This window comes from Onychomys torridus, chromosome 2 (genome assembly GCF_903995425.1).
Source record: "Onychomys torridus chromosome 2, mOncTor1.1, whole genome shotgun sequence".
Taxonomy (NCBI): Eukaryota; Metazoa; Chordata; class Mammalia; order Rodentia; family Cricetidae; genus Onychomys; species Onychomys torridus.
In genome coordinates, this window is record NC_050444.1 from 14,390,339 (window position 1) to 14,462,427 (window position 72,089).

At 41.2% G+C, this 72,089-nt stretch overlaps 1 long non-coding RNA gene across 1 annotated transcript; it reads left to right on the plus strand.

Moving 5' to 3' along the window:
* Positions 1-6,491: 6,491 nt before the first annotated feature.
* Positions 6,492-39,492, plus strand: LOC118577482. The gene is made up of 3 exons (XR_004944204.1): positions 6,492-6,542; positions 35,310-35,403; positions 39,434-39,492. It is a non-coding gene; the product is annotated as an uncharacterized LOC118577482 (long non-coding RNA).
* The last annotated feature ends 32,597 nt before the right edge of the window (positions 39,493-72,089 follow it).

Here is a 72,089-nt window from a genome sequence, read left to right on the forward strand (position 1 = left end):
ACATTTTTCTGCTTTCTGTCTGACATGATATGAAGAATTCTTTCGGCATGTGTGCTCATTGCCATGATGACCTGCTTTAGCTCATAGACTGAAGCCCTGGAAATACGAACCTAAGCTGTGTATGCGAGGCATTTTGGTCACTGCAATGAAAGTAACTAATGTAGCATCACACTAGTTATAGTCAAAAGAAGCTATTGGCGCTAAACATAGTGTGTATATAGTACAGGAGGACTATGTTATAGACTGGACACAAGGACAGGATTGCATACCACGTTACAAGGCATGTCTTCAGGAGAAAGCCGTTTGTGTGTGAGTGTGTGTGGGAGCCGTGTTACAAAAGCAGCATAGATAATTGACCCACCATGCACACAAGTCATAATGTAGTATCATTAGGAATATGAAAAAATGAGGTTATCTCATGCCTACAAGTGCAAGTGAGCATAATAACTCTCTCTTGCAACAGATCCTAAGTAAAACAGTATTGATGAAGTGCTTGATAAGATTCAAAAGAATAATTATAAAAATCTCAGAGATTCAAAGAGAAAAGACAATTGGACAGGATTAGAAAAACAATGTATGCTATGAATGAGAAATTCAGCAAAGCAATAGTGATCTTGAAAAAGAAACAAATAGAAACCTTGGAAATCAGCTCAATAAGACCAAAAACACAGCTAAAAGCCCCAGTGACAGACTGTGGGGAACAGACGGAAGAAGGCAGAATCCGATGGTGTGTCTTTTGGAATTTATCAGTCATACACACAGACACAGACACAGACACACACACACACACACACACACACACACACACACACACACACACGGAATGGGGGGAGAAAATATTAAAGAAAGCACCTGAGAATTTTTGCATGTGATTAACTAATAAACATTTTATCTTTGGTGTCTCCAAAGGAAAAGAAAGGAAAATGTATAATGATAACAAACAACCTCCCTAATTGTGGTAAGATAAGACCATCCAGATGTAGGAGGCTCTTAGGACACTACATAGACATGGCCAGAGAGATCTGTGCCACAATATATTGTAGTCAAGAACTTAAAAGTATAAAACGGGGGTCAAAAAGATGGCCCAGAAGGTAAAGTGTTTGCTTCACAAGCATGACAAGCAGAGTTTGGGTCCTCAGAATCATATGTGACTCTAAGCCCAGCACACCCTCATGGGAGATGGCAAGTGAAGCCAGAAGCATCCTCATAAGCTTAAAGGCAGATAGCCTGGCATGAACAGCAGTGAAAACCAGGAGCTGGGCGGTGGTGGTGGCGGTGGTGGCGGCGGCGGCGGCAGCGGTGCACGCCTTTGATCCCAGCACTGGGGAGGCAGAGCCAGGCAGATCTCTGAGTTCGAGGCCAGCCTGGGCTACCAAGTGAGTTCCAGGACAGGCGCAAAGCTACACAGAGAAACCCTGTCTCGAAAACAACAACAAAAAAAAAACAAACAAACAAAAAAAAAAAAAAAAGAAAAAAAAAGAAAAATAAGAGGCCTCGTGTGAAATAAAGTGTAAGGCAAGGATCTGAGTTTGACCTCTGACCTCTACACATATGGTTGTAGGATGTGAATGCGCGCACACACACACACACACACACACACACACACACACACACACACACACGACAAAGAGAAAATGTTAAGAACTCTAAGGGAAAACTTCCAAGCCACATTTGAGGTCTCTGCTCATTAGACTAACAGTACAGTCTTCGATGTATTAGTCAGCACTCCATCACTTTGACAAACTGAGCCGAACAACTCATAAGGGGAGTGGTTTATTTTGACTTACTTGGTCAGAGCTTCCAGTCATGGCTATTTGCTTCCCCTGCCTCTGAGTCTGGGGTGAGGCACCACATCCGGGAACTCACATGGAGCAAAGCTGCTGACATCATGGCAGCTAGGAAGCAGAGGGAAAAAGGAATAGAATAAAGAATACTTGAGACAAATTTAACAAAATGACAGAGAGTGTTTACACACCAATAATAACCTTGACCAGAAACCCATTAAAGCCCCAATTAGAAGATATGGGCGTGGTAAGTGGGTGCAAAGTGAAGAGGGAGAAATACTTGCCTACAGGCAATGCATTTCTCTCCCACAGATACACAGACAGAAAGTGGAGGTAGGAAAAGTGATACACCATGTGAATAGAAACTGAGCATGAGCAAGAGAAGCTAGGTTTGGATCAGAAACAGGAACCTGAGAGGGAGAAAGACAAACCTCACAAGGAGATAAAGAAGGCCACAATAAGGGGTCAGTAAAATAAGATGTAGAAATTATAAACACATTTGCACCTAATGCCAGAATGCCCAATTTTATAAAGGAAGCATTCCACTGAAAGGGTGGGAAGTAGACTCTATTACAGTAGCAGGAGGGGTCATCAGCACATGAAGGGACAGATCATCTAGACAGCAAATCAGCAAGAAACACCGGAGTCAATCTAGACTATACAAAACAGATAACTGACGTTTAAAACTATTTCATGCAAAATTGATATATATATATATATATTGGTTTTTTGAGACAAGGTTTTCCTGTGTAACAGCCCTGGCTGTCCTGGAACTCCTTCTATAGACCAGGCTAGCCTCAAGCTCATAGAGATCCACCTGCCTCTGTCTACTGCATACTGGGATGAAAGGCGTGTGCCACCACTGCCCGGTTAGAATGCATAATCATTATATTGGCACATGGCCCCTTCTCTACAGTAGACCATGTACCAGGTTATAAAGTATACCTTAAAAAATTAGTAAAAACCTGAACTCACATTGTCTTTTTTCTGACTGAAAGCAGAACTAGAAGACAGTAGGAATTTCGGAAACAGTACAAACTCATTGGTGCCTGGTAATGAACAGCACGGTGCAAAAGGACAAGACAGCCACTAACAAGGCAAAAGGAGTGGAGTATGGTGGCACATGCCTTCAGTCCCAGCACTCGGGGCCGGAGGTGGGTGCATCTCTGAGTTTAAGGCTAACCTGGTTTACAGGGTGAGTTCCAGGACAGCCAAGGTTACAAAGGAAACCATGTCTCAGAAAACCAAAAGCCAAGGACAAACAGAAAATGAAGTAAAAAAGGAATTTACAAAATTTTCTTGAAACAAATATAAATAGCAACATAACATATCAAAACTTAAGGGATACAGCAAAATCAGTACTACCATAAAAGTTTATAGCAATAAAAACCATGTAAAAAAGAAGTAAGCCAACAAATAATGCAAAACAAAGCAACCCCAAACCCAGCAGAAGGAGGAACAGTGAGAAAATCTAAGCAAATAAAAGACACTACAAACAATACAAAGAATCAATAAAGCAGAGGTTTTTGTTCATTTGTTTGTTTTTAAATAAAAACCTTTAGCTAGAGTAATTTTTTTTTTTTCCAGGTGCTGAGGACCGAACCCAGAGCCTTGTGCTTGCTAGGCAAGTGCTCTACCACTGAGCTAAATCCCCAACCCCAGCTAGATTAATTTAAAATAGAGAAGGCTCATATAAAGTTGGGTAAAAGGTACAGTTTATTACGATTGCTCCAGATATACAGTCATTGGAGATTGTTAGGAAAACTATATGCTCACCAACTGGAGAAGTGGATAAATAAATACATAAACATTAAAAAATTAAATACACACACACACACAAAAAAAAATTAAATACAACATTTAAGAGAGAGAACACACTTCCTGACTTGAAAATATATCACACAGCTTGTACAGTACTGGCATAAGAGCAGACACACAGACCAATGGGGCAAAATAGAGCACATGGAAATAAGTATGCACTTGCTGCCAGCTGATTGTTTCAAAGGTCTAAACAACCCCCAGAGAGAAGGAAGCCTCTTTAATAAATGGTTCTGAGGAAACTGGTTATTTGCACGCGGAAGACTGAAAGTCAAACTGTCTTTCATTTTGTATGAAAATTAAATAAAAAAAAATGTGTCAAAGACCTGACAATGAGAACTAGACTTGTGAAACTTCTAGAAGGAAGCTTGGGGAAACACTCCAGCACATTGACACAGGCGTTGACTTGGCATAAGATGCCTGAAACCCAGGAAACAAGACCAGAAATGAACAAATAGGACTGCATCAAGTCAGGGAACTTTGGTCCAGTAAACTGACTAAAGCGTTGAAAAGGCAAACTATAAATGGGACAAATATTTATAAGCTATTCTGTGACCAGGAGTTAATATCTAGAATAGACAACCAATTTAAAAAGGCAATGACAAAAATCCCCCAAATAACAATTAAAAACGAGAAAAATATGAATAGTTTCTTCTTCAAATGAAGAAATTCAAATGGTCAACAGATGTATGAAAAAATGTTCAACTTTGTTGGCTGTCAGGCAAATGCTAGTGAAAATCACAATGAGATTTTATTTCACCCTGGTTAGAAAATCTCTTGTCAAAAAATTAAAAATGTAACAAATACTGGCAAGGAAGGAGACTCTCTGTAGTAGGAATCTCCAATTACAGGAATGATATCAGTACAGTCATTACAAAGAACAGTGGGGATGGAGGCTCTTCAAGAAACAACAAAAAAATCTACCTACCATACAATCCAGTTATCCAGTCACTGAAGAAACCCACGGAGGTGCCAGCACATCATAGATGAATTCCTGGCTGCACTAAGTCACACGGGCCAACATGTGGCATCAACTTAGATGCCCATCAAGAAAGTGGTAGCTACACACATATTTGTATTTCAGTGACATAGTAACAAATAATTGTGCAATATATCATATACTGGTTATATGAAATATACTGATAACATGTTATTCAGTAGGCTATCAAGAATAATAGCCTATCATTTTACTAGTAGTAAAACTTCTGAAGCAGGAATGCACTATGTTAGGTGAAGTAAGTCCGATTCAAAAAGGCAATTTCTGCATGTTCTGTCATGTATGTGGATGCTACTCTGGATTACAGTGTATAAAAGATTAGAGACTGGGAGGGACGGGTGGCACATTAGATCACCAGCATCCGAGAAGTTGTAAGAAGCAGTGACGTCTAGCATTCTATCAGAGGTGGCAACATCATAACCCATCATAGCCTAAAACAGAGTTTTGAAGAGCTCCAAATTTCCAAACATAACATAATGATGAGGCACATCAGTGCCTTGCTTTTACCAGTGCATATTTATGTAGGTATTGAAGTAGGTGCTATAGCACCTACATGTGTAAAATTATTGCTTGTTAATTCAACATGGTTAGGAAGTTGGGGATATTGCCCACTCCGACATGATCAATACATACAGAAGCATACATTGAACCACTGCGCAGCACCCCATAAATTTGTACAAATAAAATAAATTAAAAACTAAAACAAAATTGAATAGCTTGTGGAAGTTGTATATCCCTGGCTCTGGGGTTTCTATGAAAGGTGAATGCTTTCTCATTGGGTACTGAATTTAAAATGTCTGGAAATAGACTTTCTGTCACATATGAGGGCAGATTTGAATTAATATTTTTGAGGTGAAAAAATAGTATATATACTAATAAGTTGTGTTTTGGGGGAAAACAATTGGTCTTACCAGGTGAATTAGAATTTAAAATATGACTTAACTTTTCATGTATTTTTTTTCTTATAAATTAGACTCAAACACATGTTCTTGCTTCTTGATACATATCTACATAAACCAGTACATTTAAAAATAGATCATTTTAAAATGTGACAAAATTTGGAAGTCTGGCTGAGGAAGATTGAGCAGGGAGAGTGAACTTCCTGTGACCTGGAGAAATGAAAAAGTGATTTCAACTAGAAATAACATGTCTCCTTCTGGAGCAGGAAGGTAATTTATGGAAACACCTTTGTAGCATCCGCATGTGTGACTTGAGGTCAGATGTTCTATGTGTTCCAGGAGACTTCACAGAGTTGTGTTAGAAAGTGTGGGATACGCTGCCTGAGCCACAGACAAGAAGCGCTGTTGGCCAGTAAGGAAGGATTGCTGCATAACCAAGGCCAGGAAGGCTGCAGGAGGAGGAGGTGCAGGAGCCCACCCCTATGGCTGCCAGCACTTTGTCCCATCAAATGGGATGCAAGGCAAGTTGGGGGGGGCAGCTTCATTCAGAACCTGTTCCTAATTCTTTGTGGAGTATCCTCTCTGAGGATATAGGAAAAGACACTGAAGAACATAGTTCAGATTGCACAGACTTCAGTTCAACTAACATTTCAGATGTAAGAGACATAAACAGATGGTTAGGCCCACCTTAATCCATGTCTTCCTTTTCACTGTTTGTTCATTCTTTCCTCCTTCCCCTCCCTTCACCACCCCTGTCCCCTCACCTCCTCTCTCCTCCCTTCCCCTCCTCACCTCTCTTCTCTCCTCCCCTCTCCTCCCTTCCCCTCCCCACCTCTCTTCTCTCCTCCCCTCTCCTCCCTTCCCCTCCCCACCTCTCTTCTCTCCTCCCCTCCCCACCTCTCTTCTCTCCTCCCCTCCCCTCTCCTCCCCGTCCCTCCTTTCCTGCTCCTCTTCTCACTTGTGCTGCCACCTTGACACCAACTAGAGTCACCTGGGAAGAGGACACCTCAGTTGAGGAACTGCTTCCACTGGATTGGCCTGCCGGTAAGCTTTTTCTTGATCAATGATTGACATGGAAGGGCCGGCCCACAGTAGGCTGTGCCCCCCTGGGCAGGTGGTCCTAGATTGTTTAAGAGAGCAAACTGTCCGCCCTGAAAACATGCGTAGTAATGATGTTATACAGACTAAGCAGGTTATATTTAAGTATATATATTTGTATGCATACAATAATAATTAATGAAAAAAGAGGCCATGGACTTGAAGGATAGAGAGAGGACTGTGGGAGGGTTTGGAGGGAGGAATGTTGCAATTATATTAATCTCAGAAATCAAATTAAAAAAAAAAGAAGAAAACTGAGTAATCATGGGAGTCAGCCAGTAAACACATTTCTCCATGGTCTCTGCATCAGTTCCTGCCTCTCATTTCCTGCCTTGAGTTTGTGTTGTTGCTTTCCTTGGTGATTAACTGTAGCATCGAAATCCAAATAAATGGTTTCTTCTCCCAGCTGCTTTGCGTCAGAACGCTTTAACAAAGCAACAGACAAGCGTATCAGACCACCCATCCCCTTCCTTTCCCTACCCATATCCCTTTTCCTTCCCTTCTCTTCACCTCTTCATTCTTTCACTGTCAGATATTAATTGCATTGCCATTTTCCCAGGAGTTGGTGATGTCCATGGCTTATAGAATTCAGTCTCGTTGAAGACAGAGTTAGTAAAGGAAGTGTCTTCATTAGTGCACATTTATAGCGCCTGCTCTGTAGGCCATCAGTAGGCCTCAAGAGTAGATGATAATGCCCAGTGGTCCTGGTCAGGGAGCTTCTTGGAGGAGAGACAGTGAAGCTCAAATTGTAGAAGAGGAGCCGTCATGAAAAGAAGGAGCACAAGAACGTTCCAGGCCAAGAGGAGAAGAAGCTAAGCCTTGAGGTGGCAAGTCTTCAAGGTGTGAAGGACCTTGGTATTTTCAGGGCAGAGAAAGAAACCAATTTTCTTGTGCATCTGAAGTTGTTGTGAGGAAAGAGAGAACATCAAAAGACTAGAAGATGGCAAGGTGCATGTCAGATTGTGCAGGCTGGGTCTTCTCAGTCGAGGCAAGGCGTTAGTTGGGTTTTCTTTAGGTGGAATGGGAAGCCCTAGGAACAGGTGGCTTGTGTTTGGAGATACTGGGTTATGCTGGGCTGTTGTGGGGAGCAGATGGAGGAGAACAAGACAGGTAGCAAAGATAATGGAAAGGGGCTGCTGCACAGCCCTGGAGAAAGCTCAGTGGCTTGTGTTGGGGGCTGCAAAGGAGGGGTGGGAAGGTAGCCAGTCATTGGAGATGGGGCTGATTGTGAGTCAGCGATAGGCTCGCCAGAGTTTGGGTGCTCTTGTCTTTACTCGGGCTATGGGGCGCCTGCTTCTCCGGGTATACAATTTGAAACCCACTAATTTATAGAGGGCAAAAAGAAATTTGTTTATGAAGTGGTTGATAATGTGAATTAAATTTTCTGTGTAGCAAGATGGTTTTTGCATTCCAAAAGAGGCTAACAAGAGGTCTTCCTCTGAAGCAGCAATTCTGAAAGCTGGGCAAGCCTTTTAATTCCATTGACCATTGGTGCAGTAGGAATTAGACAAGATTGATCACTGAATACATTTGTTACATTGGCATATTTAGAAACGGTTATTATAAAATTCATTCTGGGGGGAAGGTGTTTGTAACCTGAAAACTTTCCATTCCCTTCTTCTGTTTAAAACTGTATCAAATCATTTTATTATAGTGTTGTTTAATTTGTAAATTGTTTCACTATGAACAAAGTAAAGTATGGTTTAAAGAAATCTTCAGACTTACAACTATCATTTGAATGAACTGATTGCATTAGCTAGAGGCTGGGCCTATGGTTTCTTTGAAGTTAAGATTCTAGTTTTTCATATTCAGATGTTATACAACAGCTTTTGATGATAGAAATCCATTATCAAGGTATATATAGACTACTTGCCATGTTTTATTTAAAGTGTTCTATGGAGAGAATCATTTCTAAATCCTTATAGTCTCATGATTGACATCTTGCAATTAAAAGTCAAGATTGAGAGACAGCATAAACAGTGGCAAAGGCCATCAGTAGAAAGAGAAAAAGATGGGTAGAGTCAGTGATTTAACAGCACAAATGAAGCTAAATCATGTTGCTGGGCTTTTTATTTTTCTTTTTAACTGTGCCTTTTCTTTTAATGAGCAATGTGTGGAAGGTTATGGTGATGGTTTTGTGCCTTTCAGGCTGGAGGCAGGGTGTGCATCTGTATTTAATTCTGCTACAGTAACGCGTGTCCTGGCTGAGCGCAGGCTTGATTATTGTGATTCTCTTTTTGTAGGACTTCCAGCAGGGCTCTTCTCGCACTTGCTGCTCATGTAGAATGCAGCAGCACATCTGCTGGCTGATTGGAGAATGGGCAATCACATTACTCCAGCCTGTGTAATTTTGTATGTGTGGGTCACTGAGGACTCGGGCGATGTCTTTGTTTCTCACTCCTTGCTAACATTGCCTCTGTATCTACAGCTATTTTTCGTTATTCATTCATTTTTTTCCTTAGAGAGAATCATTTGAAATTTTACAATGTTCAAGTCATATGTCATTTTAGACTAAAGGTATGCTGTTTGTAACCTAAATGATGATGGTGATGATGATGGGGGGTTCATTTTTTTATGAGGCTCTGTTTTTAATAGATTTGATTTCTACTTAACCAAAAAGACCTATATATAGTCCAAGTGGATGAAGAGATATCCCTATTCTGTACAGTCCCTTCCATCTTATCCTATACATCTCCCCTCCCTTCCCATTCACTCCATCGCATCCCATCCTATCCTCTCTATCCTGCCCATGCAGCTCCATCCATTCCATTCTGTTTGTTTCTCTTATTCCATCCCGTATCATCTTGCTGCTTTCCAGCTCATTCTTTTTTTCATTGATTCTTAAGCCTGGCAGCTGTCTGCCTGTGTTTGGTCAGTATTCCAGCTTTGTTTGTTTTTGTGATAAAACACTCGGACCAAAAGCAACCTGGGGAGAAAAGGGTTGTTTGGTTTACACTTCCCAGCCACAATCCATCATTAAGGCAAATCAGGAAAGGAACTCAAGGAGGGAGCTTGAAACAGAAATCTTGGCGGAATGCTGTTTGCTAGACTGTTTTCTGATTCATATTCGGCTATCTTTCTTGCACAACCCAGACGCACCTAGTGAAGGATAATGCCCCCCACAGTGGGCTAGGCCTCCAATATCACAGGCCAATCTGATACAAGCAATTATTCAGTTGAGTTTGCTTTTCCCAGGTGACTCTAGATTTTGTCCAGTTGACAATAAAACCTAACCAACACAGACATTTTGTTGTAACCACCATGGTAAATGATTGTTGAAAAGTAGATGCAGAGGCAGAGGAGTAGGGATGATGATTTTCCAGGCTTCTGTACTTCTGAATAAGTATTAGGCCTGTGATATTCTCTACTGGCAAGTTTACTGATGTTAACATAGACATGGGGGGAAGAGGAAGAGCCTGGAAGGGTGGTAGGCAGCACAGGTGAAGGTATTGTAGCTACTCTAGCATCCCTGGAGATATGGGTGAGATGACACTGGAAGTATTATTTTAAGAAACTTCAATTTTAGTTAAACATTTCCTAATTCTAATTAACCTTTCACTATAGTCTCCTATGATAGCTACTTCATTTATTATTTTAATACTTTGAGACACTAAACTCAATGCTAATCTAATTTCTTCAAAAGAACAGGACAAATTTTAGGAAGAGAACAACTTTATTTCATGGGATACTTAGTCACATTCTATAGCTCAAACTGTCCTCTAATTAGCCCAATCTGGCCTCATACTCAAAGCAATTCTCCTGTCTGCACCTGGCTTTGAGCCTAGTATGTAGTCAGGGCTGGTCTTGGGAATTTCTGGTCCTCTGGCCTTAGTCTCCTACGTACTTAGGCACGTACTAGCACATCTGGATTAAATTTTTGATGTATCTGATTCTATCTGTAAATAAAATTTAACTCAGTATAGTGTTTTTTTCTTACTTGAATTTCTGGAAATCCATTTATTCTGTGTCTTTTCTTCTTTTCTTCTTTCTAATACACTGTCAGAGACAGTCACAAAGACAGGGTTTTCATTGGTGTACAGACCATGATACACAATCAGAGACAGTCACAAAGACAGGGTTTTCATTGGTGTGCAGACCAGACCAGGAATTATGTGATTTTAGTAAATTAATGAAGCTCTATAAGAAAGTTATGAAAGAGGTTCACTTTGACATTATATATTTTTTATATTATTATTATTATTATTATTATTATTATTATTATTATTTGGTTTTTCGAGACAGGGTTGCTCTGTGTAGCTGTTGTACCTTTCCTGGAACTCACTCTGTAGCCCAGGCTGGCCTTGAACTTACAGAGATCTGCCTGCCTCTGCCTCTCATGTGCTGGGATTAAAGGCATGCGCCACCACCGCCCGGCCCACTTTGACATCATTTTGTTCTTGAAATGTAAAGTGCTGTATCTGAAGATTTAGTTTGTACAAATACAGTGCAAGCAGTGTGTAAGAGACCAAAGGACCCAGAATTAAATAAGGTTTAAGAAAAGACAAAGAGGGAGGGGTCTAAGAAATAACTAGTTACGTAGATGGATAGTCCCACAGAGACAGAAAGTAGTTTGTAAAAGCCAGAAACCTGTAATTGCCATAGGTGCAAATAATTAAAAGCAAGGTCATGTTTATTGCATTCAGCAGTGAAGCTGTTCTCACTGTGTAAATATCACCACACTGCTGAAACAAACCCTACAGTGTGTACCTCAGGGTGGAGCCTGGAAAACATACATCTTGGGAGGCATTTCATCCAGGGAGTGCTAGAGCTCTTCCACAGACAGAGCTGTCAGGGTTGCCCTCGGCTTTATTGACTTAGTGCTATCCTGCTGAGCTCTGCTAGATGATAGAATTGTATCTGGCTTTGGAATGATTTCTGTTTAACTTTGGGTTCTCCAAGTCAAGAGTGGTGCTCTTCCCCTACTTTTCAGTAAAAAGTAAGCAGATCTCCGATGTTCCAGCTAATGGGGCAGGGAGCCTCTCCCTGAAGGCCTGACTTTTTGCAGACCAAGGGCTTTTGAAGATGCTGCTTGATGTTTCTTCACAGCTGATAGAAATACTCTGTGATTTATATTTGGGAGTAACAATGTATTTGGAGATGTACACTAGAAGCAGTAATTTTCTGAACCCTAAGGTAGGTGTGAAAAAGAGCAGGGCGTGCCTTGGGGAGTCTGCCTAGATCCTGATTCATGGGCCAACACTGCAGACAAATGACTTGGTGTGAAACTAGGAAATGGCATTGTCTCTTGGACCTGGGAAGGAGAGGCCAGGGAAGGCTTGGAGGGAAGAGTGAATGATGGCATCCTAGACAACATCTAGATTATTATGCTTGTCACTCTTCTACACAATCATGAAGGAATTTATGTTGATCAAATAATGGGAAATGGCTCTTACAAATGTGGGATACTGTCCTTTCATGTAAAAGTGATTTCATTTTATTATTATGGTGGATATATGTGTGTGAGTTGATGTGCATGTGTGTCACCAAGTCAGAGAGTAAGTGTGGAGTTAGTTTTCTCTTTCCACTTTCATGTGGGTTCCAGGAATGAACTTAGGTTGCCAGGCTTGTGCTGAAAGAGATTTTGCCTGAGGACTCATCTCACTGACCTCTTCTCATTTTAATATCTTACATTGTCCAAGCCCACAGATGTTTCAGTCTAACAGAAACCCCTAAAAACAGCTAGACTCAAAGTAGAGTTTCAGTTTTGACATGCTATATGCATTTTTATAAATGTATAGTTGACTTGATTTTCACACTTATATTTTTTACAGTATATATACATGTGTTTTCATTTAGGAAAATGGTCAAGACCTTTTTTTTACAGTCACTTTTCTTTTTCATTATTTTAAAATTTGTTTTGGAGAATTTTATACAGTGTATTTTGATATTATTTCCTAGGTCTTCTGCGATCCACCCTCCCTCCCTCCCTATCAAATGTTGTGTTCTCTCTCTCTCTCTCTGTTTTTCTTGAGACAAAGTCTCTTTATGATGGGCTCAACTCTGCTCACACATACCTCACCATTAAGTGTATTGTGTGCTTCTCATATACTTTTGGATGTGTGGTCTTCCATTGGAGCATTACCTATATACCAGGAGGCACACCTTTAAGAAGAAGGGCTCTCCTTCTGCAGCCAATTGCTAATAGCTGCTTAGCTAAGGGTGGGACTTCTTGTCCACCTTCTTACCATGCTGAGACTTTGTCTTGCTTGCTCTTGTGTATGCTGTCACAACTTTTATGAGTTCATATGTGTAAGTGTCCTGCTATGTCTAGAAAACACTATTTCTTTGTAGTCATTTATGGTCTCTGCCTCTTGCAGTCTTTCCCCCCATTTCCACAGTGATTCCTGAGCCCTGGGAAGGAAGTGCTGATGGGATAGCTCAGTAGCCAGAGGTGCTTTTCACCAAACCCAAGTTCTGTCTTCAGTACCATAAGGCAGAAAGCGACAATTCCTACATGTACACACACACACACACACACACACACACACACGCACGCACGCACACACACACACACGCACACACACACACACACACACACACACACACGCACACACGCACACAAATGTGAAAAAACTAAGTGTATAGTTCAGTGGTAGAGTGAGTGCTTGGCCAGCATGCATTAGAAAGCAGCGATTCTTTTCGGAATGACCTTCTGTGCCTCTCGTTTGTAATTGTTGGGAGAGAACTATTAGGTGCACACTCTCCTAGGCTTGTTTAAAATCCCAAGTCTGATGAAGAGTGGTGCTGTCAACCCAGGAGCTGGGGTAGATATGGGGAGCAGCCTTTTGTTCTTTGGTGGATGGATGGAGGGGCTGTATGACCAGTGCATCAGCCTTGGGAGCAGCAGGGAAGGCTGTGATTGGACCTTTGTAGCCCTGCTGAGAGTATCATCTTCAGATTGGGTTTTACAATTAGCATAGTATGAATAACATAAATAAACCAACAGTGATTTACCTTGCTTTTTTATTTCATTTCCTGGAGTTTTATGACTTGACTTGTGTGGAAATCTCTATCATCAGTCAGCGGGTAGCCCACCCATCTAAAATTATTTCTTGATTGTCTGAGAACTAATTTTCCCCCAAGGAAGTCCAGCAATGAAACAGTACCGATTTAATTGTTGAACAATCCTGCCTTTTTTTTTTTTCATAGCTTTTTGATAGTGTATAGCCTTCTGTATTCCGAGACTACTCATTGAACTAGTACTGCCTGCAAGTCAGTTTACATGTGTGGGTGAAAGCCTGCATCCTGGGACTCAGTTTTTTCCTTTGTGTTTGGGAGGATGGCAACATGCAGGAAGGTGTCTCCTGGAGGATTTTCCTTCTGCTCTAGCATGATTCTCTAAAGCACCTGGGCTCACTACCACTGTACATTTATAGTACAGCTTCTATTAGCTCAAGCCAAACTTCCAGTGCAAAGGTCTAGTAGACATACTGGTGTAATAATGCATGTTATTTATGAGGAAACTAGAAAGCACTGTGGGCTACTTCTGTGCATGTGAATTCTCTAAGCTCTCAACTTTCTCTGGTCAGTCTGTTTTGCCAGGCAAGAGGCCAAAGTTAGTCTTGGCCCAAAGGCACAAAACAGCAGGGAGAAGTTGGCTAAGGGACGTGTTTCCCCTCTTTTAAAGTCACACAGGGCCCTTAAAAGACACTCCTCAGATGTTTATACCAGGTGATTCCTTCCCTCAAAGAAGGATGTTAAATTCATTAAGTGGAAATTTCATTTGCCTCTTCCCATTTGAGTATGTATACAATTGAACTGTTTTTCTCTTTTTCTTTTTTAGGTCCTGTCTTGTTATTTATTTTATAATAATAAGGGCCCTTTAAAGATGGGAAGCCATAGACAGGTGTATCCAAAAGCTTGCTAAGGGATCAGCCTAGCAAATGCTGTGAGCTCTTCTTCCAATAAACTGAGGCTCACTGTATCCATTCAGATCAGAAGTCTGCCCATTAAACATCTTTATTTCTCCAATCTCTAGGTCTCAGTCAATGAGACAATGTAATTTTAACAAAAGTTTTGATGTATTAAAAATTTACCAATGTAATGTGAGCATTTGGGCAGATAAGGCAGGGTGATCAATAGTTCAAGGTCCTTCTCAGCTACACAGCAAGTTTGAGGCTGAACTGAGCTGCATAACATCTTGTCTCAATACCTCCAATAAAGACATATGTTCTTGACCTTTCACATCTAATCATCTACTAAATGTAATGGGATTTTCCTAAGCCTTGCTCTCCATTCTTATCCTAATTTCCCTATCCAGAGCCTGATAACTTTTTTGGTGCTTCCTTCCTTGGGTGTATTCAGGCTCTCTAGAGGAATGATATTAATAGGATCAATACCAATTAGAAGGAGTTTATTACATTGACTTATGCAACATAGCTTGAATAGTCTCCTGATGGCCACCTCACACTGAAGAGGCTGAGAATCTGGTACCTGCACTGTGCAGTTGGATGTCTCAGAAGCTCCACCCAGTCTGGCACTGAATGAAGGGAACTCTTCAGGTGGTCAGGACAGGCAGGAAGTGAGCCAAGAAGAGGTGAGAAAGAAAACTCAGTTGAGATTGACTTTATCAATCTGGATCAAGACTTCTAGGAGTCTGATGCCAGCATATTGAAACTCAGTATAATTTGGGACAAAGTTTCCTGATGAAACTGTGTACAAGAAGCACAATTACATTGAAACTCAACTCATGGTACACATCATTTCTTCCAAGAAGATGGCTTCTAGAGATAGGCTGCCTGTGCTAGCTTAAGGGTCCAAAGAAGGATTTGGTCTGGTCTCGTCCATACAGATATTGTAGAGGTCATTTGGGCCTGGTGTGGAAGCTTGAGGAATCCTGTCTGAAAAAGTCATTTAGATTACTAGCCACCTCCAGTTCTGGTTGTAGGAGCTTGATATTGCCTGGACCAATAGATAAAACAAGTCACCAAGCTATTAATCACTTCAAACCCCCAGCTTTCTGGATGGAAGAACAAGGTTTACTGGTCTTTTCCATTGGAAAGACAATTCTCTGTGCTTAGCATACCTGGTCTCCCTGGAGATCTGTGGGCACAAGGGCCTTCCTGCTGTGTTCCCAACAATGGAAGACCTCGAGGATTCCTGGAGAGCTTTTGTCATATGGGAAGCTTCAAGAAGTTGGGTTATCATATCAGCAAAGTAATGCGGCAGCAATAGCATCAGCAGCAACAGGGTAGATGAACTCACCATTGAGAGCAAAGACAAGCTTGGGCTACAAATTTGATTCAGGGCCAGCATGGGCAGCATAGTGACACCGTCTCAAAAACAATAAAAACCAGCACTTTAATAAAAAGTACTAGTGCCCAATCAACCATCCTTCTCTTTTGGAATCTGTACGAATGTACATGAGAAGCACTGTTAAATGTGCTTCATTCCATGTTAAAGACTCCTGCACTGTTCCTGAGAATTACACTGAATGATTACAATCTGCTCCTGAGCTGAGAAGCAGCCCCAGCACACCCGTGTCTCTGTCCCTGGCAAGGGGCCTTTTCTTGTTAGGGGGCAGCTTTGCAGGGGCTGGCTGACAGGGGACTGCCGTGTGGAGATGGACAGCCCCACTGGGAGGCGGGCACTCGTGAACTGAGAAGTAGGATCCATCCATTATTTAAAAATAAACAATAAGCGAGTTTTGAATCACAGTGCTGTGTTTTCTTCTGGGATTCAAATGACTACACAAACCACTTGAGTTTCATTTTTATGGTTTATGAAACTCAAGGGGATTATATGCTCCTGATTTATAGTTGCTGGTTGCACATAGTGTTTACGGCTCCGTATGCTATGTGTGATGATATCGTGTGCATGCCTGTACACAGAGTTTAATTAATGACCTGGAGATTATCCTCGGCCTGACTTATTGATGTCCCAGAGCTGGAAAATGAGTGCGCACATGCTGAAAAATCGGAGCAGTTCAGGGATGAAAGCTGCAGCTTTGGAGTGAATTTCACGCTGCCTAACGGTTGTGTCAGCTGCAGATTCTGTGTTTGGGATTCTGCAAGTGCTGTGCACCTTTCCAAATCAGCCTGCACCCTTGCAACCAGCAGAGAATTCAAAGTGAAATTAGACTCGGAGGCCTTTGATACAGCTTTTCCCTATATTTTTAGAAAGCGCGAACAGATGTAAAAACACTTGAGTTTTTGTTACTCTTTCTTGCAGAAGCAATTAGCTCCCCATTTCTTGCAACTGGGGTGAGTACTAGAGTGAACTTGTGTAAGGATGTCTTTTGAGGCATGAAAAGGAGACGGTCATGGATTCAGGTTGCAATTAAAAAAGAAGAGCCGCCTCCCCCTCCCCAACCCGGAAAAAAACAAAAAAAAAAACCCCTTTGTGTTTTAAATGACTCTTGCTAGAAGCAGATTTTAGAAGGCTAAGCTGGAAATCAGTTTAATTAGATTGAGTTCAATGGTTTTGGGGGCTGAGGGTGGGGGTGGGGGTGGGAAGAATCCATAGGACCTTCTCTCAGGAAGGCATGTAGGAAGATAACAGATGAGAAAGGAGTAGCCTCCCTGGGGTCTCTGGCCCTGGCTGGCTGACTGGCTGAGAGGCAGTTGGCTGGAGGGGTTAAGCCAGTGTACTGTGTGGCTAGGGTGCTGGGACTCGGAGTTCTCCAGTGTGCTTATGTAGCTTACTTAATCTTTTTGTGTTTGTTTTTCTGTCTACAAAATAAGGATGATAGGATTAGGTTCTACCATTGAATTATTGTGAGGTTTAAATAAATGAGTGACTGTTCAAATAAGTGTCCTGCATGTGGTACTTTCTATCAGCTGTTGTAGCTGTTACTAGACTTCTGGGTGCCTGCTGTGGACCAGGGACAGGGTAAGTGCTGGTGAGATGGTGGTGAGTGAAATGAAATCTTTTTGTCTTCTGGGTCTCACATTCCAGTGGTCTGGCATAGGGGCTGGCAAATGCATTCTGTAAAGGGCCAGATGGGAAACATTTCAGACTGAGGGTGGAAGGCAGAAGGAGGCTTGATGAGAAGTGTTGTAGTCCCTGGCCATGCAATGATAGATGGCGAAGAGTCAGAGGAGGACAGAATCTGAATGTGGGCTTTGAAGGTGGCACCAATAGACATTGACGGCACATATTGGAGGTGAAGTGTGAAGGATGAGAGGAGGCGATGACTCACTTCCACAGCCCATGGCCATTCTTCAAGGGTGGAGAAATGGGAGTGTAGAGAGGGTTGACTTTCACAGGTGCTGGTGGTTAAGAGTGATCACACCTGGTCCATTCTCCTGAGCTTCATGATCGATCACCTACTTTCACAGGCTAATCTTCCTCCTCCTTTGATTGGACAGAGACACACACTCTCCTCCAGTCTCAAAAATTAGCCCATCTTCACTTTCCTCAATACAAAATTTCTTTCTGTTTTATAACTGCCTGTCTACTGTCTGCCTGCAAGGTTGGCTCTTAAAGATCTCCAAGCATAATGCTAGGAACTAGTAGGTGCATTATAAAATTCTTATCAGAGATGTAACAAAGGGTTTCAAACAACTTTCTTCCAAGTAAGGGCATTTAAAAATCTCACTGTTGTTCCTTCGAAGTTTTCTCCTTTCCTTTCACCTTCTGATCACTGTTTTCTTTGTCTCTTTTTTCTTTTAGATTTTTCCTTGGGTTTGCTTTACATTTTCTGCTTTAAAGTTTCCCGAGCCTGTCACACTGAAGGGAACAGGTCTTTGGTTTTCATTTTAAATTATGTCTGCTAAATAGCAACACGTCAAGTTATAAATTATTTGATATTTTAAATTCTTTTTAAAAAATTTTCCTTGGGATTCTTAACAGGCCCTCGGAGAATGCCCAAGTTCAGAATACCTGGAAACGTTGCCAAGAACATGGCACAGCTGGAGTAGTGTGCAACACTTGCGTGTGTGGAGTGCAGCTGGATAGTACATGCTTTACTCCTGCCCACCACACAAAGCAACCTTCTCCACCAGCCTTCTCCATTGCTGTCACTCATAACTAAGTACCTGCTACTCAGACTGCCAGGTGCCAACAATGTGGGTAGTTCTGCCCTGATTACGCCTTCTGAGTGCTCCCACACCTGTGGACATGGAGGCTGCAGATTCACACAACCCTCTCTGATAACGAAATTATTGTTCTGTGTCATGCAAGCTACAAAAAGAAACAAAAATAGGATTATACATATATAGTGATATTTTATTTGTATTGAAATGTGATTTTATTTGTATGTCAATAAAGTTGCCTTGAGGTCAGAGCAAGCCAGAGCAGAAGCCGAGCAGTAGTGGGGCACGCCTTTAATCCCAGCACTTGGGAGGCAGAGCTAGGCGGATCTCTGTGTGTTCAAGGACACAGCCAGCATAGCAGACACACGCCTTTAATTTCAATACCAACCATAGAAGACCTGGAGGTCTGTACAAACAGGCAGTGACGAGGAGGTCATGTGGCTGGGTTATAACCAATGAGGGAGGAGAACAGAAAGTCTTTAAATAGACAGGACGCACAGAAGTAGGTCTCTTGCGGAGAGGAGGAACCGCAGAAACAGTGAAGGGTAAGGTTTTCTGCTTTGGCTCTGACCTCATGGTTTTTAACTCTGCAACTGGCTCTGTGTTTCTTATTTAACAAACAGGATACATCTACACAACGACAATTCCACATGGAAAATAATATCACTAAGCTGACAAACATCATCTACAGATCAGCTTTGGACTACAAAATGCTTAGAGCAATTCTGAGATGGCTAGCTGAGATGATCCAGTTTCAAAGACTGCTTAAATAAGGACTTGAGATAAACCCTGAACTTTGACATTATGGATAACAAAAAATATAGTTATCTTTCCTAGAATTTGTCAATTAACCCAAAATTTTTCTTTTCAAAATAAAGATAACTTCGCCCATACCCAGCAGGAAGCGATTTTAAGAATCCGACGCCCACATTCCCAAAGGGGTGGTGTGGGATGGATGGTTTTTTGGTCTTTTTATGGGTATTGGGTCTGGGATAGTTTTCATTGTTTAGGAGGGTTGGTTGCAAGTTGTTGTTAAGGGTTAGGTAAAGGGCTAGGCAAAAGGTGCTTATTTTTAAAAAAAAAAAAAAAAGACAATTACTAATTTTAAATACTTTACATTCAATTAGATTATTTTATATTGTATACAAATTATTATTATTGAGATTGAGATTATTAAAATATACCATATACGTATTTCTAATCTTGTTCGAGATATTATATTTATACCATTCATTTAACAATGTAATTACAATTTACTAATCCTTAAATGTTAGTATTACCAACTATTAGGATATATAAAAATAAAAATTAATGGTTAGACATTACAATTGAACTTGTAGTCATATTAGGTATGTTGTCAAGATCAAACAAATATATTTTAGATAGACAGGTCATCTTCAAACCCTTCAAAGATCTACAAAATATGACATTTAAAATGTTTTAATAACTTAAAAATTTTTCTTTTTTGCTATGACTATGAGACATGACGGCTCCTGGCAATACCAATCTACTTCAGAAAAAATATGGGCATTGAAGAAACTGCATATGGAACTAACTTTCATTGTTACAAAAGTCACCCACTGGACAACAAAGTATCCTTAAATCAACTGCTGACAAACAGAACAGGCAGGACATAAAACCAAGGACTACCAATTCTTGCCAAAACAAGTATGGTTATGGCTTTAACAAAAGACATCTTCTAAAGCCAAAACAATATGACACCATCCCTGAAATAAATGACCTTTACAATCTGTAAAAGGTACCATGCCCTTTTCTTCAAATAGAGCTAAACAGGGAATGGGCCAATGACTTCTGATATACAATGGAACAACAAATAAAACAGTTATTCTTGAGGAATAACTAAGCTCACCTCTCTCAATAATAGACTGGCGTTTAATAGAGAGATATAAAAAAAAACAAAATGCCAAAATGAAGCCACATATACACAGCCAAAAAAAATGAACAGCTAAATTAAAAAGACATCAATAATTTCCAAAATTTAAAATCCTAAACCATGACATGACACTAATGGAATTCAGATGTTTCTGATACATGGACTGCTCTCACCAAATGTGAGATCAAACTGTTGACCTTGTATACATCTTAGTTCACAAAAGAGTCTGTCAGATACGCTAAGCCTGTAGGCTAAAAATGATGCCCCAACACTGTGGAAAAACCTCAGGTGACTGTCCAGGCAGCTAGCTGTTTCTGTCAACTCACATTTTTTTTTTTTTTGAAGCTGCTTACATGTACTTCTTGTTTTTATTTTTTATTAGGTAATATTATTTCCTTCTTGGGTCTCTGAGGGAGTTAAAGATCAGTTAATTATAATTATAATTATCTTTGTTAAGGATTTCAAAAAAACTCACTAAAAGCTATAAATATATAAATTAAAAAAACGTTATAAGACAGTTCCGTTAACTATATAAATTAGGATAAAAAATAAATCAAATACATTCTGGACTTACCAAAATAGGATAGATAATAAAATTATTTTCTCTAAATTTGTCAATTACAAATGGACTAGGCATTGTTTAAATATTTATTGTTTATATATATGATATATATAATTATTGTACTTTTATATATAGTTTTTCTTATATTAGTTATAACTTTTTCCTTTTTTTCTTTTTATTAAAATAAAAAAGGAGAAATATAGTGATATTTTATTTGTATTGAAATGTGATTTTATTTGTATGTCAATAAAGTTGCCTTGAGGTCAGAGCAAGCCAGAACAGAAGCCGAGCAGTAGTGGGGCACGCCCTTAATCCCAGCACTTGGGAGGCAGAGCTAGGCGGATCTCTGTGTGTTCAAGGACACAGCCAGCATAGCAGACACACGCCTTTAATTTCAATACCAACCATAGAAGACCTGGAGGTCTGTACAAACAGGCAGTGACGAGGAGGTCATGTGGCTGGATTACAACCAATGAGGGAGGAGAACAGAAAGTCTTTAAATAGACAGGACGCACAGAAGTAGGTCTCTTGCGGAGAGGAGGAACCACAGAAACAATAAAGGGTAAGGTTTTCTGCTTTGGCTCTGACCTCATGGTTTTTAACTCTACAACTGACTCTATGTTTCTTATTTAACAAACAGGATACATCTACATACATACATAATTGCAATTGATAAAATATTCAGTATTTATTGTGGCCTGAAGGACAGCTTTGCTCTCCTTTATTTTCTTGCATGGTGCCTTTTGGGTGATAGAGAAGTCTTTTTTTACTGCCGTAAGAAAGGCTCGTAGCCAGCAATAAATTATTTGTCATAGCTTTGGTCTTCTGATTCACTTGACATGGTCTCACTCTCTGTATTAAGTGACAAAGTGATATATACTATGTGTGTCCAGACATTGTTCTAAGTGTTCCATATGCAATCTCTTGTTTAGCTTTTACAACAGTCCTAAGAGAGCTGTTAATCTAATCTGATTTCAATTTTAAGATGAAGAATGAAGTCAATAACTGCTCCATGATGGTTGGTTTTGTGTATCAACTTGACTGAGCTGATTAGCTGATGAACATTATTTTTGAGTGTGTTTGCAAGGATATTTCTGGAAGGGACTGGTTTGAATTAGCAGATTGGGTAGAGGGTGCCCTTACCTGGATGAGCAGGCATGGTCCACTCAATTCATTTTCCTAATAGAAAGGCAGAGAAAGGGCTGGAAAGATGGCTTATCTGGTAAAGGCACAGCTTTATGACCCGAGTGAGTTCTAGAACCCACATGGTGGAAGAAGAGAGCTGACTCCTTCCTACAAGATGTCCTCTGATCTCCTCCACGCACACACAAAATCAATACAAAAATCATTTCTCTTTTAAAGACAGGGGTGATTTGTTCTCTCTGCCTGAGCTGGGCTTTCTACACCCCTTTCCTCTACCTATTGGACATTGGTGCTCCTGGCTACTTGGCCTTTTAGTTTGAGCTCAGATTAATTAATGCCCCTGGCCCTCTGGCTTTCAGGCATCTGGCCTTGGACTGGAACCATTCTACCAGCTTTTCTGCTTCTTCAGAAGGTCCGAAGACTTCCTACATTCCATGTCATATAAACCAACCCCTCATAATTGTCTGAGCTATGATTTCTATTGCTGTGGTAAAACAGCAAGACCAAAGAAACTCAGAGAGGAAGGGGCTTATTTAGCTCCCAGCTCCCAGGTTATACTCCATCACTGAGAGAAGTTAGGGCAAGAACTCAAACAGAGCAGAGACCTGGAGATAGAAACTAAGGCTGAAGCCAAGGGGGAGGCATGCTTCCTGGCTTACTTCTCATGGTTTGCTCATAAGCCTACTTTCTTACAGCATAGTATCCATCCCTGCCTGTCCTCACTGTTCTCTGTCATGTTCTCTCTCCCTCTCACCTCCCCTCTTTCCCTCCTCAAATGCATACAATCATCAACAGTTTTGTCTCATGGTCTTTTAAAAAGCATATTGTGGCCAGTATAGGTTCTTTTCTGTTCTTTATTTGTTATTGCCTAGTAGTGAAAATATACTGTGTGGACATGGCAGAATTCTTCTAATCACAATTCACATGTTGCTAGGAATTGATGAACTTAGTCCAAAGTCCCAGTGGTCCATATATATATATATGGGTTTCATCCTCCCATATCCATGCCTCCCTCAGTCACCTCCATTTCTGTTGGAAGAGCACACCTGGTGTTTCTTCGACTTCTCTTTTGCACCCACATGCATATCCTGACCTGCGTACATCCTGCCAGCTCTGTTTTCGTAGCCCATCCCCAGTCTAATCTTGCCTCTCTACTTCTAGTAGGGGACCCAAGCCACCTCTGCCTCCTGCCTTGACCACTGCAAGAGTTTCTCCTTGGTCTCTCCTTTGCTCCCCCTCCAGCATGCTTTCTTCAGGCACTGCAGTAATAAAACTCCTCTGTGTTCAACTCCAGTGGCTCTCTGTCACAATCAAGAGTCTCACTGTGGCCTCTAGAGTCCTTTGAGTCCAAAGCTTGCACGCACCTCTACTTCTTGCTCTCCTTTCCCTCTCACTCCCATCAGGTCAGCTGGCTTCCTTCTCTCTGCTGTTGTAGGGTTCCATGGAGCTTCTGCCTGGGATGCTATGTGTTCTCAGCATTCTCCAGCCAGGCACACATTTTCCCGTATCTACCTATCTTTGCTCCATCAATACTTAGTGTTTCTGCTCAAGCTTTATCCTCCTCCTCCTCCTCCTCCTCCTCCTCCTCCTCCTCCTTCTTCTAAGATGACTTATTTGTTTCATTTTATGTGTGTTGGTGTGCATATATGTCTGCATATATGTCTCTGTGAAGGTGTCAGAATCCCTGGAACTGGAGTTACAGACAGTGGTGAGTTGCCATGTGGGTGCTGGGAATTGAACCTGGGTCCTCTGGAAGAGCAGCCAGTGTTCCTACCCTCTGAGCCATCTCTTCAGCCCCATCTTCTTGGAGAGTGCTTTTCTGCCCTACTGTTCTTTATGCCCCTGTACTCTATTTTTTTTTTTTTCTAAAAACAAAACAAAAAAACCCCCCTGACTTTGTCCATTTCATTTTTATATGGCTTTCTGTATTTGCCCCCCTCCCCCACAGACTCTAAATGCCACAGCATCAGGGATTCAGCACCTGGGAAAGTAACTGGCCATACTAAGGGTTTATTAAATATTTAGAATAATGATTTACTGAAGAACTAAAATTAATATGGGAAAAGAGACTGCTGGATAGTTCCAGAAAGAGTTGTAGTGAATGAAGCAATGGGAAATAGAAGGCAATCTGTCTGGAGTCCATTCTTCTTCTTGGTAGCAGAGAATTCACCCCCACTCCGGGAACAAAGTGGGGGAGAATTGGGAAGATTTCTCTTTTGCATTCCAGTTGCCGGCCTATAGAACCCTGCCCTCCCAATCCTGTTGGCTGTTAGTGTAGGAAAGCGGCTGATTTGCTACTCGGAAGCATTGTGAGCTGAATAGCTGTAGTTTTCCACATGGCCTTGTGTGCATGGGTTTTCGACGGTATGGGTTTATAGACTCTTCCTTCCCTGGGAGGTTTAGGGGGCCCTGAGAGCCTCTTTGTCCACTTGGGAACAGAGCCCCCCAGGAGAAGCTTAGCGCTTTGGTGGAATAGCAGAGCCATTTGCAGAGAAACTCTCTGAGGAATTTCTGCTTAGGCCTCCCAGGGTAGAGCAGTGATTTGTAGCAGTTTTTGGGTCTTTTATATTCTAGCTTCATCACTCTCCATTGATTTTGCCATTTGCGGTGTATAATGGAAATGAGGATCGTTGGTACAGATGGAGCAGTTACTAGACACTTCTCTCTGTCTTGTAGAGGGGCACTCCTGGGGAATCAGCTGGATGGATTTTTGCTTTCTTAACTTCTCTCAATTTCAGGAAGTTGGGGCCTCTGGAAGGTGGACATCAATCTACTGATTGGTTTGCATTGTACCATGTGAATTAGGACTACTTTCCAACACAAAGACTTTAGGAAGAATAGAAGTTTATAAACTGTGGCAATTTATATAAATTTTAGGAATGTATTTTGCTAATACAGGATGAAAAATATATTAGGACAGATTTCTGCCTCTGAATTCTTAGGAATGGTGAATTTTAATTTCACTATAGTTCTGATGATGATGCCAGTGTTATAAGCAAAGCAAAAATTTATTTTGCATTAAGACAACATTATACACATATGATACCTCCAGTACATACAGAGACCAATCTAGAACACAGCTCATTTATGATAAAATGAGTGTAGTGGGAGGCTCAGTGTTCCTGCCTGAAGCAGGCTCCCTAACCCATCCTAAGGTCTCCACTGACTTCTGTTTCATCTTCTGCTCTCAACATCTTCAGTTGTCATAGTTTCCAGCCCAGAGCAGTTAAGGAGCTGCCAACCGGAAGAGGACAGAGGAGGCTGCAAGCCAACGTCCTCCTGATGGAAGAGAGAGCTGACAGCTGACAGACTGGTGGTCAGTGAAGTGACAATGGAGCTAAGCCAGAGGTGCAGGACTGCCTCTGGCAGCTAAGAGTTGTTGTGTTTTGTCTGCAAGGATAGTATAGACTTATTGCAGGGAATGCCTGCAGATGTTACTGACACACAAGCAGGGGGCATGAGAGAATGGCTTCAACTAATGGAGATGTGAATAGCTAAGATTTGCTTATATACACATCAAGTTAAAGAGATAATGTCTGTGGAGGAAGCTGAACAATACTACTTGGTTCAAATCAGCAGCTGGAAGACGAGGGGGTGGTGGCTTCAATGACTCGTGGGCATGAATATTAATAAACAGGGTTTATTAATTAGTTCAAGGTGCATGTGGTTGGCTAGAGTGTTTAGAAACTACATTAGAAGAATTTTGGGGTTTTGAGCCAGCTTTATTTAAATACCGAACTGAGAATCAAGTGTGGAGCAGAGCTTTGAACACAGAGAAAGTAAACTGTAGGGAGGAGCATGATGATCATAGGCCATGTCACACACCTAGTTACTGTGCCTTATGGGGCTGGGACCTGAACTGACTAAGAGTAGTGAGGCAATGAAGAGATCAGACAGACAGAAACACTTACTGAAAAGATGGGGTCAGGTGGCACCATCTACTGCAACAGCCCAGAAACTCAGTCTGTTAATTAGGTGTGGATCAGAGGAAGGTTGCTATTCTTGGTTGGAAGTCTCTGTAGGTGAGCAGTCTTAGGATGGAAACATCTGGGTGGAGGAAGCTGCTGTTGCTAGTTTTCTCACACACTGGTTCCTAAGCACTTGCACTTGCACATACTTTCAGTGTTTGTGCTGGGACCAGAGGAAGGCTTTGCCATCCCTCTGAGTCTCACCCAGGGAAGAGAGAGTCAAGCTTTGTCATTTCCATGGTCTGAGGTATTGGGTCCTCAAGATGGCTGAGTCCATGTAAAACAGTACACATTCACTTAGAACTTCACCCTATCTTTACACATTCACTCAAGGCTTCCTCCAATCTTCACACAGTGCAGAGTGCCTTTTTAATCTAAGTGTACAACAAAATTTAGCACTAAATATTTATTAACAGTATCATTTGTGTGATACTTTATTTACTTTTTATCTATCTATATCTATCTGTTTATCTATCTGTCCATCTATCTATCTATCTATCTATCTATCTATCTATCTATCTATCTATCTATCTATCTATCTATCTCTGTGTGTGTATGTGTGGCATAGGGATGTATGTGTACAGAAGCCTGTGCCAGTACACCTGAGCAACTTAGTGAGATTCTGGCTCAAAATAAAAAGGAAGAAGGCTGGGAACAAAGTCTGGTGGTAGAGCATTTAGTTAAGGTGAACAAGGAGGCCCTAGGGTCAACCTCAGTACTACAAAATTAAAAATTAGGCAAATATCTTTGCTCTAAAGTGATTCCTCTGGCTGTAATCCCTTACCTTAATGAAATCAAGCACCATCTGGTCTACCACCTGGAAGTGAGGCTCAGTTTACTACTGATGAGCTAATCTAGAACATTCTTCATTTCTGTTTCTGGGTTTTTATTTCTAGCCCCTCATGTCGATTATTTCATGATGTTTTATTTTTTTACTTATATTTCTCAACTTACATGTTGTTTACCTACTTTGTCCTATCGAACCCTTAATGTATCATTAGTTATTTTAAATTCCCATATCATAATTTCAACATTAATACTATTCCTCATTCTGATTCTGATGATGGGTTTTTCTCACTAGATGGTTTCGTTTGCCTTGTAATCTTGTTTTGAAAGTTGGACATGCTTCATTGAGTAGTAGGAATGTAGGAAAATAGATCTTCAGTGGGAAGATTATCTCTGGTAATCTGACTAGAAATTAGACAATGTTTAATGTTAATTTTAGCTCTAGCTACAAGATGATTTGGTGTCCCCTAGTTGTCCTGTTTCTCTTCTTGAGGCTTCCCTGTGCACTGGTTCTTAGACAGACTCTAGGTCTTGCACCTGTTTCATCTAAAATCTCTGTCATTATGCTGGAGCCCATATGGCAGTTGGCTATGTTTACATGAACACTCTATCATCTTATGATTACGTCTTAGTCTCTTCGAGAACCTGTGTTTTGACGCTGTGGCCATCACATGTGTTTCTATCCTTCCTGTAGTTGTTTATCTTTCCCCCCTTCTTCCCTACTAAACCATGGCTGCATCTTCCCAATCTGTTTCTTTGAAGCTTTATTCTTTGATCATCATGGGATCATTTCCCCACATTATATGATACAGAAAGGCAGTGAATTGCTAGAGTGAGAAAAAATTCCTGTCTGCCAGGTGACATAAGGTTTTGGAAGTATACACAAGTAAAGACTTTCCCCATGAAGAATGGGTCTGTGTTTAGGAAAGGTCTAGGAAGCCTTGAGTTGGTGAGGTCCTGAGTGGATGTATATTGTTGACATGGATCATGACAAAGACCAAAGACTTGGACCCATGGGAAACCAGCAAAGCTCTTTCCCCATACAGGCCAGGCTCAAGAGGGATGGCAAAGTTTTCCTTTGGGTTCTGAGTGTGAGTGAGTAACCAATGTGTGAAAAGACTAGCAATTGTGGTTTCCTCCTCTTCCCTAGATGTTTACAGCCTGCTCACCTTCAAAGATCTCCTATCAGACCTTCCATATGTGCTGTATTTAATAAACACACTGAGGTTCCAGGTTGCTAGAGCTAGCACAGTCCCACCTGATCCCAGCTTTTTTGTACGTGTGTCTCTGTCTGTCTTTTCTTCATTCCCTCATGGTCTCTAGTCAGTGTTCCAGGACCCAAGTGTCTTAGTTAGGGGTTCTATTGCTGTGAAGAGACACCATGACCATGATAACTCTTATAAAAGAAAAGATTTAATTAGAGCTAGCTTACAGTTCAGAGATTTGATCCATTATCGTCATGGTGGGATATGGTGGCATGCAGGTAGACATGATGCTGGAGAAGGAGCTGAGAGTTCTGCATCTCAATCTGTAGGCAACAGGAAATTAACTGTGTCACTGGGTGTAGCTTGACCATAGAAGACCTCAAAGCCCACCTCCATAGTGACAGACTTCCTCCAACAAAGCCACACTTCCTAATAGTGCTACTTCCTATGGGGGGACATTTTCTTTTAAACCACCACACCAAGCTTTGGGGTCATGGTAGAAAGGGCTCTGGGTGAGTTTCACAATGCTTGCTCTTCTTCCCCATGATAGTTCTAGGAGGGATGTTTTTCAGATCATCATTATGAAAACCTAGTGGAATCACAGGAAACCTCTCCTGGAATTTCTAACTAACTAATATACACTCACTCTCTAGTAAGTCATCTTGACTACATCCTGACCATATCTGGAATTTATGCTGAGGGGTGATTGTATCTTTTGGACTAAATCTGTATTTGTCCAGACTTCAGAGGTGTTTTGCCCTCCCACCTGAGCTCTATGATAAATCCAGAAATATTGCAGATTCTCAGTTTGTGCAACCTCTTATTGTCATAAGGTTAGGAGTATGACTTTCAAGATCTCTGTATGTCTGAGCTGAGACCTAATTCTGTTTCAATCCCTAGTCTCTCACATTCCATGTCTAAGTGTCTTTACTTCTTTTTCAAAAGTATCTCTTAAACATCTCAGCTTTAACCACCCACCACGATTCCTTGTTTGGTAGATGTGGTGCTTTCCAAAGGATTTCTTCCTCTCCAGTGATGCGCTGCTTTAGATCTGCTTGTTGGACCATCTTCACAAATGTCTCCTTGTAGTCCAACCCTTGTAGTGTAGAACACAACATCTTTTTTTTTTTTTTTTCTGATTCTCTCCACCAGTTCCTTAAGGTCTGACACTCTGGGGATTGGAGACAAGGATGTGAACACATTTATGACAAGTTTAAAATCAGTCCTCTAGTTTCCATAGCTCTGTTTAAATGATCCCCCCAGCTGAAACATGTTCAAAGAAGTAAACAAACAAATAGAGAAATAAGATTGATATATAAGAAATTTTGATGAAGATACATACTTCTTTGTGATCATATTGACATGCCCATGATATTTTGTCCTTTCTCAGAGGAAAGAAAAGGATCAAAATCAATTTTTCTTTTGGTCAGAACTGCAATGGAATTCTGAGGATTATGGTAAGATGGAGCATACATGAGGCCAGATTCAGGTAAAACCTGAGACATAAGCATTTGACCTATTGGTGACCTCAGGTGTTCTTCATTCATTTCCAAAGACTAAATGAAGTGATAACCATAATGCATCAATAGTCCAGAGTTTACCTGGCCCTAGAGACATTGCATTAATGTCCTATGAGCTAAGTCTAAATGAGATGGCGGTCAGGTATGTACACAGGAGTGGTCATTACTGCAGGCAGATGTGCACAGCTAATGGCTGGCGGTGGGGATTGCTGCAAGGGGAATTCCTTGATAAAGATGAGTTAAAATGAGACAATGGATTATCCAGAAGGGTGCTTTTTCACAGACTACATTTTTATTGGTGAAGGCAATCAAAGGAAAAAAATTGAGTCATTAAGAATGAGAGCCCCTATAATGTATTTATTTAATACCATTGATGTAGTTCATAACTATATGCATATGCATGAATTTTTCTTTTAGTTTGAGTAAACTAAAAAAATATTGCTCTTATTTTTTTTTTCTTAAATAGACAGGAGGGTGGTATATTAAGGCAGTGCAGAAATCTAACATACAGGGCAGAGGGACTACTTCCAAAAGTGCTAAAGCTTTATGCATATAAGCCAAACAGCCCCATGATCTCATTACACCACAGAGAGTTCAGGCATTGCTCCCAAATCACAGAGAAAAATCAGCATGCAAGTGACCTGTGCATTAGAATCTGTGCAAACCTCCAGCAGGAGATGAGATTTATACATACTTTAAACACCCCTGAGGAAATACCCATTTTGTAACACTGATAGGCCAGATGTATTTTCTTCTGTGAAATGTGATCAGAATGTAATTATAAGAAAATACATTTGATATTCAAAAGCAACTATACAGTATTCTTTCAAACTCCTCTGTAATTTAAATTGGGCAGCAATATCAAATTAGAGGAGATGTGTGGAAGGGTTATTACTACGTGATTGGGCCAATGTGGTTATATTCCCTACCATGCACTGATGTAGTTGTATATAACCATTGAGCTGAATTGAAAATTTGACATTAGAAAAACCCCTTCTTCTCTGAATATGATTGCTAATGTGATAAAACATCTCACATTAGATAGTGCGATTCTTGAAAATGCCAAAGTGGATTTCAGCCTTTCCCTCCCTCCTCAGAACCCATTTTATATGGAAAGAAAAAAATGAAGATGGCTTTGGGGGAAAAATACACACATTTCTAATAGAACTTGCTGGAGCAATTGCCGACTGCTATTATTCTACTGCATCTGTGCATTTCACTGTAACAAAGTGATTAATATGCCTCAGTATCTGAACTCATGGACTCAACTATTTTAGTGTCATATCATCAAAATACACAAAGCCCTGACACATCTAATTTCTATGTAATCCCAAATAGTATAAAATTGTATGAGTATTTATAATGTTTAGGCATTTGAATGGATTGTGTGACATAAGTGTGGACAATTATACACAGGGACATGAATAAAACATGCTCCAATGCATAAACAAGGCAGGCGCCAGCCGAAGGAATTGTATATATGTGCATGATGAATTAGGGTGAAAATTCTTCCTTTAATCTCTTCCAGGATTTGGATCACAACATTTTATATGACTAAAAATAGGAAATATCAGAGGCAAAGGCATAGTTTATAACCTGTATACTATGAAGATTTTAATAGTTAGTTTTATGTGAATTAAAATGTCAGTAACATTGTTAAGGTTTTTTAAACCTTCTTGAAGAGGTTTGAAGAGAGAATGGATTAAAAAGGATCATTTCCTGGTTGAAGGTGTTGTGTTTTGGTGTCATTTAGGACTACTGATGGTTTCTAAGGAATCATAGCCTTGATCAAATATATATATATATATTTGTAAACTTTTGATTTTATATATATAAAACCATGAAGACTAGAAAAAGGAAATATTTATAAGTGAACCACAACAACAAAAATTTGTAACAGTTGAAATATTTGTCCCTAAATCCTGATACTCCTGCCATGGGGCAAAAGGATGTATCTCCTGTCACTAAGAGGAAGGATGTAACTCCCATCACTAAGAGGAAGGATGTATCTCCCTTCTCTTTGACTTGATGTGAAATTTTCACTGATTCAGCCCATAGAATGTAGTAGAAGTACCACATGGTCTCAGGACTTGGTTAGAAAGGCCCTACAACTTCCATCCAGTTCTTCTGGTAGGTTCACAGTGGATTAGAAGCCAGAAGCCTTCTGAAGGAATCTCATCACTTCCCAGACTTATGGGCTAGAGGGTCCTCTGGACACAGGCAGCAGGGGGTGAATGTATTGTCTTCGGCATGAATGTGGAGACCTGTGAACCTGTGTATGACTGTACTTTCAATCAGTACAGGCAAAAAATCCCAATACTGAGGAGCAGCAACAAGCAGTACTCCCCCATTCTGATTCAAAGTCCTGGCCTATAGGATACTGAGATAATTATCTAATGCCAATAAGTTTTAAAGTTCATGGAAGGCAGCAGTGATCACTGTAAAAAACAAGTATTTTCTGAACTTACCTTCATTAATTATTAGCTGGGGAGCATGTTATAAAGAAATTCTCATTTTACCCAAGGATACCATCACTCAACACGTCTAATGATGAGAGTGTGGATGGAGAAAGTTTAGTTTAACAGAAAGAATGGAGAGTTAAACATACTAAAATGACTCAGAGATGCCACATGATTTGTTGACCAGTTTTGATAGAGGAATTCTTCATAATTTCTTTGATTGCTTGGAATGGGTCCAAAGGCCCATTGTTCTCTGCTCTATGATATACACTTAAAGAACTATGTATTTTTAGCCACACTTATGAAAATACTGTGCATTCCATGTGCATTCTTGTTCAATACTAAGTAATAGTAGCGAGAGTAAACCTAGAGAGGTCTGGAGTAGAAGGTAGGTCTTATGTGGGATTCAGGACAAGCGTGAGGCTTTGATGCCAACCACTGTAGCTTGCTCAGGGAAGAAGAAAGACATACTTCAGCAGGAGCAGCAGGAGGGAAGACAGAGAAGGAATGGGGAGGCTGCAGGACCAGAGTCTTTGGAGCAGGTAGAACTGAGAAGACATAACCAGAAGGCCTGTCTCCTTCATAACTATCATAGCTACAGAGACTCTTTATTATGTGTTATTACTACTCCCAATAGCAATGATGACAGCATTCCAGACAACCTTTCATGAATGATTGCTGTGGGTAGTGTTCTCTCACCTGTCCCCTCCCTTCCTAGAGCCTGAAATCCAGCCCCTCCTCTTTGTATCCTATGGTTATCAGGGTGCCTGGCATGTGATAATCATGCTCACACTTATTTATATAAATAATAATAAGAAAATGCAGTAAAGGGAACTGTATTTGGGGACTTTCTTTGTATCAGATTATGTGCTATGCACTTATCCTATTCATTGACTCTCAGAGCAAAGCTATTGAATGTAGGTCATCATCCCCATCTACATCAAAGAAAATGGAAGCAGATTTATGATTTGCTGAGCATTGTGTAGACTGTAAATAAAGGTCCCTGTGTTTTGACCAAGGCGTTTTGGCTTTTAGAACTTTACTCCAAATGAATTAATAACTAGAAAAAAATGAGCAGAGTCTGTCCTTGGATTTTCCTCTCACCTCTCCTTGTCTATCTGATGTCTGCACATCTCACACTGCTTTGATTATGAGGACCTATGCACAACTGAGTCTGAACTCTTCCTTCTCCTGGTCCTTTTCCTCTACTGATTCCTTTATTATACTGTTGTTTAATGTCTATTCTTTACAGACTGGAAACATCAGAAGGAAAGAGTTCATGCTGGTTTTATTCTCTCATTATGGCCTCCTAGTACTCAGTCCAGGCAGCCAGGAGAAGGTTCCCAGCACATGATTACAGATTTATCACGTTCCATTGGTGGCACATGCACAGCCTACTAGTATTACAGCATATTGTACATTCTAGCATACACATTTCTCAGTGATAGGGACACAGATATGAAGAAGACAATGTGTGTGTGTGTGTGTGTGTGTGTGTGTGTGTGTGTGTGTATGCTACACATGCATGTTTGTGTGAGTATAGACTCACATATGTGTTGTTGACTGTGCACATGTGTGCACTTGTAGGTGTAGGCCCCAAAATGATGTTGGATGTCTTTGTTCACTCTTTTCTTTTACTTATTGAGGCACTGTCTCTCAGTTAATCAGAGCTTGCTGATTCGCTAGTCTAGCTAACCAGCTTGCTCTGGGCAACCCCTGATCTCCACCTTCCAAGACCTGGAATTACAGAATGGTTGCTGCCCACCTACTATTTACACAGTTTCTGGGAATCGGAATTCCAGTCCTCATGCTTGCAGAGCAAGTACTTTATCCTCTGAGACATCTCCCCAGCTCCCCAAATTCCTAGCTTGAGACAATTCAAAGTTTAGCTAGGACATGGACAAGGAAGAATCAGCTATAATGTGGCATGTCAGAATTATGTATTGAACGTGAACAGATCCTTGAGTTGTCTGGACTTGACAATTAGGGTATGTGGAAAGTAGGGATTGGAAGGGCACAGTAGTTAGGGGGAACAGTAAGAGTAATGGTATCTGATTATAAAAGAACACTGTACACAGCAAATAGATTGGTGATACTGAAGGTAAGGGTATTAGTGATATGACAGGCAATACAGCTCCCAGTGACAGACAGGACAAGGCATAAAGGATGTGATCAAGTATGATTGGCTCATCCTTCACTGAGGAGAGCTTATAATTTATCCCATGAATTAGAACAGGCTCTCAAGTGTAGCTTGGGTAGCATGGGGTGACTGGAGAGCATGGTGGGAAGCACCTGTGACTTGATGGGGCAGGGATTGTGCTCAGAGTGCTGCAGTATGAGGAGCATTCCACACACAAGGACATCAGAACCCCAGTGGAGAAACCTGCATGGCTACATTTATTAAAAGGAATTTCTTGAATATTCTCAGGATCTGGGGCTGTGCATAATTTAATGCAATTACCAATCTTTACTGGTAAAGGAAGAAAATATTTTTTTTGACTCTCTGGAAAAAGTGAAGTTATAGGGAACAATTTATTTAAGGGTGCATTCTACAGAAACTTACAAGACCAACATTTCAGCATTTGGGTCTAACCAAGGATATTTTAATCTTCTGAGTTTTTAGGAATCTTATTTACTTATCCACACAATCATTCAGTTAGTCAACAAATATTTGTTAAATGGTTTTAGTAATGGACAAAATAGTTTCTTAGGCAAGATCTCCAGAGAGCTTGCCTTTCCGCAGGAGGTAGTTTACCATCTCAAGATTCCAAAAACAGATAAACACGAGAAAGATGATTCAATCGTTTCTTTTAAGGCAATAATTATATGTGTGAGATCTCTGAAATATAACTAGGGTTACATTTCTTTATAACTAGACAACCTGTATTCCCAAGGGTGTATATACTGTGTATACCTTGCAAGAGAGGTAGATGGAGAAAATGTCATTAAAAACAATAGCTAACATGTAGCCAGGGCTATTTGGGGACTAAGAGAGTTGGGGGTTTATTTAAAACCAGGAGAAGCAGTGAGTTGGAACCTACAGGAAATCTTGCCAGGGTGGCCATTTTCACCATCAACAGATAGTTTCATGAAATCAGCACTTAAAAGGACATTTGCATTGACTGAATTGCCTGCAAATAAAATAAAATGGACACTGTAAACACTCTTTCTTTACAATAAAAGGATTTACTTTTCTTTCAGGTCATTATCCCAGCACACTGAGTACAGCTAGGCAGGAAAATGTGATACACGAAGAACAGAGTTGAGGGGTGCTGACTGGGATCCCATCACCATTGTAAGTATTGTGAGTGCTTCTCAGATAGTGGTGTCTTTTTTTTTGTTTGTTTGTTTTTAGTTTAGTGGATCAGAAAACAGACAGACAGACAGACAGACAGACAGACACACACACACAGAGACAGAGAGAGAGAGAGAGAGAGAGAGAGAGAGAGAGAGAGAGAGAGAGAGAGAGAGAGAAGAAATTTTCTTTTCTATTTAGCACAATGTAATTGTGGAAGAAACCAAAAGAAATATTTACCTCTTAAATTCCAAACTAAAGATAGAAAACAGATGCCATTGGCAGGCAAGTTCACCACAGCTGATCTCTTTGGGAGCTGGTTGTTTGCAGGGTGATTTATTGAGGTATGTTTTGCTTTTGTTGTTTATAAAATGAAGGTGACCATTCTTGGGTCCTCTAACCTCAGGGGAAGTTTGTGTCAGAAAGGAACTTTTCTTCCTACTTTAGAGAAAGATAGAGCTCTTTGAGGTGGTTAATGGAAGTACCCTGGAAATCAGCAGAAAAATAAGGCATTGAGGAAAAGGAGTGAGAGGAGATCCACCAAGCCTATCAAAATCTTAAGGCAGTTCATATCTACACTCCGTCCTCTCCCAGTGGACCTATGGGTGGCAGAACTTCAGAGACAATGCCAGTATGGAGGACTGGGTACTAAACACAGGGCTTGCTGGGAAAGATTCCACTGCCTGTTTTGGGACAAACATCCCTCTGTGGACAATAGACCTGAGCCAGAAAGAACTAGTTATGGCCACAAATGGGACAGTGCAGATCTGCCTGCTTTGGAGGTACCCAGAGTCCTTCCAGGTCTGTGTGAGAATCTTCAGAAGAAAGAGTGTGGAGAACTCTGAAAGCTTTGTGAGCTTACCTTATCTGAGAGTTGATAAATTAACTTAATACTCTATCATGGATATAAGACCACTAAGTCAGAAGCAAAGGGTGACCCATTATTCAAAGCTACACTAGTAGCCAGACTATCTCAATTTCATATTGATTATCTGAGCTACAGTGCCCATGGGGTGGTGTGCAGAAGGCTGGGTGGTACCTGTACATGCAGTAGGTTGCATTATAGAGAGGAAGCCTGAGCTCTGGAACCCTCAGTTCTGTAGAACAGTCTAGAAAAAAATGTAGTCATGAATAGTCAGTACCTCTGCTCGAATGATGAAGTGCTGAAATGTGAGAGAGACCCATGGAGTTGTGTCTACCCATAGAAGGGGCATTTAGTAGCTTAGAGATTGAGATTGAAATCCTGTTATGGAATATGGACTTGATGTTATATTTAATTTGATTTAAGTACCATAAATACTTAGAGAAAGTCATGGCTGCTATGTTCTTCATGTGACTTCTTTTTATCATGGCATTCAGAGGAGGACACAGAGCTGAGTTTGAATCTAGTCAGCACCACTTTAAAGTGAGACCTTTAACTCATATGCCTTAGTTTGCTCATTTATAAAATGAGAATACTAGTTTTTGCCTCAAAGATGATACACTGAGTCAGGAAGGTAATCTCCAGAAATCCCTTGGCCCATTGCCAGACACAGAGGAAGTATTGAATATTTGGGAACAATTAATATTATCTAAAAATGCACAGTGCAGTAATAAATGCATTTATGAAATAGGGCAAGAAGACTTAGGAAGAGAGATGAGATGAAGCTTGCTTTTCAGGTGCTCAGTTCTACCCCTAGTTTTTCTTTCTTCTCAGTTGGAAAGCTTTTCGACTGACCAATTCAGATTCAATTAAAGACCAACCCCTTGTTTCTTACACCCGAATTTCTTCTGCCTTTCTTTGAGTTTACTGATCACATTAGAAAACAACAACAAAACAAAGTCTATGGACAGGAAGGCCTGAAAATATTAAGTTGGCTCATAGTGGACTCAGACTGGAAGCCTGCTAGTTCCCCAAAGCAGCCCAAAGACCAGGTTGCAGGCAGGCCATGAAAAGGGTACAGTGAGCCACCATGGTAGTACCCACAGCTCAAGAGTGGCCACAGAAAGGATCAGAAAGATATGGAAGCTTGTGATGATTAGTTTTTGTTAACTTGGCACAAGCTAGAGGCATCTAGGAAGAGGAAACATCATTCAAGGAATTGCCTCCATCAGAATGGCCTATAAATAAGTCTGTGGGACACTTTCTTGGTTAATGATTGATGTAGGAGGGCTAAACCCACTGTGGGCAATGCCACCCCTGAGAAGGTGGTCCTGGATCATATAAAAGAAAACTGAGTTTTTCTCTCAGTTCAACCATTAAGGATAAGTGCTGTTTTCAATGGGTGTCACGATGTGAAAAGGAGTGGAAAACACCGAGTTAAGGGTTGAACATCATAAAACGTCTACAGTGGGGCTGAATGCTGATGGAGAAAGCAGTGGTGGGATACAGGTGTCATCAGAAACTTCAAAGCCATGGTTCTCCTGGGAGTTGTGTGATGTGATAGACCCTGCATGGGACCTAACTGCCAGGTCCAAAAATTTTGGAGTTTAGAGATAGAATTTGTATTCCAGCTGGTGAGTTGGAGGATATGACTTTTCTTGCTGCTTCTGCTGCTGCAAAAACCTATTATCTGGCAAACAGAGTGCCAACATCAGCATGAACATGGCTGCTAGGACAAAGTCTGCCAAGTGTGCAGGCTAGTACCCCAAGATCCCATGGGCTTCCTGACATAGGCAGAAGGGTGAGCTTGGTGTCATCGTCTGGAACAGGAATAGGGTTTAAAGAAAAGCTTCAAGTGATTTAGGGCTCAATATTGAGGTGGAAGGCAGGCAGGGAGCCAAGCAAGCTACAGAGATCACCTTGTTTCTAGGTCTATGTGCTTGGGCTTATCTAGTCTGGGAGCTACCACCAGCTAGCCTTCCCTGTATCAGACTACCCATGGACCACGGCAGGGATAGCTTTGTTCCTTGCTGAAGTTCAAGAATACTCAGGGTCTGTTCTGACCCATGGATCATAGCACTCCCAATTAAAATATCAAGTGTGTGAGGAATAAGCTTGGATAATCATGCTCAGCCCTGGCAGCAGTGTTTGAGCGGCATCTATTAACACAAGGACACAAAACTTCTCTGTTGTAAATGCCCAGATGACGGGTAAAGCTCTTCTTGACTTTCTTTTATTCACTTACTCCAACATAAGCATATGGTGTCTTTATCATAGCTATAGATGGATGTGGTCAGTTATGAAGAAAGAGAAGCTGATTGATAAATGTTGGTCATGGGATTCAGTTAGTCAGTCTATTAAGGCCTCCCATGTCTGGGACTACATTCTGGGAACACAAGGAAAGAAGTGAAACAGTGGGCACCAGATCCAAAGAATCTGTAGCAGGGGGAGGAAAAGTGAAATATGAGTCCATCAGAAGAGGGGAGAACTTGAAAGTGCTTGGCCATGCCCTCTACAGGCTGGGGGTAGATGGGTACAACCAAGACAGAGATTCCCACTTTCTTTAACATCTCTACCTTAAGCATGAGAAGGTTCTATTTCACACGAAGAAAGTAGCAATTTAGACAAATAGCAGAAATATCAAAAAGATTGATTAACTGAGCTTTGGTGGCTCTTGAGAAAGATAGGCAGAAAGATAGATTTGACTTCCATGCCAAGAATCAGAAACATTTTGGATCCTTTGAAGTTCTGTGCTTTAAGAAGTTCTGGTGAGGGAAGCAGATCTAAGAAGTCAGGGCCTGGTGGTCTGTTAAGGGTAGAAGTTCTGTTAATTTGATAATTGCTGTCCAGCTGTTGTCTGTGCAGATTTTCCCACCCTGCCTCACACCTTTGCACACTGGTGACATCTTATGGGGGAGGCAAAAGAAAAGGAAGCCACATCTCACACCAGTGAGGGGGTGGGCTGCAGAGAAGAGACCAAAGAGGAAGACACCATGGAGAGTAAAATATCTTAGCACAAACATGTATTCTTGGTTATTCAGAGAAATGACAGACTTCTGCAGAAATGGAGGTAGCTCAGAGAAACTGCCCTTTTGCAAAATGAAATCTGTAGAAAGTGCAGACAGTTGCCTTTGTCTCAGTTATGTCTCCCCTTCTGTCTGTGAGCAGTCTCTGCACAGAGGAAGATTGAGAGGCTGGCCCCTGACCCAGACCAAGATTACCACAGGTGGGTGTCACTTGGGAACCTCTGCTGCATGACAAGACATACTCTGCTGTGTACATTCCCCCTCTTTCTTTTAAAGCACTCACCATTTCCCCCTCTACCTTCTAACACCTCCCATTCCCCTTCTCCTGGCCCTCTCAAATTCATAGCTTTGTTCTGTAATTATTGTTGTTGTCGCTCTCTACCCATGGTGCTCTGTTTCACAATGGAAAGCATATGCCCATCCAAGAGCTTGCACAGTACAGGGATATTATAATCTTCAGTGCACAGCCCTCAAGGTCAGTTCAGGGGTGAAGACATCTGGGTCTTCTTGCAGCCAAGACATCTTCAGCTCACCAGGAACTCTGCTGAGGTGCCAGATCTCCATGACTCATGCCCACCTGTGTGGCACATCACAGAGAGCCAGAGAGTGGTAGCACATCTCTGAATTTCAGCTCCCATTCTTATGCGATCTAGCTTTTTGGATCTGGATCATGGGTTTCTAATATTTTCAAGTCACCTCTGCCACCTAAAGCTCAAGCTTGGTAAGTGTTGCAGTGATTAAAACTCTAACCCACTTTCCAACTTCACAGGCCTTGTTCTTCAGAAGATGGAGGGGAGTGGGAAGTGAAAATTGTATTTCACTCTTTCTGCTCATGATTACTCAGTGACAATGACTACATGATATTAATTAATATATTGATTGTAACCCTGTGTTTCTTGCTACCTATATTTAATGATTTAAATAGTACTGAACATATTTTTTTCCCTTTAAAAAAGATTTATTATATATACAGTGTACCACCTGCATGTATGCCTGCAGGCCAGAAGAGGGCATCAGATCTCATTATAGATGGTTGTGAGCCACCATGTGGTTGCTGTGAATGGAACTCAGGACCTCTGGAAGAACAGCCAGTGCTCTTAAACCTCTGAGTGTTGTAGATTAATATTTTAAGATGTGTTACTTTTGTTTATGCTTGTTTATGCTGCATTTGTTTAATTCTGTGAAGCTGTGTTACTGTGCTTGTCTAAAACACCAGATGGTCTAATAAAGAACTGAATGGCCAATAGTGAGGCAGGAGAAAGGATAGGCAGGGCTGGTAGGCAGAAAGAGTACATAGAAGGAGAAATCTTGGAGGAAGGGGCCAGAGATGGAGGAATGAAGAAAAAGTAGCCAGAGAAAAAGGACTCCAGGGTCTAGCCACCCAGCTACACTACCAGCAATGGAGTAAAAGTAAGATTTACAGAAGTAAGAGAACAGGAAAAGCCCAGATGCAAAAGGATAAATGGGATAATTTAAGTTAAGAAAAGCTGGCTAGAAATTAAGCCAAGCTAAGCCCAGGCATTTATAATTAGAATAAGCCCCCGGGGTGTGATTTATTTGGGAGCTAGGTGGTAGACCCCCCCAAAGAGTAAAACCCCCCAACAACATCTGAGTCATCTCTGCAGCCCATAATTTTTCTTTTTTAAAAAGTCTCTCTCTCTCTCTCTCTCTCTCTCTCTCTCTCTCTCTCTCTCTCTCTCTGTGTGTGTGTGTGTGTGTGTGCGTGTGTGTGTGTGTGTTCATGAGAATGTGGAGGCCAGAAAACGACCTAGGGTGTCACCCTCAGAAATGCCATCCTCTTTATTTGAAGCAGGGTTTTTCAATGGTATGTATTTCATCCATTAGCCTAGACTACCAGTCTAGCAAGTGCAGGGATCCTCCTGTTCTGCATCCTCAATGCTGGACTATTAGTGTATACCACCATACCCAACATTCAAAATATCCAACGTGACTGGGAAATGAGACAGGTAACTTCAGAATGAAAAACAAATCCAGTATGGCATAGAAATTAGCTAGATAAAATCAGGTTGATCTTTGACCAGAAATACCTCAAGCTAGAAACTACTTTGAAAAGCAAATTTTGTTTCTTCATGAATTTTACCTGTGGTACTCTTTTACACCAGTGGAAACAGGCAGATAGACTTTGATTATGTTTTCCCCTTCTCCAGTTCCTCCCAAATTCTCCCTATCTCCTCACTCACCCAACTTTGTGTTCTCTCTCTCCAAATCAATCAATCAAACAAACAAAAAACCAAACCAAAACAAAAAACAAAAAAGAAACAAGAAACATACATGAAAAATCCTCATGAAAATGGAAATCAAGACAAACAATCAAAAGACTGTTAAGAAAAAAAAAAGCAAATTGAGACAAAAAAAATCTATAAAAATACCATTGCATTTGTTTCATATTGGCCAACTACTCCTGGGCATGGGATCTACTCTGAAGTGTGGTTAATATACCCAGTGAGATGCCACTGGAGAAAACTGATTTTCCCTTTGCTAGAGGGTATCAGTTGCAGATAGCTTTTTGTTAGGAGTGGAAGCCATGTCCACTTTCCCCTGTCAGACCCAGGACACTGTCTGGTGCTGTGGATATCGCTCTGTGTAAATAAAATTCTGATTGGCCAGTGGCCAGGCAGGAAGGATAGTGTAGGCGGGACAAGAGAGAAGAGAATTTTGGGAAGTAGAAGGCTGGGGAGAGACACCACCAGCCGCCGCCATGAGAAGCAACATGTAAAGACACTGGTAAGCCACAAGCCATGTGGCAAAGTATAGATTAATATAGAAATGGGTTAATTTAAGATAGAAGAAGTAGATAACAAGCAGCCTGCCACGGCCATACAGTTTGTAAGCAATATAAGTTTCTGTGTGTTTACTTGGTTGGGTCTGAGAGACTGTGGGACTGGTGGGTGACAGAGATTTGTCCTGACTGGGCCAGGCAGGAAAACTCTAACTACAAATGGCGCCCAACGTGGGGCAAGAGTTTCCACCTAAAACCTAAGAAGAAAAATTCTAAAACGGAGCTGAAAACAGCTTCCTAGATGTCTCTCTCAAGTTAGCAGCAGCCTGCCAATTTGAGCTACTATGGCGGGTTCCTGGCGTGTATGTCTGACCTGCAGTGTGGCGGGAATGAGGAGTCTACAGGCGGCACTTTACTCTGCTGCATGGTGGATTTAACCTTTGCTAGTTTAAAAAAAAAAAAAAAAGTTTCTGGTCTATGCGCTGCATTGATAGAACTGCTTCTGATAGTTGATGGTACACATGGCTCCAGACCCAGAGCTGTCAGCAAACTGTACCACCACCATGTTGGGAAGCTGAGGTGGGCGGAGCCAGCAGCCACAGCGGCATTTCAGTCTTACAAAGATGGATATTACACAGAGAATCTGGTTTGTCTTGTCTTTGGGATTTTTAACCACAGAAAAAGATTTAATCATAAAAGCTGTTGAGTTAAACAAATATGTAAATTTTAAAGGTACCTTGACTTCAAAATTTGGATATAAGGATATGATGCTTTGGAAAAGAGTATCTGATTTTGTTTCCACAGAAAGCCAGAGGCTATGGATTTGTTCCAGATTAAGATACATCAGGTTTGATCAGCCAAGACCACCTGAAAGGTCTCCGATGACACCATGGCCCAGATGATCGACATCCAGAATGGTTTCAAGGCAACTGGCTCAGAGGTTCACCCTAATGGACTACTCTATAATCCTAAAATTTTCTTTGTATCCCCATAAGATACAGCGCCCCCCTCCAGCAGGAAGTAGTAAGAGAAACTACGCCCACATTCCCAAAATTATCAAGCTGGCTTTGGAGATGGAATTGGCTCACTCCTTCTCTAAACCCAGACATATTGCTAAAATAAAAGGTTAAGAGATTCTTGTGTCCCAAATCAGAAGAGCCCTCTGGTGTGGGACAGAGAAAAACCAATATTTTTCTTTAAAGCAGTTTGATTATAAATGAGATCTCTTTCTAAAGAAGAAAAGGGGATATGATACAGATATAATAGGATGAAAGGGTAGATTAAGGAACTTACTTCTAAAGAGCAACAACTTGTTTAAAATGTTTTACATTGGTATAGACTTTAGTCTATTGATACAAACTTAAAGTTAATTTTGTTATACTGTGTGTATATTTCTAATCGTGTTTAAGGTATTATGTTTGTATAGCTCATTTTAAATTAAAATGGATAATTAAAAATAGATTAATAATTAATCATCTGTGATAATCACACTCATAGCCATGTTAGTTAAGTCTTCTAAACATACATAGACATATTTCATAGATAGGTAATCTTCAAATACTTCAAAGACCTACAGAATATGACATTTAAAATTTAGACTTTCTGGACAGTGAGACATGTCTGCTCCTGGCAGCACCGATTTACTTCAGAGAGGAGGATGGGCATTGAAGACACTTCATATGGAGTTTATCTTCACCTTGGCAAAAATAGCCATTTGGGCAAGAAACTGTTCTTGCCTGGACTGCTCAATCACCTGGACATGCAGGACCCATTGAAAGGTGACCACTGTACTTTGCTTTCAAAATGGTCCTTCAGGTTCCTGCTTCACAAAGGAAACTGCCAGACATTCTACAGGACACTGAGAGAAGTGACCGAGAGACTCTATCCCTGTGGGCTGAAGACAAATGCCCCAACTTTACAAAGGAACATTAGGTGACTGTCCAGGCTGCCAGCTGTCTCTGTCTACTCTTGCAAGACTCCTAAAAAATGCTTACATCCTTCTCCCGGTTCTCAGGTAATATTATATCCTTCTGAGGTCTTTGATGTGGTTGAAGACTAGATAGTTATAATTTCCTCAGTTATGATAAAAGATAAGTTAGATATAAAACCTTAGACTCACAAATATAAGATAGATAGGGTATCTTCTTTAACATTGAAACTGTAATTCTTGCTAGATAATTGTTTTGTTATATGTAATTGTACTATATAAAAGTTAAAACCTTCCTTTAAAAAAAAAAAAGAAAAGGGGAAGTGCTGTGGATATCGCTCTGTGTAAATAAAATTCTGATTGGCCAGTGGCCAGGCAGGAAGGATAGTGTAGGCGGGACAAGAGAGAAGAGAATTCTGGGAAGTAGAAGGCTGGGGAGAGACACCACCAGCCGCCGCCATGAGAAGCAACATGTAAAGACACTGGTAAGCCACAAGCCATGTGGCAAAGTATAGATTAATATAGAAATGGGTTAATTTAAGATAGAAGAAGTAGATAACAAGCAGCCTGCCACGGCCATACAGTTTGTAAGCAATATAAGTTTCTGTGTGTTTACTTGGTTGGGTCTGAGAGACTGTGGGACTGGTGGGTGACAGAGATTTGTCCTGACTGGGCCAGGCAGGAAAACTCTAACTACAGTCTGGCTTGATCCTATGAAGGTTTTGTGCATGCTTCCACATCTCATATGCGCACCAGTATTGTTGTGTCTAAAATACATGGTTTCCTTGGAGTGTAGAGGCCCATAAAGGTTTCCTAGTGATATCTGAGCTTGCTTTACCCAGCAGGGCTGCATAAGCGGATTGCTTGACCACATGTGTGATTACCAGGTGATTAAAAGTGTCTTCCCTTGGCTGTGCTAGGGGAAGGTCTTTTGCTCTACCCCTTGGCAGTCCTATAAAAGGCCTTTTTAAAGGAGGGTCCCGTGGATATTGACCCAGGCCTTCCCAAGGCTGTCTTGTGTTTCTATCTGTTTCTCTCCCCTCTATCTTTCTACCTAATATCTCTTATCTCTCTCTCCTCAAGAGTACCCTGGGGAAAAAGTGGGAGCAGGCCTCCCGCATTGGAATCATCTGCCACCTCTTGTTTTTCTGCCTCCTTCTTCTTCTGCATAGATCTGTGAGCCTTGAGGGGAGGGCTTTGGTGAAGACATCCCATTTAGACTGAGCAATCACAAGTCTCACTCAGCACATTGTCCAGTTGTGAGCCTCCGGGTTAGTCCTCATCCACTGCAAGAAGCATCTCTGATGAGGGGGACATTGACCAATGAATAACCAGCATTTTTTTTTTTTTTACATATATGAACAAATAATTTTTAATTTGAGCTGTTATTCATTTCAGGCAGTAATGGCTTTAGAATATATCAAGTAAATTTCTGGACTATAGTTTTCTTCTAACTTTTTTTTTTTTTTTTTTTTTACTTTTATTGATTCTTTGTGGATTTCTCCCTGTTCGCATCTGCTCACCCTCAGCCCTTGCAACCTTCCCTCCAAAAGAACCAAATTTAAAAGAAAAAGCAAAATCCAAACAAAACAAAGGAACAAAACAAAAATAAAAACAATAACAACAATAAAAAGAAGAATCTTGTCATGGAAGCTGTAGTGTGGCCTGGTGAGTCCATACATCTTTACTTGTAAGTGTTCATTGCTGTGAGTTATTGGTCTGGCTCAAGGCCTCTGGTTTCTGCTACAACACCAGTAATGGGCTCTTACTGGGGCTCCTCTTGAATATCTTGTTGTTGTCCTGTGTCATGGAGATCCTGCTGTTTTGGATTTGCATGTTTGTCTACTTCACATGCTCCAACAGTTCAAAGATTCGTGGATGTTAGGATGGGCCAACTCATCGTCCCGGTTGTGGGCCTGGATGGTAGCTATGTTGGTCAGCCTGCTAGCTTTCCCTCATTGTCACTACCCAGATGAGCTCTCCAGCACTGCCTCAGCTAGCTCACCTAATGCAGCCTACAGCAGGGAGTGGGGGCCAGTTCTCCTGCTCTTAGGGCCTCAGATCTGGTCCCCCTCACTCATATCACCAGGGCCACCTTTTCTATTTTGCCCAGGCAAGGTGCAGGGCCCTTTCTCCTGACTGATGTAGGGGGCATATGGAGGGTGGGTAGCAGGGTCAGCTCTCCTGCTCTCATGCCCTCAGGGCTGGCTCATTTGCATCTGGACAACAGGGTTAGCTCTAGGGTGCTGTCCAGATGGGAAGAAGAGGCTGCTTTCTTGTGCACTGCAGCTGGTGAGAGTCAGGGTTAGCTCTCCTACTCTGTGACCCCAGGGCCAGCTCTCTTACCTACTACTGGTGGTAATGGGTGATGGGGGAGAGGGCATTTTTCCCAACACATGGCAGATGGGGGGGCAGGGTCCACTCTCCTGCTCTCATGCCCTCATGGATGGCTCACCTGCATCCCTGACCACAGGGTCAGTTCTATTGTGCTTCCTATGTGGGCTGCGTGCCTATGGGGAGGGGTGGGACCCTCTTTCTGGAGCGTATGTGTGGAGGGGGATGCTGAGTTCTCCCCTGAGTGGTGGGGCCAGCTTCTCTGCTGAAATCAGTATCCAGTGAGGGTCAGGACAAGCAATCCCAGGGCAAGTGAAGGGTGGAACTGGCTCAGCACATGATGGTTCCAATGATCCCTATGTTAACCACAGTCATGGGCATCACCACAGACTCCAGCTGCAGCAGGACCAAAGACCCAGATATGGCCCTTGGCAGCAGCTTGGCCCAGATGTCATTGTGGTCCCAGGAGCAGCACAGGCCCCTCAGATCAGTACAGACCCCAGGCATCATCATGATTCCAGGTGGCTGGCCTGACCCTGAGCATCCTCAGAGCCCTTGTAGCAAATGGAACCATGGACACCACCCCCAGACCCAGGCCTCTGCAGGGCCATGGACCTAGACATGGCCCTAGGCATCAGCCTGTGCCTGGATGTTCCCATGGCTCCAGGTGGCAGCACATGCCATCTGGACCAGCATAGCCCCTGCTGCAGCACGGCCCTTGGATACCAACATGGTCCCAGGTGACAGCCTAGACCCCTGGCATCAGCTTGATCTTTAATGTTCTCCAGAGCTACAGACATTCATACAGACCCTGGATAAGGCAGGATGATAGACCCAGATATGGCCTCGGCCGCAGCCCTGGTCCAGACAATGCTATGATCCTAGCTGATAGCAATGGCCGCCCAGATTGGCATGGCACGGGTAGTAGCACAAGCCCTCAGACACCAACATGGTCACAGGTTGTGGCCCAGACCCTGGGCATCTATGTGGGCCATGGCAGCAGCATGGGCCAGGGACATCAACACAGACCCCGGGTGCGGCAGGACCACAGACCCAGACATGGTTCTTTGCAGCAGCCCAGGTTGTCAATATGGCCCTTGTGACCATGTAGGCCACCCAGACTGGCATGGCCCCCACGGCAGCATGGCCCTCAGACACCAATGATAATCAGCATTTTTATGTGGGTTATGGGGATTGAATCCAGACCCTCAATTTTGTGAGGCAAACCATTTGCTGACTAGGCTGTATTCCAGCCCCAATTTTCCTTTTAATCCAGTGTTATATTATGAACATACTCTGCTGTAGGATGTCTTTCTGTACATCATGAATATGTGTTGCTCTGATTGGTTGATAAATAAAGCTGCATTGGCGTATGGCAGGGCAGGATGGAGTCAGGCGGGAAAATCCAAGAGAGATAATGAAAGGAAAAAGGAGAGAGAGAGTGTGTATGTGGGAGATGCCAAACCACTGCCCAAGGAACAACATGTAATGGGATGCAGGTAAAGCCATAGAATATGTGGTGACACATGGATTAACAGTTATGGGTTGAGTTAAATTATAAGAATTAGCTAGTAAGAAGCCTAAGCCATAGGCCATATAATTTGCAATTAATAATAAACCTCTGAGTGATTATTTTATAAGTGGCCATCGAACTGTGGGGCTGGGCAGGATCAGAGAAAACTTATGACTACATTACTCCACATTACTAACTATTTTACTGAAAGCATGCTTTTCCTACTTTATGATGTTACAAAGAATTCTAAAATAAATATTTCTGAGCCTAAACTGATTTCAAACCACATGGTTAAGTTTTCAGAATGGTTTCTGGTCTTAAAGAGTTTAGATCTAATTTTGCAGTAGGAGTGGGGTAGGGCTGAAAACGAGAGCAATTCTTTTCATGTAGATTTCAGATCGGGAAATGGAGATAGAATATCAAGAATGAAGGCTGCACAATGGTCAAGGCATCAGCAATAGTGACAGATATGTCAAGATGCATTCAGACAGTTTCTGAAGTCCTCTGACAGTAAGTGACAAAAATGTTAGATTAGACTCTGAAAGTGTGCGGAGGTCTGACCGCTCCAAGTGTGGCCTCAGTGATGGGGCATCAGCAGCCCACCTCAGTGATGGGGCATCAGCAGCCCACCTCAGTGATGGGGCATCAGCAGCCCACCTCAGTGATGAGGCATCAGCAGCCCACCAGGGTTACAAGTGGCAGCAACTCAGACCTGACTCCAGACACAGACACATTGCAGAAAGCATCATTGTTATCCCATGCTAAGTCTTTGTGTTCCAACCAGCTGATAAGCCCGAGTTTTAGCTTGCAGCCTAATTTCCCTTTCCATCAACACAGAGCCCATGTTTGAAAATGCATGAACAGTTATTGCTGTTACAGTGATGACTATTATTACTATTACCTTGATTTTATAGTGTATATTTTCTTCTGGGGGCTGAGAAGTCTTTAGAAATGTTATGCCACTAATCCTTCCAATACCACTGGGAAATAGGTGGGAGTGAGGATAAACAAGTATCAATATTATGCTAAATAATAGTGAAGTATATGGTGTGCAATCTGGAGCAATCTAGTGAAAGCAATATCTTTTGATCCTGCTGAATTATTTTATGCTTATATTATTCATGGTAGCTCTCTGAGGTACAGGACTTGGGTGACCTAAACTATTTTTTCTGCCTCTTGTATCAATTTAGAAATGCTTCTTTTGCTTAAATGAAATTGGCTTGGACATAGTTTTATTTTAAATTTGAGGCCTGAAAGAGATTTTACAAACATTGACCCCAGGACTCATATTGAGGATGCAGAGACTTAAAGTTAATGGAATCTACATCATAGGCTGTGTTTTAACCTATTCAGTTTCTAAATTGAGGTATTTCCGGTTAAAATTCAAACTAATTTTTATCTTACCAATTTCTATGTCATGCTAGAGTTTTTTCAACCTTAATGTGTTTGCTTGTCACATCCACATGTATTAATTAGAATATACATATACATATATATCCTTATAAGATTATATCTTTGTTTTGGTTTGTTTGTTAAAAGAATATTTATATTATTATTATTCACTTTATTCTTAACTTTTTTATTTTTTTGAAGATAGCATACACAAGTATTACATTTACATCATTTCTACCCCTCTTTCTCTCCCCTCCAACTCCTCCCGTATCACCCCTATCTCCCTCTCAAGTTCATGACCTTTTCTTCTTTAATTATTATTGTTTTACTCTCTCTTGTACTAACCTACTGAGTCAATTTAGTATTGCTCATATGTACTTGTGTTTCGGACTGGCCCCCTGGGGTTGGACAGTCTGTTAGGGAGCTTGGCCCTGGAGAAGACCGAGTCTCATCTCCTTTCAGCAGCCATGTAGCTCTTGGGTAAGGCCATTTAAAATTTCTTTCATCCATATCAGGATGCTAACTGGTGTTGGTATTGTCAGGGTCTTGTTTAGGCAACCATACTGTAGAGATACTGTGGATACAGCTTCCCTGTCATGTCTAGAGGACACTGTCTCAGGCATCTGTCTTCCGCCTGTTAGAGTTTTTAGTCTTCTCCTCTGTGATTTTCTCTGAACCTTTGGTATACAGGTTAAGTTGTGGATGTAATGATTGAGGTTGGGTGTCCAATGTCTACATTTTCACTAGTGGTGGATCTCTGTAATAGTCTCCATCTACTTAAAAAGAGAAGTTTCTTAGATAAAGGATGAGGGCTACACTTATTTGTTACCACTAGTGTTTAGATTGATTCATATGTTTGTGTATCTTTAAGTGGCATGGCATGATAATTTGAACTTTGTATGTAATGTATAAACATGAAATCAGGGTCATAATCATTTCTTTCTCTTCTATCCGTCATTTTTGGTAGTAACTCCCACGCTTTTCTAGTTATTTTGAATTATATTCCAGATTGTTCTAACCAAAATTTATCTTACTGTGTTACATACGACTGGAACTAATTCCTCTTAACAGTAAAACAGATAATTAAAATTGTTTAGAATACATTTCCCCACAAAGTTGTTTTTTCCCACTACAAATGGAAGAGCACTGCATGTTACTTTATATAAAATAAGTAACACAGTACTGACAATAAACACAGGTAACCAAATAGTATTGTAATTTTAGTCTGTAGATTTTGAATTTCACATCTCAATTTATCTTTGTTTAAGAAAAGGAAGCTGCATCTAGAAAGATGGTTCAGTGGTTGAGAGCTTATGTATTGCTGGTGCAGAGGACCCTGCTCAGTTCTCAGTACCCAGGTTGGGTGGCTCACAGGAATTAACAGCTCCAGGGGTTCTGATACCCCTGGCCTCTGAGGGCACCTGCACTCACATGCACATACCATGTACAGATAGATACATACATACACACATAATTTAAAATCAAGTCTTTAAAATAGAAAAGGGACTTAGCAAGTATTGCAGTGATGTTTAAGATACAAGACAAGAAGCAGATTGCCTTCTCAAAGGCAATTAAATTACTAAGTAACTACTTTTGTAATTAGTTGTGATTTAATACCTATATGTGCATGTCCCCAGATCAATTCTCTTCACTTTAGTTTTGGGCATCAATGCCCAGGTATACCCAGTGAGTTCTATCCACTAATGTCTTACTATTCTTTCCCATTAAATATTTTACTTGGAGCCTTTGGAAAGCGTCTTCCATCTGATAGGACCCTCTGTCCATCATCTGAAGCACTCTAGCCCTAAATATTGATTCTAACTTCCTCTTGGAGAGGTTCTGTGATATCTGAGGCTGTAAGAACCATCAGTTTCATATTGCCTTTCCAGCATGCAGTGCATAGTTATCACGTACCAACTTAGTGCTTAAGTTTCTTGTGGGAGAATCTGTTCACAAACCTGAGTAAGTGGTAATGTTTTAGAGGTTGGTATGACCCATTGATCTCTCTCACTGGATGAGTCTTTGTCAGTAGTAGGTGTTTAGTAAACAATTGAAACTTATTTGATATGAAAATTCCCCAACTTTGCTACATGTATGGTTATCCCTTTGCTAGCAGGCTGTGTCTTCAGCAGTGACAGCCCCATAAGTTCTCATCTGACTTTGTCACTGTTTAGTGTCATGACAGCAGCAGAAACCTTAGCAGGCTGTGTGAGAACAGCGGGCCCCAATTTACTTCTGCTTTGACCTGGAGGTTATGGTTTATCCTACTTGAAACTGGAAGCATCCTTGGCAACCTCAGAAAAGCTTGAATACAGAGAAAGTAAATGAAATTTAAAGTCTGAGTTTGGATTCCATTTAGTAGCTCAATCATCTAGAATTCATAAAAGCTATTCTTGGGAAAGGCTGAGAAACTATTTAGCCCACTGATCTGTCTTGATCAGATCACACTCTTGTGTTCAGGAGTGTGGCTGTGAGTCCCTCCCGACCGTGGGAATCGCTGTTCTTCAGTTTGTCCTACCTTTTGGGCTCTGTTGGCCAGTTTATACAACAGCATTTGTCTCAAATACTGAAAAGTAATTGTTTCTACAATTTGGATGCAATATCCCCAACAGCTCACTGTAGTTAGAGTTTTCCGGCCTGGCCTGCAGTCAGGACAAATCTCTCTCACCCGCCAGTCCCACAGTCGCCAAGAAAGCACACAAAAACTTATATTGTTTAGAAACTGTATGGCCGTGGCAGGCTTCTTGTTATCTGCTTCTTCTATCTTAAATTAACCCATTTCTGTTAGTCTATACTTTGCCACATGGCTTGTGGCTTACCAGTGTCTTTACATGTTGCTTCTCATGGCGGCGGCTGGCGGTGTCTCTCCAGCCTTCTACTTCCCAGAATTCTCTACTCTCTTGTCCCGCCTATACTTCCTGCCTGGCCACTGGCCAATCAGAACTTTATTTACACAGAGCAATATCCACAGCACTTCCCCTTTTCTTTTTTTTTAAGGAAGGTTTTAACTTTTACATAGTACAATTACATATAACAAAACAATTATCAAGCAAGAATTACAGTTACATTATTAAAGAAGATATCCTATCTATCTTATATTTGTGAGTCTAAGGTAATATTTCTAACTTATCTTTATCATAATTGAGGAAATTATAACTATCTAGTCTTCAACCACATCAAAGACCTCAGAAGGATATAATATTACCTGAGAACCAGGAGAAGGATGTAAGCATTTTTCAGGAGTCTTGCAAGAGTAGACAGAGACAGCTGGCAGCCTGGACAGTCACCTAATGCTCCTTTGTAAAGTTGGGGCATTTGTCTTCAGACCACAGGGCTAGAGTCTCTCGGTTACTTCTTTCAGTGTCCTGTAGAATGTCTGGCAGTTTCCTCTGTGAAGCAGGAACCTGAAGGACCATTTTGTCAAGCAAAGTTTAGTGGTCACCTTTCTATGGGTCCTGCATGTCTAGTAGATCAAGCAGTCCAGGCAAGAACAGTTTCTTGCCCAAATGGCTATTTTTGCCAAGGTGAAGATAAACTCCATATGAAGTGTCTTCAATGCCCATCCTCCTTTCTGAAGTAAATCGGTGCTGCCAGGAGCAGACATGTCTCACTGTCCAGAAAGTCTGAATTTTAAAAATATTTTAAATGCCATATTCTGTAGACCTTTGAAGTGTTTGAAGATTACCTGTCTATCTGAAATATCTCTGTGTATACCTAGAAGACTTAACTAACATGGCTACAAGTATGATTATCATAGATGACTAATTATCAATCTATTTTTAATTATCCATTACAATTTTAAATGAGCTATATAAACATAATACCTTAAACAAGAGTAGAAATATATACACAATATAACAAAATTAACTAAGTTTGTATCAATAAACTAAAATCTAAACCAATGTAAAACATTTTAAACAAGTTGTTGCTCTTTAGAAGTAAGTTCCTTAATCTATCCTTTCATCCTATTATATCTGTATCATATCCCCTTTTCTTCTTTAGAAAGAGATCACATTTATAATCAACCTGCTTTAAAGAAAAATATTGGTTTTTTCTCTGTCCCACACCAGAGGGCTCTTCTGATTTGGGACACAAGAATCTCTTAACCTTTTCTTTTAGCAATATGTCTGGGTTTAGAGAAGGAGTGAGCCAATTCCATCTCCAAAGCCAGCTTGATAATTTTGGGAATGTGGGCGTAGTTTCTCTTACTACTTCCTGCTGGAGGGGGGGCGCTGCATCTTATGGGGACACAAAGAAAATTTTAGGATTATGGAGAAGTCCATTAGGGTGAACCTCTGAGCCAGTTGCCTTGAAACCATTCTGGATGTCGGATCATCTGGCCCATTTCGTCATTGGAGACCTTTCAGGTGGTCTTGGCTGATCAAACCTGATGTATCTTAATCTTGAACAAATCCACAGCCTCTGGTTTTCTGTGGAAACAAAAGCAGAGACTCCTTTCCAAAGCAACATATCCTTATATCCAAATTTTGAAGTCAAGGTACCTTTAAAATTTACATATTTGTTTAACTCAACAGCTTTTACAATCAAATCTTTTTCTGCAGTTAAAAATCCCAAAGACAACATAAACCAGATTCTCTGTGTAATATCCATCTTTGTAAGACTGAAACATCGCTGTGGCTGCTGGCTCCGCCCTTCTCAGCTTTCCAACATGGCGGTGGTACAGTTTACCGCCAGCTCTGGGTCTGGAGCCATGTGTACCATCAACTATCAGAAGCAGTTCTATCAAAGCAGTGTATAGCCCAGAAACCTTTTTTTTTTTTTTTTTAAACTAGCAAAGGCTAAATCTACCATGCAGCAGAGTAAAGTGCCGCTTGTAGACTCCTCATTCCTGTCACACTGCAGGTCAGACGCACACGCCAGGAACCCGCCACAGTAGCTCAAACCCGCAGGCTGCCGCTAACTTAAGAAAGACAACTAGGAAGCTGTTTTTAGCTCTGGTTTAGAATCTTTTTTCTCAGGTTTTAGGTGGAAATTCTTGCCCCACGTTGGGCGCCATTTGTAGTTAGAGTTTTCCGGCCTGGCCTGCAGTCAGGACAAATCTCTCTCACCCGCCAGTCCCACAGTCGCCAAGAAAGCACACAAAAACTTATATTGTTTAGAAACTGTATGGCCGTGGCAGGCTTCTTGTTATCTGCTTCTTCTATCTTAAATTAACCCATTTCTGTTAGTCTATACTTTGCCACATGGCTTGTGGCTTACCAGTGTCTTTACATGTTGCTTCTCATGGCGGCGGCTGGCGGTGTCTCTCCAGCCTTCTACTTCCCAGAATTCTCTACTCTCTTGTCCCGCCTATACTTCCTGCCTGGCCACTGGCCAATCAGAACTTTATTTACACAGAGCAATATCCCCAACAGCTCACCAAATCTATGAACAGGCTGTGGCTGGTAAAATATTGATATTTCACTTGGGTAAAACAGAAAGCACCAAGTTCATGTATAAGTACCAGGAGTTTCCTTCCCTTGGAACCTTGTTTCCTGTTTGAAACCTTCCTGTGTGTTGCCAGTCATCATTCTTTTTCCTCCTTTTTATGTGTGTGGGTGTATTTCCTGCATGTATGCAAGTCTGTGCACCATGTACATGCATTGTCTGCAGAGGCTGGACAAAGGCATCAGATTTCTTGGACTACGGTTTTAGAGGGCTGTGAGCTCCCTGTGGGTGCTGGGATTCAAACCTGGGTCCTTTGGATGAGCAGCAGCCCATGCTCTTAAGTGCTGACCCATCTCTCCAGCCCTGCCAGTCTTCATGTAAGATACTTGGTGCCCTCGAGGACTTTATTCAGGAAGATACTTTTCTCAGTACCCTTGTTTTTGATCTGTGCAATATGAAAAAAATGAGCTAGAGTACATTTTAAACAAGATGAAATTATTGCAAAGAGTTAGAACTCACAGAGGAGTCAGGGAAGCAAAAATTTAAGCAAGAAAATTCAGTTTCCTTTTCTTCTTTTGGGCTAGAGTTATTGAGATTGCATTTTTTTGACCTTTACAAAAATTGTCAGTGTCTGTAGGAATGTTAAAGGGTTAATTGGTTTCATTTACTTAAATATTCCAAACTATGATGAAAACATTTTTGCACCTAAGAAGAAAGATTGTGGGTGAAAAACTGAAGATACATGATTTATCACTCTCCTCACAAATAAAATTTATTCATTGCTTCCACCAGCCATCACACAGATGGTCAGAAAATTGGCTTTGTGTAGGGATGTGGATTCAGGCATGAATATTAATAGGAGACAGATGTAAACGCATATTAATATGCATTTGCTTTGCATGGACTGACATTACAATATTTTCATTAAAGAAACTGCATTTGTAAAGAAAGTATAGGTCACCTTTTACAAAGCATAAAATCGTATAGCTGGATTTATTTGTTGGCTCTGGAATACCACTGTGGAAGAAGCAGAAATGTAAGTGTTGAATCTGTGCCTGGATGCTCACAGCGTGGCAACGGAGGCATCACACTGATTTTGCCCCCCACTCCCAGATTACAGTTAGACTACATTTCCGAACTTTAGCAGCAGTGAGCACAGGCTGCCATTGGGCAGTCTAGGAGGTGAAGCCCTGTTTGGATGTGATACACAGTCAAGTATAAATTACTATCTGAGAGAAAGGAAACTATTTAGAAAGATCCATTCACATCAAAGGCACACATTTTCAGTGTGAGGTTGCTATAATGGCAGTGATTCATAAAATACACGATTTATGCAGGCACAGTACTTTGGGATTTTGTGGGGAGGGTGTGGGACAGCATTTAAGCTGACATCAGCGCCTGCATCTGTGCTCTCTTAGTATCTGCTTAGGGTAGCATTGTGTTTCCTTCCCAAGTGGAAGGAGCGGGTGATATTGTAAAAAGCTATTCACATGCTGGCTGCTTTGTACGCGCCGACCATTCGCAGGGTGTTCTGCCACTGAAATATTGCTTCCTAGAGAGAACAGCAGCTCTCTTCTGTTTGTGAATCCTTTTAAAACTGCTGTGTTGGCTCTTCAGACAAACATGGCTGTATCCCAGCATACAAGCATAAGTTAGTAAGGAGAAATGATCTGCTATTGATCATTCACACCAGCCTTACAAAACCCCTGGAAAACTTCCACATTCCATTTTCCAACACAAATTCCCCTACCCTGACTTCAGTGTGCCTTTCTGGCTGCTTATTGAACAAGCTCACATGGAGGCTTACTGATGCATCCAGAAAGGAAGCTACCACCTCCCACACCAATCACAGTGGTCTACAGAGGTGATCATGACCTGTGAAGTCAGGAAAATGTGGGTTCAAGTCCTGGCCCTTTGGGGTGTGTCATGTAGGCAAATGACTTCACTTCTTTCCCCCACCCCTTTGCCCCTCCCTCCCTTCTTTTCTGTCTTTGTAATGTCAGACTCCAGGTCTTGTGTATGCTAAGCAGGTACTGCCCTGTTGAGGTATATCTCAGGCCTCTGGTATTATTATTACTTTTTATTCTTCCCTCATACAATACATCCTGAGTGCAGTGCTCCCTCCACTCCTTCCAGCCACCCAAGCCCTTTCTCCCTTTCCCCTTCAGATTAGGGTCTTACCATGTAGTGCAGGCTAGCTTTGAACATACTATGTTTTTCAGGCTACCCTAAAATCTGTGATCCTCATAGCTCAGACTCTCAAGTGCTGGGAATACAGGCAGGTGCCATTATGTCTGATTTGTAATTTTACTTTTTTTTTTTTTTTTTTTTAAACAAAGATTTACTCTTGATTTTCAGATTCTTGTGTGGTAGACACGGGAATCATTTTACTTTTTCACAGATATATTTGTATGATTGTTTGGCCTATCAAATATAAAAATCTTAGGGAACATGCCTACTATGTTTTATGTGTAGTAATTTCTCATACTTATTTTTATAATTTCATTATTTTATAATGGCCATGCCATTTCTGCTGTCCCTTACTCTGTATTGCTCATGCTGACTCATTCTGTCGGCTGTTCTTGCCTCACCGCATTTCTAATGGCCCTTTCCAAACAATAGTTTCAGGACTGTCACCCACATTCACTTCCTCACGGGACTGATGTGGCAGGTTGATTTTCTGAAAGCCCAGCTCTGCCCATGGCTCGACTTTATCCAGAGCCCTCACAGGTACAGCATTGCTTATCTATGAAGTTCAACCCTCCAGCTGGCAGGCAAGACCTCACTGGCAGAGTCTTGGGTCTAATTTGGTATCTGTCTTAAGGCACAAGTACGAGTCTGTAGCCAGCTGAGTCTGACGTCAGCACTGTGTCCCACACCCGCTTTTCTCCTGTGTCTTGGCCCCTGGACTCTCTAGGGGGTTGGGGATAAAGGAGAGAGTTTGCCATTCTACAGCTTCTTATCTATCTCTTCTTTCAGAAAACAGTTTTCCTCTGGATACCATAGTATTTAACCTCAGCTGAACAATATGTGATAGTTTATTTTATGTGTCTATTTCACTGGGCATGGGCTGCCCGGATATCTGGCTAATACTTTTATTTTACTTTAATTTTTTGAGACAAGGTTTCTTTAGTTAGGTGGGGCTATCTTGGAACTCAGTCTGTATACCAGGTTGGTGTCTGCCTCTGCCTCTCCAACACTGGGGTTAAAGGAATGTGCTACCATGGCTTTCTGGCTAATCCTCATTTTTTGGTTTGTCTATGGAGCAGTTTTGAGAGAAGATGAACAATTTAATCAATAGACTTCCCTCCTGAATGTAACTGAGAATCATTACAATCTGTTTGAGGCCTGAAAACAACTAAAAGCCATAGGAGATTGGATTTTCATTTTGTGTCTGACTATTCCCCTTCTGACGGTGGGTTGAATTTACACCATTGGCTCCATGGCATAGAAGACTCCCAACTTGGACTGAGTTCACCCCCAGAATACCTAGGTCTCTAAGCTTGCAGATGACAGCCTATTGGATTACCAGTCCCTAGAAAGGATCTGAACCATTTTTTGTAATGAATTCATTTCTTTTATTTATCTTATTGCCTTTGACTCTCTGGAGGACTCTGGCTAATATAAAATGTTTGTTTTATGGCACTCTACTTCATTCATTCCACATTTCTACTCTATTCTGCATCAGTTATGCAGATGAGGAGACAGAGTCACCAGAGACTCAAGCAACACCTTTGGTCATACTGTTCCCAAATGGCAGATTCCTGATCCAAGCCAGCTAGGCGTCAATATTATTATCGGCTTGTGTTTTATGCCGTCTTGCTTCCCAATTTGAATGTTTTGAATATTTCATGTATCTTCTTACCAGGCTTGTTCCTATTAGTGCTACTAATGTCCTCTTGTAGTTTTCCACAAAGATGTCCATTAGAAAGAATCGTGAGATATCATTTGACTGGATTATTGAATCATTTAGCTTTCCTAGCCCTGTTTGGTTCAGAAGATTGGATCCAATGTTTTGTTGTAGAAAAGTGTTCCAGATGAATGATTGATCTGATGGGCAAATGTGAGAGTGTGTGTGTGTGTGTGTGTGTGTGTGTGTGTGTGTGTGTGATAAATGTACATAACATGCTACAATCAAATGCTTGCATCAAGTATTTCTTCATATATTTGTTTGCTCTATTTTATTTAAGGACTGATCCCCAGAGGCATTGGGTAAATACTCTGTGCTTGTAGTTCCCGCATGGAAGCTTTCCAGCAAGAAGGGACGCTCTTAAGCAGACCAGGCACACTTTCCTGCAGTGTCTGCATGGAAAACAAGTCTGCTTTGCTACTGCCTTGTTTCCAATGTCTAGCGTATTGCCTGGAAATATAACTAGTAAACACATGCTCAAAGAATCATCTATCTCCTCATGTTGTTCTAAGCACTCTTAGTAATAAGTCATTTATATGTTAATGTATTCCTTCATGTTTGTTGAGTTCACCCTTGGTATGGCTCCTAAAGTAACAATGCAGAGGTCCCATCTAGTCACTTCCAAAGAAACAAAGGACTGGATCTTTATTTCCCACTGAGGACAACTAAGAGTCATAGAGAATAGAGACTGGGGTGATTACTGAACGTGTTTAATAAGTCCCCTGAGCCTATTTCTCTCCATGTGTGCAGGCATCCTGATTTTTAAAGCTGGGGCTCCTGACCAGCTGGCACACATCCTTGGATGATGGGCATTGAGGGCCATGAGGAGGCTAAAGATCTGCATAAAACTGTGTGGAAGCTGGGGATAGAGGGTCCATAGACTTGAAAAAAATAATTTCATATTCATTTGTGTTTTTAAATGACAAAAATGATGTACTTATTCTCTAAAGTTTGAAATACTTAAAATACTTAGAAGCATAAAAAGTAAAAATTACAATTGAATGGAATTATATCGGGTAAAAAGAATTCCCCTTTCTTCACTTTTTACTTCTTACATCCTCAGGGGATCAGACCATAATTTTATTTGACTTTAATACTGTCGGTGTATATCTCCATGTCAGAACATTTGTGCTTAGCTGCCTTTTTTTTTTTTTTTTTGTCATGGCAGGGACTCCTGTGTTTATTGGGCATTTAAACATGGTGTGGCTTGTTTCTTTTCCCACTGTGTACAAGTCATGTCCTTTCAAGTGATCATAATGTGAATTTGGAGTACCAGAACGGCACTTGGGTTATTATCCCTTCACCATTAATTTTTTTATAATTTAATTTAATTTTACCTATCAGCCATGGGTTTCCCTATCCTCCCCCCTCCCGCCCTCACCCCCACTTTTCTCCCAGCCCACCCCCCATTCCCATCTCCTCTAGGGCCAAGACTCCCCTGGGGATTCATTTAAACCTGGTGGATTCAGTACAGGCAGGTCCAGTCCCCTCCTCCCAGGCTGAGCAAAGTGTCCCTGTGTAAGCCCCAGGTTCCAAACAGCTAGCTCATGCACTAAGGACAGGTCCTGGTCCCACAGCCTGGGTGCCTCCCAAATAGATCAAGCTATTCATTTGTCTCACTTATCCAGAGGGCCTGATCTAGTTGGGGGCTCCTCAGCTTTTGGTTCATAGTTCATGTGTTTCCATTAGTTTGGCTATTTGTCCCTGTACTTTTTCCAATCTTGGTCTCAACAATTCTTGCTCATACAGTCCCTCCTCTTTCTCGCCAATTGGACTCCTGGAGCTCCACCTGCGGCCTGGCCTAGGATCTCTGTATCCACTTCCATCAGTTATTGGATAAAATTTCTAGCACGACAGTTAGGCTGTTTGGCCATCCAATCACCAGACTAGGTCAGTTTAGGCTTTCTCTCGACCATTGCCAGTAGTCTACAGTGGAGGTATCTTTGTGGATTTCTGGGAACCTCTCTAGCATTTTGCTTCTTCCTGTTCTCATGTGGTCTTCATTTATCATGGTCTGTAATTCCTTGTTCTCCCTTTCTGTTTTTGGGAAATGCAAATCAAAGTGACTCTGAGATACCACCTTACACCTGTCAGAATAGCTAAGATAAAAAACACTGAAGACAGCTTAAGCTGGAGAGGAGTGGAGCAAGGGGAACTCTCCTCCACTGCTGGTGGGAATGCAAGCTTGTACAGCCACTTTGAAAATCAATATGGTGCTGTCTTAGAAAATTGGGAATCCATCTCCCCCAAGACCCAGCTATACCACTCTTGGGCATATACCCAAGGAATGCTCAACCATACCACAAGGGCACATGCTCAGCTATGTTCATATCAGCATTATTTGTAATAGCCAGAACCTGGAAACAACCTAGATGCCCTTCAACTGAAGAATGGATTAAGAAAATGTGGTACATATACACAATGGAGAACTACTCAACAGAGAAAAACAATGACATCATGAGGTTTGCAGGCAAATGGATGGATCTAGAAAAAAAATCATCCTGAGTGAGGTAACCCAGACTCAGAAGGACAAACATGGTATGTACTCACTCATAGTAGGATACTAGATGTAAAACAAAGATGACTAGACTGCTACACAACTCCAGGGAGGCTACCTAGAAAACAGGACCCTAGGAAAGACACAGGGATCACCCAATGACAGAGAAATGGATAAGATCTACATGAACAACCTGGACGACAGTGGGAGTAATTAAGGGCAAGGTTCAAGGGAAAGACAGCTGAGCTGCCTTTTAAACAACTTGATTTTGAAATAATCATCGATTAAGAGTCCTTTCCCTAAGGCTCACAGATCAGCACAGAAGAAGTGGAAAGATTGTAAGAGCTGGAGGTGGTGAACATCTTCAGTTCATTATAGTTGCTGGATGTGCCAGGGCATTGCACAACTGAACTCACAGCATCTGTGAATGCACACACATGCCCTATACAGGAAAGTTGTAAAACATAAACAACAGTTTGGGGTGGGGGTTTGGTCTTCCCTCTACCTGTAACATTTTGTATAACTGTGGTATGAAAGAAACCTAGGGAATCAACATATGCACTGTTACTATAACATGTGACTTCATATGTGTGTGTGTTTGTGTGTGTGTGTACACGTGTGCACACATGCGTGTGCGTGCATATGTGTCTATATGTGTGGGTGTGCATGTCTATGTGTGTATTTGTGTGTGTTGTGTATAGTTCTCTGTAGTTGTACTACAGGCAGATGTGTGTAATCACCCTCATAATTCTTATTAGCCCATGATCCTTCCTGTTACTTCTTTTTCTTTATCCACACCCACTTCCCTTCCACCCCTAATTCCTGAGAGCTACTGCTCAGGTGTTCTTCTCTATACTTGTGTTATATAAGACATGTTAAAGAACTGTGATCGTGTTATTTGTTGAAATTTGAGATTTATTTCCCTACAGTACAAATCTTTGGAGAGTGTTGCCCAGGCTGTTGTTGAGTGTTTTAATAGTTCACTCTTTTTATCATTGAGTGACATTCCACAGTGGAAGGCAACACTGCTTGATTAGCTATTTGCCTGCTGAAGGACATCCAGGCTGCTTTTAGTTTGGAGTCACTATGAACCAAGCTGATATGAGCATTAATTTATAGGTCTTTATGCAAACATAAGTTTGATATCTCTGGGACAAACACCCAATACTTCAATTTTAGGGCATATTTTAAGAGCCCGTGGCTTTGTAAGAGGTGACAACTTTTTGAAGTCGCTAGTCTGTCATGACTTATCAAAGGAGGCTATGGTAGTAAGACATTTGAAACAGACTGATACACCACAAAGTTTACCTGGGACTGAATGATACATTTCAACTTGTTAAGCAAGAACTTTCTCTCTTCTCATTCTTTCCATTGTTACTCATAAGCATCTCATGCTAAAATATGATTTCCATTTGTTTGCATTTCCTTATTATTTACAACCCTGGCTCTAGAGTTCCTAAACTCCTGCTTAGTCATCCATTTTCTTAATGTTGGCTATCTACAGAAAAAGTTTAAGCTCTTGCTGTCAGTAAAAGTATATTTACTGATTTTTTAAAAAAACACACACTGTTGACATTGCATCTACTGCTTGTTGGTGTGCATTCCTTCAATTCTCCTTTCTATAGAAGAGATACAGGTTTGCTTTTTTTCCCTATGAGTTGTCATCATTGGTACCCCAGTACTTGGCTCAAAGTAAGAAAACTAAGACATTAAAGGTCCATTTACAAATACATGTATAGACACAGAAGAAGCAGAAAGTGAAGCTGATACTTTTGTTTTAAAATACTATCCCAGTGTTTGAATCCCCATCAGGCCCATCTTCTGTTTGATTCAGTTTCTTTTACCACCTTACAAGATGTCTTCCCTTGGACACTGAGATCAAACAAGTGGAAACTGTCATGACAGGTAGACCATGTTCAGTTCACTGTCTCTGATTTTCCTCAGATCTTCTTTCCAGAGTCCTGGCCCAGCCTCATGGCTGGTTCTTGGCACTGCTGCTGGTTTAGCCTGGCCCTGGATGGCAAATTTTGATGAGTGTCTAATTACTGTGAATGAACAGCACAAGGGTCTTTGCCATTTTCTTAGGCTTCCTCTCCTTTTTAGCTGCTGTGCACAAGGAAATAATCTAGTACACTGTGCAGGGCAGTGGTGTGCACTTCCCACGATTACTCATTATGTTATCTTTATACCCTTAGCCAGCAGCTGGCCTTTGTGAAACTTTCCATTTGAGACATGTCTTTTGCCTGCACACACACTGGATGATCAGGGCTGCTTCCCTCATCCCTGGTGTGCTGAACTATTCAGCTGACCTCAGCTGATGTGTTGATAGCATTGTGGAGAAACTTCTTTTAACTGACATCTTTAAAAATAAAACTAATTCCAGAACTGAATTATGTTATGAAATGTCTTGACCTTACTTTTTTAACTTGAAAAATTTAACTTATAACTTGTATATTGGCACTTAAAATATTTTTGATGGTGATGAAAAATCTAGAATATTCTAATATCACATTAAAATACTTATGAATATGGTTTAGAGAGATGCCTTCAGGTTAAGCATCCTTGCTCTTACAGAAGACCTGAGTTAGGTTCCCAGCACTGGGGTTGTATGACTCATAGCTGACTGAAACTTCAGCTCCAAGTTTCTTCTTCTTGACTCTGTGGTCACAACACATGCACCTATATGCTCAAAAAATAATAAAATAAAATACTAAGAAATATTCAGTGAAAAGAAACTGGGTTATAAATAGTACATATTAGAAAAATCAACTTTGGTGGACATATAAACTGGACATATACATATATATGTCCAATTTAAAGGAAAATTATATATATATAATAAAGTTTAGAGGAAATTAAGTTATATATAACTGTATATACTTTAGATTGATCATTACTATCAAACACATAAAATAGATCAAAGGTTTTAAACCAAATGTCAACCATTGTCTTTGTTTTTTGACTTTCCTGTATTCTTCAAATTTTTCTCTATCCACACATTTTTTTAATAACCATTCAGAATGTTTTAAAAACCCAACATAGGCTGTATACTTTTTCTGTTCCTGTTTACCCTAAAAAATATACTGTGAGGCCTATTATTAAAGTAATCTTAATAATGGTGGCATGAAGTTGGGAGAAGGGAAGGAGTCCTGTGTGGTATTTCCCCTTTGTCTGGCCTTCTGGAAAAACTGCTTTGAAGAATAACCTTCTATTTTGGCCTTCTTTCCTGTGATTCCTGACAATTTGTCTCATGTGCTTCTCTCCTGACCCTACCCAGGCTGTACCATCGCTGTGTTCTTAAGAAATGAATGCACTATAAACTGATATAAGATAGCTGCTGTCCTCAATCTCTATTACATGTAAGATTATTATCAGAAGTCCTGTCTGTGTCCTGGAATAGCCTGGCTAGGATGAATAAATCACCAGATAGTCTCTTTCAGCCATCTATTTATTTCTCACCTCTTAAAAATTCAAGTTTTCTTACAAATGAAAAGAACTGTGGGTAAACAAGTTTCAGTTTTCATTACTCATATACTTTCTTTATATTCCTGAACTATATAAATGTGCAAATGAAGGCTGTCTCCCTCATCCATGTGGCTTTCTCTATGCAATTCATTTAGTTCTACTTCTGCCTTTTGTTTTGATATAACAATCGCTATGTGAGGCATTACTTTTCTGAGTCTAACAGAATGAGGTATATTTGAGGATTGTGGTGCTTAAGATAGTGTGGTACTCTGTGTGTGTGTGTGTGTGTGTGTGTGTGTGTGTGTGTGTGTGTGTGTTGAGGAAGGTTTATATGTGGATGCAAATTATGTTTTTAAAAATCATCGTTAGGGGGAAACTTGCTAGCTTATAAGTAATGGAGCTTTCAATTAAAAACAATGTCTTAAGTTATAGTTTTCTGAGGGAGCAACATTAACAATTCATTAAACTAACAATTTAATCAAGGAGTCCATGATAGTGGGGGTCCTCTGTGTGAAACACAGAAAAAAAGTCTCTATGATGTTTAGAGCAATTTCCTTGCTTTTAATCTGGGGCGCAGTGTGTTCCCAATCATCCTGGCTTCACAGTTGGGAGTTTTCCTTGGAGTTTTCCTAGCTTGTGGAAGGAATGACAAAACAGCTGTTCTCGGGCTGTGTGAGAGCCGTCTCTTACCTCACCACAGCTGGAGGGTGCAGAACAGCTGCTGCAGAATAAAGACCTTAAGGGATGGGTCATCCCATGGAGCCCAGAGGTGCAGGCTCTACTTGCTGCAGTGGGAGACAGGATGCTGCACACCATTTCTAGCTTTTCTGCCTGTGACCACTGAATGGGGAGAACAACATGTCTGTGGGCAGACATATTGACATTTGGGTAAACAAGGCAGGTAGCCAGTGGCAGTTTGGCGGATTACAAAATGTTTTATTTTTTTTCTTTTATCTTCCAAATATGAGACACCATGATGTAGGAATAGTCTTGCAAATTCTGCCTTCCACTTTTCTTGAACAACACAATTGTTACTGATAATCCATCTGCCAATCAACAATGCAGACATAAACAGAAAACATGCAAGGGTAGACTGAGGCCTCCTTTCATTATTGAGTTTTCCTGGGCAGAAAACAAGAGTTCACTCAGGTGATCTCTTGGGACGCATCTGAGAACTTCTGATGCCTCAGAGCTCCAATTCTTCCCTGGGTTCAGCAGAGGGCAAAGGCTTTCCAGTCACTGAAGGACATGACTGGACATTTGTTGAATTTTGGTGGGTAGACAAATTACATACTAACGTAATAAAACACTAATTAAAAAAATCTCAGGAGATGAGAAAGCCTCATTTTTATAAAGTACTGTCATTCTTTTTTAAAATTTATTATTATTAATTTATTTATTTTAGAAAAATATTTATTCCATGTGATTGTTGGTTTTAAGTGTGGTGCTTGTTACCATGCAGGAAAGGTCATGAGGCATGACAAAAACCATTATCAGAGCAGAGTTTTATTAGAAGGGAGGAGAGGACAGAAGGTAATGTGACCAGGCTTGTGGAAGAGACATGTGGAGAGAGAGAGAGAGAGAGAGAGAGAGAGAGAGAGAGAGAGAGAGAGAGAGAGAAGTCTGTGACTGGCTTTTGAAAGGATTCCCCTGCACATGCGCATGGGCTTATGGAGCTATGGTATGCACGCACAGATTGTGTGACCACGCTGTGCTCATTGCGCAATCGCGCAGCACATGAATGATGTAAGACGTAAGACCCCTTGCTTAGCTGCTGAACTGAGCACGTGCAGTCACATAGCTGGAGAAGTTGCCGGAATCTTAACATTCCAAACTCTTTGCTTATTATAAGGAAGCAGGTGAGCAGGAATAGGGGCCTCGTTTCTCCTAAAAACTGCTTCCAGCTGACTTGGTGGGTGTCAGTTGACTCTTGTGGGGGTAGGGAAGGGAACTTCTGAGGGAGGCAGGCATCCTGGGGTCATCTGTTGCTTTGGAGCCGTCCATCATCTTTCTTGGCTTGGGACTTCTGTCTGCTTGTGTCTGACAGGATGCTGGTAAGACAGAGAAAAGCTTAACAAAGATTTGTTATTATTTTTATTTGTGTGTGTGTGTGTGTGTGTGTGTGTGTGTGTGTGTGTGTGTCCCCCAGGGTAAGGGAAGGGGTCCAGGGACCAGGAAAGTTTGGGCTGCACTTATCTGAAGCAGATCAGACGACCTGTTCAGATGGATTCAAGCTGGTTTCTGGAGCTTAGAAAAATTTAAAACATTAAGAAGCAGCCATGAGAAAATTAAAGTCTTGGGCTGGTGACCAAGACATTGTAGTATTTAGTACTCTGCTTACATTGGTTAGTGTTAGTGAGAGAGAAAGAGATTTGTAACATGTTAAGTTTTACCTGAGATAAGCTTTATCAGAGACAGATTATTTTAAGGCACCTGTTTCCTTTATTAGTTTAGCATCCAGGAGACAGGTGATCAATTGATTAGAGCTAATAGTAATAGATTGTTATATTAAAGTCTGTTTTTTTTTTCAGAGCTCAGACACTTTTGGGTCTGGGGATGTAAATACCTTTGTACTGTTACTGTTCCTGACCACCTGGGTATTTACTTGATGGTCCTTAGACTCCAGCTCCATGGTGATCCTGTAACAATTAGCTGAGTAGTTAATTAGAAGAGGGAACTGGAAAGAGAAAAGCTTGTGGGATGAGACCTCATTCTTCTGGAATTGGTGACAAGGCAGTGAATCCTGATGTCCTCTGGAACTTGAGAGAGAGCAGGGTCCTGTCTGTGTCCCTGTGCATGAGGAGGAGACGCACTGCTGACTGGTCTGGAGTGAGGCGCATGGAGGGAGCAAACAAAATGAAAGTTCCTACCTTAGCTGGAAAATCTTTTCCCATTAGGTACCCTGAGAGTACAATTAAGTGGTGGGGTCTAGTAAGGTGGGTAAGGCTATTCTCCTACCTTCACAATAGGGAAACAAGGAGAGGTGGGGCCCCCAAACTCCCTCGGGATTGAGTAAGTGAATCCTAACAGTGGTCACATTGGGAAAGAAAAGGAAATAAAGTGATTTAGTGACTCTCCACAACACCTCTAAACACACACACACACACACACACACACACACACACACACACAGAGTCCATCTTCAGGGTACTATATGAGCTTGAGGTTTAAGTGGAAGGTGACAGGTGTGTGTCACAAGCAGAAGCAGTCTCAGTCATATTGTGGTGCTGCTGGTCACTGACCTGTTGTATTGGCCTCAGTCTTTCCTGCAGGGTGGTCTGACAAGTTGTGAAAACTATGGGAAATCTCTTCCTAGGAGAAAGGTATTGCTCCTTCCTTTACCCACCCACCCAACCCCCTTCTTCCTGCCCCCTCTGCCCCCTTCTTCCCACACCCCCTTCCCTCTACCCACCTTTTCTCTCACCCTGCATTGGCATCAGGGTTCATCCCTTTCATTCTTAGGACATGAATTCCTGAGGAAATTCTAATTCCTCCATGGCTATTGTTTCAATAATCTGAGAGGCACAAGAAGAGATGGATGTATTCATTCCCGGTAGGATGGTCATAGCCTCATCACACCCAGATTAGAGTTGTGTTTAATGTTCCCAAGTAGGTCATTTGGTTTCCTCTGAAAGGCCCACCCTCCTCTTCACATATGTATCAGATAGTTATATTTTGAGGCAATTAAAATATTTTTAGATTTACACCTACCCCCAACACATGTCAAAGAAGGAAAATTGGCAAATCTCATCTTTACAGATTATTTGTCAGTTGTTTGGGACAGGTACCATAGCTGGACCATTACTGATCTGTATTTGTTTAGTCTTGTGTGTATTCCAATTTGAGTGGCATAGTTATTCCAGCAGGGCGGATAGACTTGAGGCCACTTTCCTAAAATGACCAACAGGGACCTCAGAGAAAGTAAGCAACTTCTTCAAGGCTACACAACTATCCTGTAGAATTACCCAACTATATACTTAGAATTGAAAGGCATACCCCTCCCTGTGTGTGTGTGTGTGTGTGTGTGTGTGTGTGTGTGTGTGTGTACTTCTCATCAGCCTATGTCACACTCTAGTACAGCCAGGGAATAGTTTTAAGTAGTAGATATGAAAGCAGGTCTTTGACTACAGAGTTCAGATCCTGATTCTTGGACAAGGTCCTCAACCTAAAATAGAAGTTTGTTCCTCAATCTTAAGGCCATGCTAACTTTTGCAGTAGTGATAAAATGAACTTTTTTATATAAGAATTCTCAGCACAGGTCCTGGCTGAGGACCTGAGTTGTAATCCCCAGAATACACACAAAATAATGTAGATATGGCCATGCTTATGTATGTAACCCTAGTATTGTGGGGTACAGAGATAGGAGGATTTCTGGGAGCTTGCTGGATTCCAGCCTCACTCCAGGTTTAGTGAGAGACCTGTCTCAAGTGTATAAAGCAGAGAGTGATCGGCAGCACATGCTATGTCCTCCGCTGTAAGTGTGTGCAAGGGAGCATGACCTCTGCACATGCACATACCACACACCCACTAACACTGAACATATGCTCTGTAGTGCTTTCAGAGGGTGTCATCTTCAGAGCTTTTGTCAGTTGTACCAAAGTGGGCTACAGTAAGGAGCCAAGGCCACAGGCACCTATAATAGACATTTTGTTTTAGCACATTGGCTTTGGTCTAGCTGCTCGTGTGGGAAGTCCAAGGGAGGAGGTGTGACTCCAGCTTGCTTAGTTGTCTCATGGTAGCTTGTGCAGAGCTTTCCTGGACATCCACATGCCTAGGTGTGTACCATGCTATCACCAGGTGACCCCTTTCTTTAGTTCTTTGGGATGCTATGACAAAGTACCATAGACTAGAAGAGTGGAGACCGGAGGCCCAAGATCAAGGTGCAAGCATAGTTGGGTTCTGAGGATGACCCTCTTCCAGACTGCAGACAGCTGCCTGTCCTTGGGTCACTATGGGGTGAAAAGCAGAAGGGTACTACCTGTGGTCTCCTTTAGAAGGGTCCTGTAGTGACCCTTCCTGTTGCTGTAACTGACAAGAAGCGAGTCAGTTTATTGTGGCTCACAGTGTGAGGAGATTCAGTCCATTCCAGCTGGAAAGGGCTGGGCATAGGAGCAAGAGGCACCTGATCACATTACATCAGCTTTCAGGAAGCGGAAAGTGTGTGGACAGGGCTATGAACTCTCCAGGTGTGGTCCCAGTGACTGACCTCTTCCTCCAGCAAGTCTTCATTAATAGGTTCCACAATTTTCCCAAACAGCAACCAGGGGTTCAAGCACCAGGTCTGTGGGGGACATTTCATATCAAACCAGAGCAGACTCCCCCTTATAACCTCAAAAATCTCCACCACCTATGACCATCACATTGATAACTGGGGTTGATTGATGATTGATTTATCTTTACCTTTATTTATTTAGTGTGTTTGTTCATGGCATGTGGAGATCAGGAGACTTCTTACAGGAGTTGATACTTTACTTTCTTTATGACAATTTTCTCTTTCTTTCTCTAGGGAACAACTCAGGTCATCAGGCTTTGGCTGCAAGCACCTTTACCCCTGGAGCCATCTCACCATGCAAGAGCTAAGAGTTTCAACATGAATGTTTTAAGGATGCAAACATTCAGTTCATTGTGATCTTTTACTGACTAGATTCACAAATACTAAACAGGTCGAGATTCAGGCCCCTCGTTCATTGGAAATTTTTGAGAAAACAGTTAAATGGCATCTAATCCCTAAAAGAAGTCCAGAGCAGAAGTTTTTGAAGCATCCTGTCTTTCAGCACACACTAGTTTGGTTGAAGCAGAGATGGGCCGTGGCTGTTGGCTTTTCATTCAGTTAGGACAGCTCAGCCCTTCCTTGCTGTTGACAGAGTCCTGCACAGTTTATGGGACTGTCACAGAAGTGCCTCTCATTCAAATCGGCAAAATGCCTGTCCAGACTTGCATCTGAATGTGTCTTACACATGCAGCTTCCTTGTTTCCTTTGGCTTCTCCCTAGAAAAGGCTTTTTTTTTTTTCAATGCTTAGGGGTAGAAATAGTTCAGAGAGATTTTTTTTTGGGGGGGGGGGTGGGATTGAAGTGAATCACATGTATAGTTCTTGGCTTTAAAACTTGAGGGCTCATGAAATGGCTCAGCAGGTAAAGGTGCTTGCTTCTAAGCTGACTACCTGAGGTCAGTCTCTGGCCTCCATATGGCAGAAGAAAAGAAAAGAAAAGACTCCTGCAGTTTGTCCTCTCACATCCACGTGTGTGCAGAGGCACATGTGCACATGCATAAAATAAACAAATGCAATAAAATTTTTTTTTTGAATGAAGCAGCATGTGGTGACATTTGTCTGTGTTCCCATAAAAGTACTGGCATTCTTGTCTATCATTTCAATGATGAAAGAGAAATATGTATAATAAAAAATATTCTGACAAAATAAAAGAAAAAGTATCTCTGAATTGTGATGTGACTATCTAATGGTAATTCTTGTTAATATATTGGCCTACAGTTTTCCATGCTGTTACATATACATATGTAATCCACTATACATATAGGTTTATAATAAAAGGATAATCACATTTATAGTTTAATAATCTCCAGCTTTCAATACTATGCCATCATGATTTTTATGTAAAACATATTAAGCATATATAAATATCTTTAAATGATGTATGTAAATGTATGTCTTCATGTGGGTTTGTGCATCTGAATGTAGAACCTGCTGAGGCCAGAAAAGGTGTTAGATGTGAAACTGGAGTGACAGGTGCTGTGATCTGCCTGATGAACTTGGGCCTTTTACAGAGTGTGTATGCTTTGAATGACTGCACCATGTCTCCACCCCCAGAAGTGAGTATTTCTTATAGCCACACAGCACTCAATTATAGAAATTTGCCACTGGCCAAGTTTCTATCAATGAACTTTTAGTTTGTTTCTACTATTTTGCTTTTAAAACAAATTTTTGTGGTGAATTCTTCTGCAGTGTTTTTGTTTTATACTTGATTAATTATGTTAGGAAATAGTTTTCCTCATGTAAGTTGATATTATAGTCAATTTTTAACTAAAGATGTAAAATCAGTTCATGTATCCATCAGTAATGTGTGGAAATAACTTTTCTCAGAGGTTCTGGACAGTATTAGGTTTTGTGTTTTTGTGAAGCTATATTACTCTGTTACACTAAAATATTACAAATTTTCTATCCTCATTTACATATATTACAATATTTAACAGCATTTGTGTGTTAACTTGCATATAATGCATATTTCTTTTAAACAAGTTTAATTTATTTTGTGTATGGATCTTTTCCCTGTGTGTTTATCTACATAACTTGGGCAACCTTGCAGAGGCCAGAAGAGGGCGTCAGATCTCCTAGACTGGATCTACAGATGGTGTCAACCATCATGTGGGTGCTAGGAATCGAACCTGGGTCCTCTGGAAGAGTAATTGTGGTTCTTAACTACTGAGCCATCTCTATAACCCCTCATCCATATTCTTTCATTATTATGTGCTTTGTTATGACTTTTTTTCCCTATGGGGATGTTTAAATTTTCTTTACTGAATTTTAAGTTTTTCATGTATTTTCAGCTTATTGACACTTTTCTCAAAAGTTTTTTTCCTCATATATGCTAATTGTCAATTATCTTTGAAAAGTTTA